The sequence below is a fragment of the Vicia villosa genome, linkage group LG1 (assembly GCF_029867415.1).
Source record: "Vicia villosa cultivar HV-30 ecotype Madison, WI linkage group LG1, Vvil1.0, whole genome shotgun sequence".
Lineage (NCBI taxonomy): Eukaryota > Viridiplantae > Streptophyta > Magnoliopsida > Fabales > Fabaceae > Vicia > Vicia villosa.
Genome location: NC_081180.1, coordinates 38422211 through 38494299, shown reverse-complemented (window position 1 = coordinate 38494299; position 72089 = coordinate 38422211). Strand labels below are relative to the sequence as shown.

Genomic DNA, 72089 nt, shown 5'->3' with positions numbered 1-72089 from the left:
TTATACTAGACCGCCGGTATTTGATGGTGAAAACTTTGAATACTGGAAAGATAAACTGGAAAGTTACTTTCTTGGTCTAGATGGTGATCTATGGGATCTTCTGATGGATGGTTACAAACATCCAGTGAATGCCAGAGGCGTAAAGCTGACAAGGCAAGAAATGAATGATGATCAGAAAAAGCTTTTCAGGAATCATCATAAATGCAGAACTGTTTTGCTGAATGCTATCTCTCATGCTGAGTATGAGAAGATATCTAACAGGGAAACGGCCTATGACATATATGAGTTCTTGAAAATGACTCATGAAGGAAATGCTCAAGTCAAGGAGACTAAAGCTCTAGCTTTAATCCAGAAGTATGAAGCCTTCAAGATGGAGGATGATGAAGACATTGAAAAGATGTTTTCAAGATTTCAAACTCTTACTGCTGGATTGAGAGTTCTTGACAAGGGATACACCAAGGCTGATCACGTAAAGAAGATCATCAGAAGCTTACCCAGAAGATGGGGTCCTATGGTGACTGCATTCAAGATTGCAAAGAATCTGAATGAAGTTTCTCTGGAAGAGCTCATCAGTGCCTTGAGAAGTCATGAAATAGAGCTGGACGCAAATGAGCCTCAAAAGAAAGGTAAGTCTATTGCATTAAAATCCAATATCAAGAAATGCACTAACGCTTTTCAGGCTAGAGAAGAAGATCCTGAAGAATCAGAATCTGAAGAAGAAGATGAACTGTCTTTGATCTCCAGAAGGCTAAATCAACTCTGGAAGACCAAGCAAAGGAAGTTCAGAGGCTTCAGAAGTTCAAAGAAATTTGAACGTGGAGAATCTTCTGATGACAGAAGATTTGACAAGAAGAAGGTCATGTGCTATGAATGCAATGAGCCTGGACACTTCAAGAATGAATGTCCAAATCTTCAGAAGGAAAATCCCAAGAAGAAGTTTCATAAGAAGAAAGGTCTTATGGCAACCTGGGATGAGTCAGAAGATGATTCAGACTCGGAAGATGAGCAGGCTAACTGTGCGCTGATGGCGACAGAAGATGACAGATCAGAATCTACATCAGAATCAGATTCTGAAGAGGTATTTTCTGAACTTACTAGAGATGAGTTAGTTTCCGGTCTAACTGAACTTCTGGAACTCAAGTCTCAGATCAGTCTCAAATACAAGAAGCTGAAAAAGCTATTTGAATTTGAAACAAAGAAGCTTGAGTTGGAGAATTCTGAATTAAAAGAAAATTTTTTAAAATTATCCAATAATGTTGGATCTCCTTCTGATTCAGAAAAATCCACTCCTAGTCTAAACCATATTCTGAAAGAATATGATTTAAGTTTCAGGAAGTTCTTATCTAGAAGTATTGGCAGAAGTCAGCTAGCTTCTATGATATATGCTGTGTCTGGAAACAAAAGAGTTGGCATTGGTTTTGAGGGTGAAACCCCATACAAACTTGAACCTGTTGATGAAATGAAACTCACATACAAGCCATTGTATGATCAGTTCAAGTATGGCCACTCCCATGATATTAGGCACACTTCACATGCTCAAAGTTTTCACATTGCACACACCAAAAAGCATGTGACACAACCTAGGAAATATCATGAAACTCACATTAAAAATTATCATGCTGTTCCTCCTATTACTTACAATGTTAAACCCAAGTTCAATCAGAACTTGAGAAAATCTAACAAGAAAGGACCCAAAAAGATGTGGGTACCTAAGGATAAGATTATTCCTATTGCAGATATCCTTGACTGCAAAAAGGACAAAGCACAACATGTCATGGTACCTGGACTCTGGATGCTCACGACACATGACAGGAAGAAGGTCTATGTTCCAAGACCTGGTGCTTAAGTCTGGAGGAGTAGTCAAGTTTGGAGGAGATCAGAAGGGCAAGATAATTGGCTCTGGAACTATAAAGTCTGGTAACTCTCCTTCCATTTCTAATGTACTTCTTGTAGAAGGATTAACACATAACCTCTTATCTATCAGTCAATTGAGTGACAATGGTTATGATATAATCTTTAATCAAGAGTCTTGCAAGGCTGTAAATCAGAAGGATGGCTCAATCCTATTTACAGGCAAGAGGAAGAACAACATTTATAAGACAGATCTGCAAGATCTTATGAGTCAGAAGGTGACTTGTCTTATGTCTGTTTCTGAAGAGCAGTGGGTCTGGCACAGAAGATTAGGTCATGCTAGTTTGAGAAAGATTTCTCAGATTAACAAACTGAATCTGGTCAGAGGACTCCCTAATCTGAAATTCAAATCAGATGCTCTTTGTGAAGCATGTCAGAAGGGCAAGTTCTCCAAACCTGCATTCAAGTCCAAGAATGTTGTTTCTACCTCAAGGCCATTAGAACTCTTGCACATTGATCTGTTTGGCCCAGTCAAAACAGCATCTGTCAGAGGGAAGAAATATGGATTAGTCATCGTAGATGATTATAGCCGCTGGACGTGGGTAAAATTCTTGAAACACAAGGATGAGACTCATTCAGTGTTCTTTGATTTCTGCATTCAGATTCAATCTGAAAAAGAGTGTAAAATCATAAAGGTTAGAAGTGATCATGGTGGTGAATTTGAGAACAGATCCTTTGAAGAATTCTTCAAAGAAAATGGTATTGCCCATGATTTCTCTTGTCCTAGAACTCCACAGCAAAATGGGGTTGTAGAACGAAAAAATAGGACTCTGCAAGAAATGGCCAGAACCATGATCAATGAAACCAATATGGCTAAGCATTTCTGGGCAGAAGCAATAAACACTGCATGTTATATTCAGAATAGAATCTCTATCAGACCTATTCTAAATAAGACTCCTTATGAATTGTGGAAGAATAGAAAGCCCAACATTTCATATTTCCATCCTTTTGGATGTGTATGTTTTATTCTGAACACAGAAGATCATCTTGGTAAGTTTGATTCCAAAGCTCAAAAATGTTTCCTTCTTGGATATTCTGAACGCTCAAAAGGCTACAGAGTATACAATACTGAAACATTGATTGTAGAAGAATCAATCAATATCAGGTTTGATGATAAGCTTGGTTCTGAAAAACCAAAGCAGCTTGATAATTTTGCAGATTGTGATATTGATATATCAGAAGTTGTTGAGCCAAGAAGCAACGCATCAGAAGCAGAGCTTCTCAGAAGCAAAGAATCGGAAGATCAAGTATCAGCTTCTCTGGAGAATCTAAGCATATCTGAAGAACCATCTGTCAGAAGATCATCCAGACTCATCTCTGGTCATTCAGAAGATGTCATTCTTGGAAAGAAGGATGATCCAATCAGAACAAGAGCATTCCTTAAGAACAATGCAGACTGTCAATTAGGTCTTGTATCTTTGATCGAGCCAACTTCTGTTGATCATGCTCTAGAAGATCCAGACTGGATAATTGCTATGCAAGAAGAACTGAATCAGTTTACAAGGAATGATGTTTGGGATCTTGTTCCTAGACCAGATGGATTCAATATAATCGGTACAAAATGGGTCTTCAGAAACAAGCTCAGTGAGAAAGGTGAAGTGGTAAGGAACAAAGCCAGACTGGTGGCTCAGGGTTATAGTCAGCAAGAAGGGATTGACTATACAGAAACCTTTGCACCAGTGGCCAGGTTAGAATCTATTCGTCTATTAATTTCATTTGCCACTCAACATAACATCACTCTTTATCAGATGGATGTTAAGAGTGCCTTCTTAAATGGTTATATAGATGAAGAAGTTTATGTCCATCAACCTCCTGGTTTTGAAGACTCTATGTCTCCTAATCATGTTTTTAAACTTAAGAAATCATTGTATGGATTGAAACAGGCTCCCAGAGCTTGGTATGAACGCTTAAGTTCTTTCCTTCTCGATAATGGTTTCACTAGAGGAAAAGTGGACACTACTCTCTTTTGTAAAACCTTTAAAAGGGATACTTTAATTTGTCAAATATATGTAGATGATATTATTTTTGGAACATCTAATGCTACACTTGGAAAGGAGTTTGCTGAGTCTATGCAGGCTGAGTTTGAAATGAGCATGATGGGAGAACTCAAATATTTCCTTGGAATACAAATAAATCAAACATCAGAAGGAACATATGTTCACCAAACCAAGTATGTGAAGGAACTTCTGAAGAAGTTTAATCTTCTAGACTGCAAAGAAGCCAAAACTCCTATGCATCCAACATGCATCCTAGGTAAGGATGAGGTAAGTAAGAAGGTAGATCAGAAGTTATACAGAGGTATGATTGGATCTCTTCTATATTTGACTGCTTCTAGACCTGACATTCTGTTCAGTGTTTGTTTGTGTGCTAGATTCCAATCAGATCCTAGAGAATCTCATTTAACTGCTGTTAAGAGAATTCTGAGGTATCTGAAAGGTACTACTAATGTTGGCTTAGTTTACAGAAAATCTAAAGAATACAACTTAGTAGGATTCTGCGATGCTGACTATGCTGGAGACAGAATTGAAAGAAAAGTACTTCAGGAAGTTGCCAATTTCTTGGAAGTCATTTGATCTCTTGGTATAGCAAGAAGCAAGCAACTATTGCTCTATCAACAACAGAAGCAGAATATGTCGCTGCTGCTGGTTGTAGTACACAGATGCTCTGGATGAAGAGTCAGTTAGAAGATTATCAGATATTTGAGAGTAACATTCCTATATTCTGTGATAATACTTCTGCTATATGTTTATCTAAGAATCCTATTCTTCATTCAAAAGCTAAACATATTGAGATTAAACATCATTTCATAAGGGACTATGTTCAGAAGGGCGTTATATCTTTAAACTTTGTTGATACAGACCATCAATGGGCTGATATCTTTACAAAACCCCTGGCTGAAGATAGGTTTAAGTTCATTCTGAAGAACATCAGTATGGATTTATGCCCAGAATGAGAAGATGAGAAGTTCTTACGTATGAGTATCTTCTGAAATGAATGTGAATTTTTTTTTAATCAGAAGTTCTGATTGAAATCTTTTAGAAATTATGATTCGGTTATTACTAACGTTTCATTGTCTAAGTTGATTCAGAACCTCTTCTAAAGCAAAACAGCTGTAACGTTTTATCTCGGGATGGTAAACCTGTCGTTACTATTCATGGATAAGCGCGCGTGCAGTTGAAGGGACACCGACCATAGGTAACTGTGCTAGTCACCTCATTTGTCTTTATTATCTCTCCTCATGTCACGTAACATTAAATGCTATTCATCATTCGTTTCATTTTATTTTCTTTTAAATACTCTTCAAACGCCTCTCCTTCCCTCATATTTTTTTTACACTCTATCTGTGTTCTCTTTCTCTATCTCTTTGCATTCCTCATCAAGTTTTTCTCTCTCTCTTCTGTTTTCGTCTCTTGCTCAAACAATTTTTAAAAAAAAAAAAAAATCCTAGCTCAAACCTAGCGTTCACCCTTAGCCTGTTGAAGATCTATGACTCAAAGGCGACAGATCTCTGCATATCTCGGGATGGCTCTCCTAATACCTCTCAAGTCAGACCTCTTCTTTGATGATGTTATCAACTTTCACCCAAAGACAGAAGACTTTCTTGAGTTATGGGAGGAGGTTAAGAATGATATTCTTAACTTCTATGTTAAGGGAAAGCCCCGTTTGCAACATTAGCTCTCTGTCTGTGAACTGTCCCTCTCTTCCTCTTTGGTCACTTGGATCTCTCCTACAGTGGAGGTTCTAGTCTGGAAGACAAGAGTCCACAGGGATTCTTGATGGGTTGACACCGAGCGTGTCCTGCTAGGGTGCTGTTTTTAATTTTTGTAGTCATTTCCTCTTGGGATGACTTTTTATGTATTTGCTAGGAATGTTTCTCATCTTGTTAAACATAGGAACCTTTTGTAATATCTTTTGATTATCAATGAAAAGTTTCTTTGTCTTTTACATTCCAGTGTTTTTACTTGTCGTTTTATTCATCTGAATTTTTTGAAATATTCTTTTTGATGTTATGACAAAAAGGGGGAGAAGATAAATGATAAATGATTTGATTAATCTATCAGTTGCTGGGTAAAGCTCCCACACATTCACTAACAAGAACTGCAAGTTCTATATGGTTTAAGTGTTTTGCAGGTATAAAGGAGTGAAGAAAATCTTCAAAGCAAAACCATGGAATCTGAAGCAAGCTGAGTGCTATCAAGCTTCAGAAATCAGAAGCAAGAAAGAAGAATGAATCAGAAGCACTGATAATAGAATTTGATCCATATTTGTCTATTTGTTCTGACAAAATTCTATTTGCTCTAATACATTATTTTAGCCTATATGGCTCTGATACATATAATGTTATAGCTCTGATACATATAATGTGTTAGAATATACATTTTATGTTCTGACTCGTTCATGCTGACTTTTGTCGTTTAGTGTTTGTTCTGTAACATTTCAGGATGTAGAGATGCTCTGATGATGCTCTGGTACATTCAACAATATTCTGATACAAATCTAGCATGAAGTGATGTTGGTAGAAATTCAAGCTCTGAAGCTATCCGAGGGAAGCAGAAATCAGAAGCTGCGAATGTTCTAAAGATCCAGAAAACTCAAGTTCTGAAGCTGTCCTAAATGGAAGCAGAAATCAGAAGCTGTGAATGTTCAGAAGATCAAAGAAATTCAAGTTCTGAAGCTGTCCTAGATGGAAGCAGAAGTCAGAAGCCGTGAATGTTCAGAAGATCAAAGAAATTCAAGTTCTGAAGCTGTCCTAGATGGAAGCAGGAATCAGAAGCTGTGAGTGTTCTAGGAATCTAAAGAAATTCTAGTTCTGAAGCTGTCCTATGGAAGCAGAAGTCAGAAGCTATGAATTCTCTAAAGACAGAAGCTTATATGATCGTCTCTACCGAAATAATCAGGGAAATCTTTTATTAAAGTTCTTCGAGTATTTATTTCAGGGGGAGATTATTTATCTCAGGGGGAGATTGTTAATCTCAGGGGGAGACATATTCATATGCTTATGCTATAGCTGTGTAATTTGTCTTTTGCCGTCTGTTCTTTCTGATCGCAAATTCATATCATTTATATATGTTTTTGTCATCATCAAAAAGGGGGAGATTGTTAGAACAAGATTTGTTCTGATCAATTATCTTAGTTTTGATGATAACAATAATATGAATTTTGCTTAAGATTATATGGTACTCTAATCCAATGCAATTTCCTTTTCAGGGAATATATAAAGAGTATGCATAATTCAGCGCTCAGAAGCTTTGTCTCAAAGGGTTCAGCATGCAACATCAGAACATGGTCTGGCAAGACATCAGAAGATGGTCGAAGCAGAATTAGAACATGGGTCTATGGAAGCATCAGAAGAACAAGAGAACAGAAGCACTGAAGTTCTGATGGTATCACGCTCAGAAGCACTTCAAGGTCAGAAGATCAGAAGATGCTATGCACCAAGCTGTTTGACTCTGATGATATTCAAACGTTGTATTCACAAACATCAGATCAGAAGAAAGTACAAGTGGCAAGCTACGCTGACTGACAAAAGGAACGTTAAAAGCTATTAAAGGCTACGTCAGTAGACACAGCGTGAACAAGGCTCGAGGTAGTTGACAAAAGCGTATAACATTAAATGCGATGCTGTACGGAACACGCAAAGCATTAAATGCACTCAACGGTCATCTTCTCCAACGCCTATAAATATGAAGTTCTGATGAGAAGCAAGGTTAACGATCCTGAACAAAACAACGCCTATTAACTTGCTGAAACTCTATTCAAATTCAAAGCTCAGAATCTTCATCTTCATCAAAGCTCACTACATTGCTGTTGTAATATATTAGTGAGATTAAGCTTAAACGATTAAGAGAAATATCACAGTTTGTGATTATCGCTTTCAAGAAGCATTTGTAATACTCTTAGAATTGATTACATTAAGTTGTAAGGAACTAGAGTGATCGTGTGGATCAGAATACTCTAGGAAGTCTTAGAGGTTATCTAAGCAGGTTGTAACTAGAGTGATCGTGTGGATCAGTAGACTCTAGAAAAGTCTTAGAGGGTATCTAAGCAGTTGTTCCTGGAGTGATCAGTGTGTGATCAGAAGACTCTGGAAGACTTAGTTGCTGACTAAGTGGAAAACCATTGTAATCCGTGCGATTAGTGGATTAAATCCTCAGTTGAGGTAAATCATCTCTGCGGGGGTGGACTGGAGTAGTTTAGTTAACAACGAACCAGGATAAAAATAACTGTGCAATTTATTTTTATCTGTCAAGTTTTTAAAGCTACACTTATTCAAACCCCCCTTTTCTAAGTGTTTTTCTATCCTTCAGTTATCATTATAAAATCTCATGTCTGTTGAAATAACATAAAGTATAATTATCATGTTTTAATGTAGGAAGAACAATTGCTGAAATTTATGTGTTATATGTATTAGAGTTCAGACATTATGAGTTTGTTTCAAAAGGCATAAAGAGTAACTACTGAATGAGTTTTGTCCATTATTTTTTGTTTGAAAAAAACTACAACTGATGTTATAACATGTTATTGCCTAGTATGGAACATGAGAATTTTTTCAAGCTTATTCAAATTATATTATCCAAACCAAGCATCGTATTTTATCAATGTAAAACATGTACAAAGAAAAGAAACAAAAGATTACTTGTATTAAAAATTTTACGATTTTAACCCAACAAAATAGGTATAATACAACTTCAAAAAGTCAAACAAACTATATGTTTATATATAAAAAATATAGGCAGAAAAATAACAAAAAGTTTGTTCTTTGAAGAGTTGCACGGAACAAAAGTGGCCTCAAATGTGTTGTATGTCATTTCCAACCGAAATTGCGCTTGTGCTTGCAACAAACAAATTACATAAATTATTACAGCACTAGCTTTTTTGGGAGTTCAATCTACGCTAAAAGAAGAATAAATAAATTACCACTTAAATGTTGTGGAAAACCTCTTTTTAAACATCGTTGGTTGTAGTAGATTTAGCATTCATTTTGTTATCGTGTATCAAAATTTTGATCCCCCTTTTGGTAGTAACTATTGGAAGTGCTACATAAATTTGACCATGAGTGAATACATCTCTTGGGATATAAAGTCCCACCCAATCCAACGATTGTCCTTGTGATTTGTTAATCGTCACTGACGTATAAACATTATCTGGGCTCAAATCAATTGGGCCATCTTTACAAATTTGCACTGACGTATACAAGTATTCGGTTCACATGGATATAAAATAGACATTCATTGTTTTTAAGAAGTATAGCAAAAGTAAGAATTTGTTTTTAATATACATGTCCTATATATAAAATAAGTACGTTGGTTTTAATATAACAATTTGTACTGACACATCGGTACATGATATCAATGATGGAGTTAAAATAAATAGTTTCAATATAACTTATGGCTTTAACATTTTACCAACAATAAAAAAACCTTAACTAGCATTGTTCAAACTACGCTACAAACAACACTTTTAAACATGATAATTGCTTGGAAAATAACAACAGGAAAAAAATGGTTAAAACTATATTGCCACATCTTTCTCAGTCTTAATCAGCTTGTTTATTTTGTTTGAGAATAGTTCACCATCAGCAAGGTTGATCAAGTTTGTGGATTCACTTGGCCCATCAGGTTTTGACCTTTTCGGGGGTCTGTGTCACTGGATCCTGGTTGAGCTTAGATGAAATATCTGCTCCCTGAAAATTACACTAACTTATACATCAGTTTAATTGAAATGATGGCAAGTAAATTAATATATAATAAAAAATAGATTGATAAACTAGGGTGTAATAACTTACAGTTACGACTTTAGATTCATCAATAACATTGGTCTCGTCAACACTTTCTTTAATCTAATTTGTTGTGAATTCAATGCCAATAACGAAGTATAAATCAAGGAACGAATAAAGAACAAGGAAGAAGAAGAACACAAGAATTGGTTATAACTGCTACTCTTTTTACTTTCTCTTAGAAAACAAGATTACAAGTTTACAAGAATAACAAATAACGTCTCTCACCCTAAATTAGGATTTGCAGTATGCAATGATGAGAGACTAGTATGCTATTTATAATAAAATATAACATACTAACTAATGGGTTTTTTCCACAAGGCCCATTACACAAGCTAACTTAATAAACAAGCTAACTTAACAAATTAGGGTTTAAACTCTAAAACCTAATTTAACATGCTAACAACCCTAGCATCTTTGACATCAGCATGTGAACAACCTTCGACTTCATGCTTAATCCTGTCAAACCAAGAAGCTATCCTTCGACCATACTAGAGTTCGATTCAATATCTCACAAATCTCCACCTTGGATCTAGCTCTACAACATCAAAGGGAACAAACTAGCTTTCTTCATGCAGCTTTATCAACTGCATACAGTGGAAAAGCTTACAACTCGACAATGACTTGGTGATCATATCGGCAACATTGTGATCTGTCGAAACCTTCAGCACTTGGACTTCTCCACGCTCGATTACTCCTTTGAAGAAATGCAACCTCACATCGATGTGCTTAGTTCGCTTATGATATGTTGAGTTCTTCGACAGGTGTATTGCACTTTGACTATCACATTTAATAATGATACCTCGACCTTGAAGTTTCAGCTTCTTCGCAAAACCTTCAAGCCACAATGTTTCTTTCACAACTTCAGTTAGGGAAATATACTCCGCTTCAGTGGTTGATAGAGCAACAACCTTCTGAAGTGTTACTTTCCAACTAATTGTAGTGCCAAACATAATGAAAACATATCCAGAAATAGATTTTCTAGAATCCATACAACCAGCATAATCAGAGTCGACATATCCTTCGATTACTGCTTTACTATCTTCACCCAAGGCTCCACCATAAATTAGGACCCTGTTCAGAGATCCATTTATGTACCTTAAAATCCACTTCAATGCTTGCCAGTGAGCCTTTCTAGGATTCTCCATGTACCTGCTTACAAGACTTACTGCATATGCTATGTCGGGTCTAGTACAGATCATAGCATACATAAAAAAACCAACTATATTAGCACATGGTATTCTATTCATATAGGCTCTTTCGATATTTGTACTGGGACACTAATCTATACTCAGCTTGAATTGAGGGTTTGTCGGAGTCACAACTGGCTTCGAATTTGACATACCAAACTTTTCAAGAATCTTTCGTAGATATGCCTCTTGAGATAAGCATAACTTCGACTTCTTTCTATCTCTTCGAATGTCAATTCCAAGAATCCTGGAAGCAGCTCCCAGATCCTTCATATCGAACTCCTTATTGAGTTCAGCTTTCACCCTCATTACATCTTCGACATTGTTGTTTGCTACGAGAATATCATCCACATAAAGCAACAAAATAACAAATGAATTACGAGGTCGAAATTGGAAGTACACGCAATGGTCAAACTGACTTATAATGAAACTTATGCATGCCATGAACTTGTCGAATCTCCTATTCCACTGTAGAGGAGATTGCTTCAGCCCATATAAAGATCTCTTTAGCTTGCACACATAATCTTCCTTCCCCTTTCCGACATACCCCTCAGGTTGCCTCATCAGGATCGTTTTATCTAGATCACCATACAAGAACACAGTCTTCACATCCATCTGTTCTAGTTCAAGGTCGAACTGTGCCACCATGGCAAGCAACATTTGAATGGATCTATGCTTCACAACAGGAGAAAACACGTCATTAAAGTCGACACATTCTTTCTAAGTGAAACCCCTTGCGACCAACCTTGCCTTGTATCTTTTCAACGTCATTCCTTTAATTTCTTTCTTAACTTTGAAAACCCATTTACAGCTGACTAACCTTACCCCAACAGGTTTCTTGATCAGTTCCCAAGTATGATAATCATGAAGATATTTCATCTCATCATCCATGGCCTTAAGCCATTCAGTCTTATTTCGACTCCTCATAACTTCCTTATAATCTCTAGGTTCATCATCAAGAACCTCAATGGCAGAGATTAATGCATAAGCTATAAGATCTACATACCCAAGTTTCTGAGGTGGTTTAATGACTCTTATCGACCTGTCTCTCGACAATAGGTAGTCATCGCCAGTTTCCTCAACTTCCTCGGCATGTTCTGCTTCTTCTTCGACTTCATCAGGGATATGCAATTCAGCATCAACTTGTTCCACCTCAACTGGAATCTCTACCTGTTCCAGCTCTTCTGCACTTCGACCATCATCATCATCAGTTTTCTTGAAAGCCATCTCAGCTTCATTACAAACTACATCTCGACTGGTGATACACCTCTAGTGACCTGGCTCTAGGCACCAAAGACTATAAGCTTTGACTCCTTTAGGGTATCCCATGAACATGTATTTCAGAGTTCTAGGTTCGACCTTGTCTTGCCTAATATGAGCATAGGCTATGCAGCCAAATACTCTCAGTTTGTCGAGAGCTGGTGGATGTCCCGACCAAACTTCTTCAGGTGTCTTCATATCTAACTTCGTTGAAGGACACCTTTTTATCGGATATGCTACTGTCGAAACAGCCACAGCCCATAACACCTTCTTTAAACCAGCACTAGTCAACATGCATCTGACTCTCTCCAAAATAGTTCGATTAAACCTTTCATAAAACCATTTTGTTGTGGAGTACCTGCAGTAGTTCTGTGCCTTGCAATACCAAAAGCAACACAAAAACTGTCGAACGCATCATTGAAAAATTCAAGGCCATTATCGGTTCTCAACCTCTTGACCTTCCTATCAGTCTGATTTTCGACCATAGTCTTCCAACTTTTGAAATTCTCTAAAGTTTCATCCTCAGTCTTCTGGATGAATACCCCATAAATTCCTGGAATAATCATCAACTATGGATAGAAAATACCTTGCTTCTGAATATGATGGACACCTTGCAGGCCCCCAAAGATCAACATAGATGTAATCAAGGGATCCATGTGTTCTTTGTTTGCCTTTGTTGAAATTCACTCTACAAGTTTTTCCAAGTACATAGGGTTCATAAAACTTCATCTTTTCGACTTTGTCTCCACCAAGAAGATGTTGTTTCCCTAATTCGACTAGACCCCTTTCACTGACATGGCCTAATCTCATGTGCCAGATTTCTGTCTTCGACAAAGGTTTCGTGGATGCAACATTTGTCGAACCACTTACACCTTCAGCCTTAAGGATCTACAAGCCTTGTTTCTTCACGCCTCTCAAGACTTCCTTCGACCCCTTCATGACTCTAAGGATACTTTTCTCTCATTGTAAAACAAATCCTTTCTTGTTGAATTCACCAAGAGAAAGCAGATTTCTCTTCAAATCAAGAACATACCTGACTTTAGTCAACAACCTTATTGACTCATCACGAAGCTTGAATCTCACAGATCCAACACCTGCAATCTTGCAAGCTTTGTTGTTTCCCAGCAATACTGATCCACCATCTTGATCACATAATTCCTTGAACAAGTCTTTGTTTGGAGTCATGTGCCAACTGCAACCTGAATCCATAATCCACTCCTTCCTAAAGTCACTGCTCGAAGCCACAAGGACATCAGAGGATTCGAAATCATCTTGAACAATGGTTGCATTGTCATTATCCTTACCTCTATGATCTTTTAGGCGTTCAGGGCACACCTTTCTTATGTGACCCTCCTTCTTACAATGATAGCATCGAATACTAGATGCTTCTCCTATATAAGACTTATTCTAACTTTTGCCTTTCTTCTTATCAAAATTACTGTCCTTTTGCAAGAATTTTCCTTTAACGGCCAAACCTTCACCTACAGTCGAAGGTTTATGCTCCTTTCGTTCTTTCAAGTCCTTAGAATACATGGCTGATTGAACTTCTTCAAAGGTCAGGGACTTCCTTACATACATGAGAGTTTCTTTGAAGTGAGCATGTGATTGAGGCAAAGTGCACAATAGTAACAGCACTTGATCTTCATCATCGATCTTCACATCAATATTTTCAAGATCAAGAATGAGCTTGTTGAACATATCCAACTGGTCAGCTAACACTTTCTCTTCAATCATCTTGAATGAATACAAAGCTTGCTTCAGGTAGAGTCAATTTACCAGTGATTTGGTCATGTACAAACTTTCAAGTTTCATCCATAACCCTGATGTCGTCGTCTCCTTTGATACCCGTATGAGAACCTTATCACCAAGGCTCAACAAAATTGCGTTGTGTGCTTTCTCGATCATAGTCGTCTTCTCCGCTGCCGTTAATGCAACATTCATGGTCGCCTCTCCCTTCAATGCTTCCAAGCAACCCTGCTGAACCAGTAGAGATTTCATCTTCAAACGCCACAGACCGAAATCATTCACTCCGGTGAAATTTTCAATCTCATACTTTGTTGAAGGCACCTTCTCCATGCTCACCGCACCAATTTGTTGTGAATTCAATGCCAATAACAAAGTATAAAACAAGGAACGAATAAAGAACAAGGAAGAAGAACACAAGAATTAGTTATAACTGTTATTCTTTTACTTTCTCTTAGAAAACAAGATTACAAGTTTACAAGAATAACAAATAACCTCTCTCACCCTAAATTAGGATTTGCAGTATGCAATGATGAGAGATTAGTTTGCTATTTATAATAAAACCTAACTGTAACTCGGTGGGAGAACTGACTTTTTATTTCGCGAGAAATGTTGTGGTGAGCAAGAGTCGCCACTGACTTTTTATTTTATCCAATATCTTGGAAGGGTAAAAAGAACAGAAAAAGACCTTTTTAGGAAAAACGGGTTCGAGGGGTAGATTATGAAAAGGGAAGTTGTTAACGAGCTCTTAATTTGCTTAGCTCATGTTTGTTTGTTTGTTTTGAAAAGAAGTTTAAGGACTTTAACTTAAAAGCGTAGCCTTAATCTTAGAAAAGAGAGGTACGAAAAGCTTTTTCTTAATTGAGCAAGCAAATTAGGAACACTACCCTAAGTTTGGTCTTTTTCTATGCTTTTTGCTCTCCTAAGAGAGATAGGGTTATCCTTACTATTTGGGGTAGGTAGTCCCATTGATTGGATGTACGGGACAATCGAAGGGTCATCGGAGGTCGTTGAAGGCAACAAGTAGAGGTACCTTTAGCAAATTCGAAGGGACAATCATCTTTCGTAGGCAACCATTTGAGGGACTAGATCATATATTCGTAGGCAACATCGAGGGTCATCGAGGGACTTATGATCTTTGCGATGATTTTTTAATCGTCGGGACTTTTGCTGATGGGTACCTCTATATTCGAGGGACACGACCATATAATCGAAGGCAACCAAGAGGGGCGTACCCTAAGGGTGAGTGTGTGCAGCAATCACGTGTTTTGTTTCGAAATACTTTATCTTTTAATTAGTGATCTAGATCGAGGTTAATTTCTTTTTACGCCCTAATTTACTAACACACGCAGGCATATAGTACGAGAAAATAAAAGGCAGAAAAGTAAAGAACCTAGCTATTACAGGGCTTCGGGGAGGGGGTTACAACCAATAAAAAAAGGGGAGTGCGGGAAGAATAAACCCTAAGACTATTACATGGCTTTTAGAGTTACATAATTAAAAATATATAAGGAAATTGAAGATAAATGAAGATGCGCGATAGATAAATATCCACAATGGTCTAAAGATTCGAGATAGTACCTCATAAAAAATCAAGAAGATGTTAGTACAGATATGTGAAATGATAATGAGAAACTAGTCAGAGACCCGTGCTGTCGCCCGGGTGCATTATTTGTGGTGTAGTATTTTTTGAACGATATGAAAAATGTGAAGTAAAGAAGTTTGACCAAATTGCATATATAAAATGAAAATTAACCATTAAAAAGAAATTTTTTACTAATAAGATATTAGTAGTATGAAAATTAGGTTCTAAGTTAAAATAATGATCCACAAAAGAGGTTTTATATAGGTCAATAACACAATAGCAAAATAGGGTCAAGTATTAATGATTGATATAAAATAAATATTATACAAATAGTGACCCCTGAGATGGAAAGTCAATGAGATAGAAAAAAGAACATTTTTTTATTAAATTTGAAAATAAAGATTTTAGTTTTCAAATAAAAGACATTATTGATTAAAATAAAATAGACATTGTGTTAAAAGTGATCCATAAAATTGCACATTAGTTTGGTAAAAAAATTAGAAGATCACAGTAGTATTTAAATATTGACATGAATTACACACCAATGAAACTTGGTAGTTTACATCTCAATCTACTATCTATAATTAAGGTTAATGAGCAAGCAATTCAACAAATTATATCATTTACATAATACTTAAAAAGAAACATAGGAGAAAGGAAATGGCAAGCATTGTGACTCAATCGTAGAAAATGGTAGTACGGATATGTGAAATGATAATGAGAAATATAAACAAATGATGATGAAGATTAACAAGAAAATACTAAAGGAAAATTAATGATATATTTTTGGTATTTTTAGATATAAAAATGAAATGAAAATATAATTACTAAATTGTTTTTGTATTTTTGGTATTATATTTTTAACAATTAAAATAAAACAAATAGTATAACCAAAATTAAAACAATGAACATAAAAAACAAATATGGGGGTGCAGTTCCAATAGAGTCATTGGGCCTGTAAGTTCATGGAAATCTTGGCTGGGCTTTTTAGAAGAAAAAAAAAACAAGTGTTTAACCCAATAACATAAAAATAAAAGAGAACAACAACAAAATGGAAAATTCTTAGGTGGACACGGACCTAAGAATTTGTTTTACACACAACCAATCACATAATTTTAATTAATTAAAAAATAAATTAAGAATTTTCTCTCTCCTTCATAATCTCAACCACCCCATGAATCCAATTAAAAACAAAATAAAAATAAAAATAAATTAAAAATTACTCACTTCTTATTGGTGCCTAAGAATATTGATTTATGACCGTGTCCATGCAAGAATTACTCCAACAAAATAGATACTAAACTTGGAAAATTCTTAGGTGGACACGGACCTAAGAATTTGTTTTACACACAACCAATCACATAATTTTAATTAATTAAAAAATAAATTAAGAATTTTCTCTCTCTTTCATAATCTCAACCACCCCATGAATCCAATTAAAAACAAAATAAAAATAAAAATAAATTAAAAATTACTCACTTCTTATTGGTTGTGCCTAAGAATATTGATTTATGACCGTGTCCATGCAAGAATTACTCACTAAACTTATCAACACTCTCTTCCTCTAGTTCCACCATGAAAACAACAAACAATACACATCCCTCACTCTCTTATGAACGTAAATCAACGGCAACAAAACCTTAATTTCTACTTCAGTGACAACAAATCTAACAGCAACAAATGCATAAAAGGTGAAGGGCAAAAGCTTAAGGTTACCGAATTGGAAGCGCGGCGGTGATGTACAAACGACGAAGGTGCGCATCCTCAAGGGAGTGTTCGCCGTTGTAGATGAAGGGTGCTGATTGCTGTGTTCGTCACGGTTCAGCCATGGTGGTGTCGAGGGCTATTCTGTTATTGTGTTGATGCCGATTCTGAATCGATGAGCCGAAGATGATGTATTGAGATGATGAAGTTGTTTGTGCGAGTCGGAGAGTCTGGTCAGAGTTGTGATGCGGCACAGCTTCGGCGGAATGGAAATCGCAGGTGGCCGCGGCTGGTGGTGAAATCGGCTGGTGCAAAAATGAAACAAACAAACATTGTTATAATATTGGAATCTGTTAAATTCAAAGTATTGTTATGTGATTGTGATGAAGTTATGTTCATGGAGATTTTTGAAATTGCAATGTATTGAACCGTATAGTATGAGAGGCAACATTTAGATGATTTGAAACTTATGGTGACAAGTTTGAAGGCTTATGGAATGGACTTGCATGTTGCTGGGGAATGTTGGAGTATAGATTGGGCATGACTTTGTAAATGTTGAAAATTGTTAAATTTTGACTGTTGTTTGGAGAAGTATGAAGATGAGGGTGATTAGAGAATGGTTTGTTTACTGTAACAACATTTAGTAAAAGTTCGTGTATCAGTATTTTAAAAAAATGTTAATTCTTATAATAACAATAAATTGCTGCTACTAATAATAATAATAATAATAATGATATAATAATAATAAATTTATCATAATTAATTAACAAAATTAACAATAAAAATGTTATTAAGAATAATTAACAATATTATTAAAATATTAGCATCAATATACGACCAAAAGATAATAAAAAAAATATTGAAAACATAAGGAAGAGGGTGAAGTTGTTAATAAAAGTTGTCAGATGTTCATCATATGGTTAAACAAATTAGAGATAAAACGAATTGAAAATAAAATTGGAGCCTCATATGAAGATCATCGGCCAAGAACATTGTAAAAATTATTTTGAAAAATGGGAGGCCTCAGATCAGGTGTTATCATTGACCAAAATAAAAATGATGAACAAGTGTAAAAAAATCAGAGTTTGAAAAGTGTATGGGAGGTTGTGGAAGTTTAGAAAATTGTTGGAATTGTTGGTGAAGAATGAGGGTGAGAGCTGTAATTTAGGTCAAAACAATCCTAAAAAGGAAAAGATCCAACCCAAAAGGCCACCCGTGACCTTCTGCTTGCAAGCCTTACTTCCTTACCAATTGTGTTATGTTATTTGTTCGAAATAAAAATTCAATTGAAAGTATATGAAGCAATCGGCCAGCATTTTGCTATTTATTAAAATATAAATAATTTAAGAGTAAACTACTATATTTTTAAAATAGACTTTAAATCGAATATTTATAAAATTCATGATGTCAATGTAAATGAACCCAAGTTTACAACCCAAGTTCACATATACTTGTACTGTCGTTAACTCTCTTCAACAGGACATTCTTTAGTCTTTACTCACATGTGGGATGCTTACCCTTGCCTATGTGGGGGTACTTTACAACACACCTTATATCAAACAACATCCTATTTCGACACAAGAAATTACAATTTAACATTGTACACTAAAATTTTAACATTTGAAAAACATGAGACATCAACTTTATATTCTCACACTCGTTGACATGTTGGATGGATCATTGAATTTTGTAATTATGCATCTTTTAAATAAAGTTATTCTATTCTGAAATAATCTTCACGTTAAATAATGTACTTTTTATGAAATTGCTTTATGCCACACCTTGGACTAAAATGAGTTAGAAGAGTTAGGAATACATGACATTTGTGTTTTACATGTATGGGTGGTGTCATATCCCAAAATTTTCCCACCATATTTCAAAATAATTTGGCTCAAGCACTGAGAAGCAAGCATGTCTACTTTATTTCCTAAGCAACAAGCCTCCCTCTAGGGTTCTGATTTCTCTCAAGGAATTTGGACTTCCAAGGCCTCAAGTGTACTTCATGGCTTCTCATATGCCTCAAAGAATCCTCACACCAATTTTCAAGCTCTGATTCACAAGATTGCCCAGACAAAAGCTCAAATGATCAACAATCGATTGATTTGACCTAAAAGTCAACTATGGTCAACTTACATTTAAAACTCCTGATTTTTGGTCAACATCATCATTTTAAGTTTATATTCATCATTTGATCAAGGGTTGATCATGATTCATCAAGAAAAGCTCCAAAGTCATCAAAACTCATAGTTTCTAAATTAGGGTTTTTAAGGAGAAAGTCAACTGAATTTTGACCAGCCATAACTCTCACATAGTTCATCAGAAATTGTCCAACCAAAGCTCATTCTCAAGGAAATTCATTTATTTACAACTTTGATGTTGGGCCCAAAGTCAATAAATGCATCATTTGAGAGATAGGAGCCAAAACATTACATGTCCTTTAAAAAGTCAACAAAAAGTTGTTTTCTGTCAGGACAATTATCATCAAGATAAAATCTCCAAATGCAAAAAAAGTTCGAAAGTGGCTTGTATAGGACATCTTGGGCTTTCCATAAAGTTCTAGAACATTTCCATACCATAAATATTGAGAGAGATATGATTGGTAGAAGTTGGTTAAAATTCAAGAAAATCATAAAACTCTAAGTGATGAATTTTGGGTTTCTTGATTAATGAGCCTAAGTTTAATATTAAAACATGATACAAGGCCTATCCACGACCCCTGCATGCATTCATTTATTTCCCATTATATTTATTTATTTTTATTTTTAATTTATTTACTTAAAATCTAAAATAAAACAAAATAAATCAAGGAAAATCAAATAAAAGCGCATGGATCTGATTTGTCATGCAAATATCATCCTTGAGTCCCAAGATTTGATTAGAAAAATGATTGGAGATGATTAAAACAAGATTGATCAAAATAGGAAAAGATATATTATTTTTCAATCAAAGATTTTTCCATGAATGGTGATTGATTTCAAGCAAACTTCTTGACCTAATCTGATTCCTTATATAAACACAAGTCATTCTCACACCTAAGGACAAAAATAGGGAGAGAGGAGGCTAGGGTTTCAAAGTTCAAAAATTACACATAAACTTGCAATTTTCGAATCCTAATTTGCAGACCAGTTCAGAGCCTTTTAACCATCCAATCTTGTTCTTGAGGTAAGAAAAGGTAACAAGCATCCCTTGTATAGCTCCCATGCTCATCGTGTAACTACATATGCATTCATACTTTTCAACTCATGTTCACTATCGTTTTTTTAATTTACAGCTTGTTTCAATTAAAACTAACATCACTAATATGTTTGTATGATGTTTTAGAATCAATTTGACTATTCATTCGCAGTTTTTATGGATGGACAAAGATTTGCCATTGTTAGGGCAAAGAAGTTATGTTCTTCGTATTTGCCGTTCCAGGCCTTTTCAGACCATTAAAAATAATCATTAGGATTAGGGTTTAATTTTTAGGTTAATTAATTTAATAATTAGGGTTTAGTTTTTAGGTTAATTAATTTAATAATTAGGGTTTAATTTTTTAGGTTAAATAATTAAGTTTGGGTTTAATTTAATTAGGATTAGGTTTTTTTAATAATTTTTGTTTAACATTAGGTTTGTAACTAATTTAATATTAGGTTTAGCCTTGATAAAAAAACCCTAGAAAACCTCAAAAACTATATGTTAGGTAGGCGTTGCCCATTAACCTTCATCTAGGTTTTTAGCCCATTAGGTTTTTTTTAACCGGTAGGTGTTGTCCATTAACCTTAGTCTAGGTTTTTAACCCATTATGTTTTTTAACCTTTAGGTTTTTTTAACCATTAGGTTTTTTAACTCGTTAGGTTTTAACCAGTAATTAATTAAATAAATTTGGATTAGATTAATTTAGGTTTTATTTAAATCTCATTAACCCTAATTTTTCTAATTTTAGTTTTTCTCCCGATTCTCTTCTCATCTCAGATTCCAATGAATGTCGCATGCTTGTTTTTTGTTATTATAGGCCGCTAATTTTTTGTGATGTAATAGTAATTAGGACTTTATTTTTCCGTATTTATTTTCCGCACTCCCCCATTGTTTTGGTTTTTGTAATGCCCGATCCCTGAAGCCTTGTAATAGCGTATGACTTTATTTTCTGCCTTTTATTTTCTATTGATATAACTGCTTAGATGTATGCTAATAGGATTGTATGACAAGATAAAACTGAACATAGAATAACCCTAATTTCAGGATTAAATAAATCAATCACTCTTTTTTACAGGCTCGAAACCTTAGTTTGGTGACCTGGGTAGGTCTGAGGCCTGATGCCTGGGGATTGAAGATCATAGGTGGATGGATGAAACATCTTGGGCCCTATGATTTTGTTGAGGATCATGTTGACCATTGATTGATCCTTTGCCTGAATCTCATAGATTGGAAACCCTAATAGAATACCTAGTGAATAGGTGATTGCTCTAGGTATCTGTATTGATCTGACTGGAAGATGTGAAATGCCAGATGATGTGACATCTCAGGGGGGGTCAAAATTAGGGTATGGCACATCACAATAAAATAGAGATCTATAGGTATCATAACTTATCATATCAATAATGTTTTTTACTATTATAATCGGTTATAAACCCTTTCTTAACACCATATATATTTCTATATAAGGTATAAGATTGAAATTGAAGTTTTCCATTTGGGAAAATGTTGTAAGTTCATATTCTGGGACAAAGAATGTTCCAAATTTTTTGGAGTATTGTCTTCTCAGATGCGTGATACCATGATTCAAGTTTAGACCTTATTTATACATAAGCTTATTAATATTGATGTTCTTCGTTGGTTGCTAATGGTGATATTTGCTTTTGTAAGTTAGAATCATTGTTCCCTTAGAATTCCCATTGGCACTCGATGTTATGTTGGATGGGGAGCTAGCTTTTAAAGTTAAGTGGCAACCACGTTAGGACAATTGCTCGGTTGTTATGTTCCTAAAGGATGAGATTTCATTAAACAAATGATGGCTCCACGGGAACAAGTATTTATATTACTTATCCACCTTATGAATATTTTTTCATTTCCTGTCATAACAATAATGATGATCCTTATCTATTTATGACACCAAGGCAACAACATCTCAGCCTTCTGGGACACCACTGCTTGTGTAGGTTTAATCACCACTTATATTAATAGTTATTCTTAATTAATATTGTATGTTTTCAAATTGCTATACATTATATTACATTCAACATTTTATTTTTTATGTTGCACAAATTAAAGAGAGTGTTGATGAGGCCAAGACTGATGCTGCCGAAGAATGTGAAGTTGTCACGGTATCCCTTTATCTTATCACTGTATGTTTATTAAAACCATTTTTATAGTCTAATGAGTGTTTCTTTTATTATTATGCAAACAAGCCTATGAACTTCAACTCTCTAATTCATGCATCTATTTTTTCATAGCTCGATACAAGTTTGCTCAGCATCATTAGAGGATTAAACACCCTCTATCATCATTCATTTATTCATCGTATTCATCATTTAATTTCATTTTCAATTTTTAGGGTTCTTCATGTATTTTAGTTAATTCAGTAGATATAGTTAGTTTCAATCTATATTGGTTACATATTTGGAATCGTGAATGAATTTAGAGCAATTTTGATGTTTATATCTTTGCAAATGATTGAGAAATGAGGGAGATGGAATTTCCAGAATTTGAGTGATGAGAGGTTGAAGATGAAAATGGTGGTGGCGCGCCATTTTCAAATTCTCAGGCTCAAGTTTGATATATTTTGATTGCTGGGTGTATAATTTAAGAATTCATCGTATGTCGTAGTGGCCACAACGCGCGTCCTAAATCTCTTGCCCAAGGTCTGGGGTTTGATTCCCCCCTCAGACCTTTTGTTTGCTATTTTTCAAACATTTTTCCAAAAGCCTTTGTTTTCAAATATTATCAAATGGATGCATTCCTTTATCACACTGGGGATGTATCCCAATTGGCTCGATTTGTGCCAGTCCCCCCTTGGGGGGGAGGGATTCAAATCTTGCGCTCAACAAACAAAAACAAACATTTATGTTTGTTTTTATCTTTTTTTCACAACTTTACACCATCATTTCACCTATCAAAATTAATCATTTTCACTTGATTTTTCGCACACTTTTAATCTATCATACCCATTTTATTAATATCCAAAAAATCATAAAAATATTATTTATTTGACATTTTTTATTAGGTTTAAAATGGTGTGTTTTTTAGGTATTTTTTAAATACTTTAAAATATAATTTCATTTGCATTTTTAAACTTAATCATTCTTGTAAATAATTTTGTGATAAAATCTTAATCCATTAGGTCTTAATTAGGCATAGATATTATTCTTACCTCAATTAAGTTGACTGTTGTCAGTTTTCAAACTGTTTTCAATCTTCGATTAAACAGACGATCAGGGTTTTCAAAATAAGTAAACCTTGCATCCTTCAAAACAAAATCAACTAATTGTTTTTTATAAATAGTAATCAATTCAAAATCTTTTGGGCCTCTTGAATATTAGAGAGTGTAAGACCCAACACTTTCTGTACATACAGTTTTCAAAACACAATCAATCTTTTGATAGAGTGTAAGTCTCATCCCTTTTTTTCCTTTTACTTATTATCTTTTAAACTGTTCTTTTCAAATAAACAGTAAACAATTCCTCTTCTGTTTTCAAAACTTTCTTCTGGTATTGAAGGGCATTATTCCCGGTGAAACTCTTTATATACCTATGTGACCTAGTGTGCATCTTCACTTCTTCTGTTTTCAAAACAAAACTTTAAAACTGTTTTCAATAAACAATTCAACCGTTTTCACTCAAACTCTCAATATGTTTTCAAAACAACTTCAATTCCAAATCAACTTCACATGGGCCTCTTCTTGAGTCTAAGTCCCAAAACCCTTTTTCTTTTCAATACTGTTGTCAATAAACAACCAAGTTGATGATAAGGCTTTGTACATACATCTTTCAAAGGCCTCCTCTCCATCCTGGTTAGGCTTTACAACTTTCAATTTATAGTTTTCATTTAAATCCCTGTCAAATATAAACTGTATATACACTGTTTAGAACTTCGTCTGAGAACAACCTTATGACAGATAAACTGTATATATATTATAGGACTATGACCTAGGATTGAGAATGTCTTCCCGGTGAAGGCTCTTTCCTAATTAGATTTCTATAGTTCAACCTCAAGATGAATTATTCCCAGTGAAACATCTTGAAAAAAGCCTTAGAACAAAAATAGGGCACATCTACCCAAGAAGAATTATTCCCAGTGAAACCTCTTACCCATTTGCTTAGAGCCAAACTAAGTTCGAAACCAACATAGCTTTCTCTTGTGCTATAACAAGAACCTTTGATGACCATCGATAAGCCTCCTCTTAGGCTCATAATACAAAGACCCACAGGCTTCTTAAAAGCATATCTCACAGCTTCCTCTTGAGCTTGTATACAAGGACCCATCAGGTTTCTTATAAACATAGGAACAGGTCTTTAGTCACCTTTTAGCCCACCCTGGTGAGATTCTTCTATTCTTCAAACTAGACTTCAAACAAGCTAAGTATGTCTCAATCTCAGTATTGAGTTCACCTTTTGGAATGAGAGACATGGACAGTCTCTATCACCCATACTTTTAATCTCCATTAAGTCTTCTCCTTAGTAGAGTCAAGATTCCACATTTGTTTCCTCAATAATGTCAGTCTTAATCTTGGGCTTTAAACAAGAAGTACTCTATCCACTCTAAGTCAGCCACAATTATGGGCTTCGTACATAATGCCAAATAAATCTTTCAGTCAAATAAAACAAAACACTTTCCAGCTAAAGTTAGCCACAATTTTTGGCTTCATACAGAACACCGTCAAATAATCAATCAATAAATCTTCCTGTGGCAACAATCCACAGAGTCAGTCAAACTCTTTTAAGCCTCAAGCTTGGGCTTTATGCAATCCAGTCAAAAAGTCTAAATCTTTCTTACAGAGGTGAGACATGATTCATCTCTATGAATAGACTTTTCCATTGTTATACCACATTCAAACATAACAAACATTATTTTCATAAAAAAATTCCCATTTAGATTGATATAAGACTGTCTTCTCTGTTGACTTCATGTCTATACTGCTGCCTTCCTCTAATGGTTGAAGTCTTTTACTTTATATAGGATGATATTGGCATACTTGCACACACACAAGTAAGGTCTCTCTTTTATCATAAAGTAAACATTTAATTATGATTGTTCTTTCATATAAGATTATACTAGAATACTTGCACACACACAAGTAAGGTCCCTCTCTTATCATGAAAGAACCCTCATTTTCACTCACTTTCAAAATGTTTGTGGTAAAACAGCTGAAATATCTCTCCGTTAAGATGACGACTTGTCTCTTTTCTGCAAGCAGAGATTTAATTCAAACTTCAACCTTGAGTTCAAACAAGGCATCCAAAAATCAATTCATTTCCCTAATTAGTTCCCCGAACTAGAAAAAGCTCTGACTTCCATTAGGGATATGTAGGCATGAGATTCACAAGTAATCTTTGCGAGCTAATAAAAAATAAAAAATAGTCAGTTCACCTGTCTTTCAATTCAATTCAATTATCTATCCTAACACAAAGGAGAAACTTTTCCAATCAAGCATCAAACACACGCACAGATACAGAGAAGGTCCCCGTAGAGTACTGCAGATATGTAGGGTGCTTAAAACATTCCCTATGTATAACCAACCTCCCGGACTCCAGAATATCTATTTAGGTGAAATGCCCACACCTAGAAAACTCTTATGGTTTATTTGAGATCTTTTTCCCCTTCCTCCTCGTAGGACAATTAAAAAGTTCGTGTGATTTCGTAGGAACAACTGAAACAAAATTCCTCCCGCAAGGACGCCTCTCTCTTTCCAAATTTCGCGTGAAGGGTCCGGCGTGCCGTCCTCCCAAGTAAAACGGGGAGGTAAAAAAAACTACACCACAAAATGGCTAGAGTCACACTCAAATGGAGGCTTGTCACCACGAGAAGCCTTTGGGCAAGCATGGCAACACTTATAATACCAGTCATACTTTGAAGCAATTAAGTTTCTCCATTGTAGCAACAGTAGCACAAGATATGATTTGTGTATGCAAGACATTAAAGAAACACATCAACATTGTAAATATAATGTGGTATAAATTGAATTCATAGTATAACTTCCAGGAGGATAATGCATACGTGTCCTTAAGAATCATTAGATTGAAAAAGGAATGGTTGAGATTAATTTGTGATCTTTAATAAATCATGTATCATTAAGAGGAAAGAGAAATTATTAATCAAATTTTAAAAACTATATTTTAATCTCAATCATTAAATATAAATCCAATAGTTGTTAATACATTCTCACATTCTCATATAACTTACTTATTCTCGTATGATATGTTATATATATATATCGTTAAGTATTTATGTTATATCGGTTCCAATTAACAATGTGTATGATATTATTATAGATTTATATTGTACGGAGTGTTACATACACTAATTTTCATATTAATGTATTTATCTATTTTTTGAAAAGTCGAAAACTTAGAAATTAATAAAATAAAAACTCATAAAAAGAACTCTCTTGGTTTCTAATTATTGGGAAAAAAATATATTATTAAGTTTTTTGAATAACAAATCATCTTATTAGTTGGTCAACTTTCATAATTAATTTGAATTTCTCTCTAAGGTTTTAGAATTATAAATTTGTAATGTATAATTAAAGATGCTTGAGTATTTTATTTAAATATATAATTATTGTTTGATTATTATCTTATGAATCATATGCGTGGACACCTAATTTTTTAGGAATTTATTTATCACTTTTAGAAAATTGTAAATTTTACAAATTAATAAAACAAAAACTAATAAGAATAGAGGTATTTTTATTTCTAAATATTTTTTAAAATATTACTATGTCATTAAATTTTGTTAATAGCAACTCTTCTTATTAGTTTATCAATTTTTGAAATAAATTTTATTTATTTTTTTACTTCTTAAAATTATAAAATTTTAATGTATTATTTGAAGATATTTGACTATTTTATTTTTATTTAAATATATTGTTATATATTTGTATTTCATTAGTTTTAAAATATCATTCAAAACAAAACGTTCCAAATTTTTAATACTTTATACAATGCTATATTTATTTTAAATGTAACTCTCAAATTATTTTGGTCTAAATAACTGTCAAATAAATTTGTTATATCACTATTAATATTATTAGAGTAATATTATCTAGAGTACTCTACTATTTTTATAACTCCTATTATCATTAAATATTAAAATCTTTTGAACTACATTTTCTATTTTATTATAAATGAGTTGTCACACCAATCACACATGTAATGAAATCAATGTTGGACGCTTCTTTTTCTTGTCATATTTTCTTTCATTTTCATAAATTTTCTCTTTCATTTTCTAAAATATCATGTATAAGTTTTAAAGATATATATAAGATTTTTATTGAAATTTTAATTGTTAAGTGGTACAAAAATTATTGCCTTAATGTTCTATAATTTTTTATTCATTTTCTTTTGATCTTCCACATTATAATTGTTAGTTACTCTTTGAAATTAGTTATATTGTAGAAAATAATTTGACCAATCTGACATTATACATGGACAACAATATTGTGAAGCTTCTTCAATGAGGTATGTTCAGTTATCATTCGCCTTTATATGAATTTTAATATATAAATGATAAAATTATTGGTTTTATAATTTTCTCTAGTCTAATAATTGATCATATATATTGTTTAAGGTAATATTTTAAAAAGTTGCATATTAAAAATAAGTTTGGAGAATTTTGATTTAATATTAGGAGCTAAACATAAAATATCTTGAAAGTAATAAACCTTTATAGTATTCTGATCTAACATTAGGAAATGAATATAGTTGTCCTATAAAAAGATCTAATGGTTTTGTTGATTATCGGGGGTAGTAAAGGATTGTATGTGAATTAACATCAAACGGTGTTTATGTTAGGACCAAAAATTATATTAAAGATAGGCTTAAATGCACCATTGGTCCCTGTAAGTTAGCGAGTTTTTGATTTTCGTCCCTGTAAGTTTTTTTTGTTGGTATGAGTCCCTATATCATACTTTTTGCTTGCGGTTTAGTCCCTAAAGCCAAAATCCGCAGGAAAATCTGCAGGTTTTCCTGCGAATTTTGATTTTAGGGACTAAAACAAACGTGAAAGTGAAATATAGGGACTCAAACCCAAAAAAAAAACTTACAGGGACGAAAATCAAAAACTCGCTAACTTACAGGGACCAAGGGTGCATTTAAGTCTTAAAGATATTATAAATCAGTGCATGCTAAAAATTCGTGGGTCAATGTTGAAATATACTATTCTATAACTCATTACTTTTTTTCCTTTTTCAAATAAATTATCCTTAAAAAAAAAAGAATGAAAGCATTATAAAACTCGTGCAATCCACGAATAGTTTACCTAGTTATGGCATTAAAGCGTAAAGACACTATCGAAAGATCGGTTCTCCAGTAATCACATGTTATGGTTTAATACAAGTAGTGAAAACCTTCTTTCTTTTGTATAAATAATAAGAATGAAAGCATTATCTTAAAACAAGTAAAAATTAACAACAAAAAGAAAGATACTTTCCTAAAAAACTTGAATTAATGTATTCGTGTTTTGTTTTCAACTAGAAGAAAAACCAAAATAAAATTGAAAACAAAATAAGTGATGATACTAAGGAGAAATTAATATAAATATTAATGGCAATAATAATCATTTTATATAATGCTCTTATTTTCTAAGCCTCAATTATAAAAGAGAATACATTATTCAAGGTTTAAATATTTTGATATAACTTCCAGAACTTCAACCCCTTCTATAAAATCATCAATTCCAATAATTAATTTATTAATTAGTTTATTTGTGGTTGTCAAATTTCTCTTGAGAACTTCAATAGTATATTGTGCAAGTTCAATTAAACTTGCACATTTTTTTCCACCCGAATTTGAGTTGAGAAAATTTATACAATGCGAAGAATTTGAGGATCCTTTACATATGATATCAATTTCAACAACTTTAGTAGAAATGGAATTGGAGGAAGCAATAAATAAATAAAACACCAACAATAAAAACAAGTGAGGAATAGTGACGCATTGTTTCTTTTGTTTTTCTAACTGATTGTTCACTTATTTATAGTTTTTATCAATAGGCATGTAAATCGCTTGCACAATAAAAACAATCAATTATATTTACTAAAAAATGTTTTCCTTATTATTTTTTATTTTTTCTATTGATATATATTGATATAAATTTTCAATATTTATATTTAGTATAAAATAATTTAACAAATTATGGTAAATATAAATATTGAAAATCATATATATATATATATATATATATATATATATATATATATATATATATATATATATATATATATATATATATATATAAGTGAACAATCAATTAGAAAAACAAAAGAAACAATGCGTCACTATTACTCGTTTTTATTGTTGGTGCTTTTTTATTTATTTGTTGCTTCCTCCAATTCCATTTCTACTAAAGTTGTTGAAATTGATATCATATGTAAAGGATCCTCAAATCCTTCGTATTGAATAAATTTTCTCAACTCAAATTTGGATGGAAAAAATGTGCAAGTTTAATTGAACTTGCACAATATATTATTGAAGTTCTCAAGAGAAATTTGACAACCACAAATAAACTAATTAATAAATTAGTTATTGAAATTGATGATTTTAAAGAAGGTGTTGAAGTTCTGGAAGTTATATCAAAATATTTAAACCTTGAATAATGTATTCACTTTTATACTGGGTTTAGAAAATAAGAGCATTATGTAAAATGGTTATTATTGCCATTAATATTTATGTTAATTTCTTCTTAGTACCATCACTTATTTTGTTTTCAATTTTATTTTGGTTTTTTTTTCTAGTTGAAAAAAAAAACACGAATGCATTAGTTCAAGGTTTTTAGGAAAGTATCATTCTTTTTGTTGGTAATTTTTACATGTTTTAAGATAATGCTTTCATTCTTATTATTTATACAAAAGAAAGAAGGTTTTTGCTCGTGTGCTCCTAATTTCTTTTTAGTTTGTCACTCTCTCGGTAAGAGATTTCACTACCTGTTTTAAACCATAACATGTGATTACCGGAGAACCGATCTTTCGATAGTGCCTTTACGCTTTAATGTCATAACTAGGTAAACTATTCGTGGATTGCACGAGTTTTCTATAAACACACATTTACATTTTACTTATTCTTAGTCTATATTATTATAATAAAATAAAATATCAACATTTGATTCAAATACAATTTTATCATCCTATATTTATTCTTTTTAATGCATATTTTATCTACTTTAGAAGTTATGGACCAACTGGGCCAAGCCCAACATATACAATATGTGTTACTTATATCTTATAATTTACATGATACCAGATTTCTACTACATAATGATTATGACAACACATTTGATCTATCTAAATAGGAAAATAAAAAGCAAGAAATATGGGATAGACACATTAAAAATCAAATGCCATCAGCTACCTAATGAAATTATAAGAGTCATTTTCCTTTGCATCTCCAATGCCATTTGTATGGCCTTGAGTACAAAGTTTAGTGCTTTAATAGGAATTTTTCCACGTCTAAAGTTTCATCTTGAAAGTCTCGAGCTGTTGATTCATCCAATATTGCAACTTTGGTTTGATAAGGGAAATAAGTAGAGGAAATTCTTGATTCATAAGTGTTATGGACTGGGCCAGCATTTGGCCCAACGTTAAGCAGGCCCAGCCCCGCTTCATAAATTCTACGAAGGCCCGTTTGGCAAAAGGCCCAACTAGCCGTTGGGGACTCTCCCCACGTGCCCACGTGGTCAATGGCTCTTTGCTTGATTCAGTCTTCTGCCCTCCGAGAATAACGAAGGCTTGACTCCTAGATTCTCGGAGAAGTTACCAGGGCGAAGTCCACTTGCTGAACTTCACTACCCACGTAGAACCTGGGAGTCTCCTTATTGGACCTGATGATCAAGCCCAATAATGAGACCTTGGCCCAATGCTAGGGGCTATAAATACCATCTCTTTTGGGAGGTCAAGGTATTCAACTCATTCCTTAATTTTTGTACTTGCACTCTGATAGTCCACTCTCTCACTTTGGCATCAGAGTACCTTGCAGGTACACCCCCCTCCATTCTTAGAAGTTCGACGACTTGCATGCCTCAATGATCCATTATGATCAAGTACGATTAGTGGCGCCATATGTGGGAATCTTGCTTCCCCGTCTTATATAAACACTAGACCAAAGCACTCAATCCTCAACCTACGATCATCATGGCCAGCAACAAAAACGCGAACAACAGAAACAATGGAGATGCTGATCCATTCAAGATCGGCGCGCTGCTCGACAACACCAACGATGCTACTGCGGGCCAACTTGACCAGAGGGACGGGAAAACTGTCTCTTCCTCTTCAACCAGCGCCTCCATGCACACCCACGTGCAACACAACCTCCCCGACGAGCACGTGGATATCCCTATACCCGCCAACACGGATGCTGTTGTACCCCAATTTTTTACCACTGAGATCCCACCATATTCAAAATATTAGGATCATCATCACTATCATTATCATTATGCATATATCATTTTAACCCAAAAATACAAAAATTGTTGTTTGTTACTTGTGTTCTAAGACAAGAGATTGATCTAGAAGTTATTTGAAAAATTAGGGTTTTGAGACCCACAAGGGATTTCAACATTCTTCTATGACTCAAAGGGTTATCTCATCAATATCTAAGTCCAAAGATAACCCAATTCAAGATCAACAATTATCAAGATCACCTGAGACCGAGCGGACAACATCCTCGACATGAAAGAAGGGGGCGCTATTACTCTTCCCATTCTCGATCACTTGTTCGAAACAATGGTGAACCACTCCCTCTGCCCCTTATCTCGTGCGATCATGAGGATGCCACTCCCTCACGAGATGGAGAAACCACCGACCATCAACCCATGTGATGGTATAGCCGACCTAGAAGATCATATTGAAAACATCGAGGCAGCGCTAGATTACCGGAATGTCGGAGGAGCTATCCAGTGCAGAGTCTTCTCGACGATGCTCCGTAAGGGTGCAATAGGTTGGTACAAGAAGCTTGCCCCAGGGTCCATAAGATCTTGGGAGTAGCTCAAGTCCATGTTCGCCAAACACTTCAAGGCTTCTCGGCATCACCCAGAGACCCCAACAACTCTAGAAGCAATCATGCAGGGCCCGGAGCAATCATGCAGGGCCCGGAGGAATCCTTGAGAGACTTTATCGACCGGTTCAACCGCGTGGCCATCCAGATCTCGACGACTGACGAGATGAAGACCCACATCCTCTAGAAGGGACTGCATGAGGGAAGAGACTTCCTAATGGTCATCGAGATCAAACCCCCGAAGAGTCTACACAATCTCATTCATAGAGCGCAGGCATTCATCGTGTACAAAGAAAAATAAGCCGCTGACAAAGCCTCGATGAACCGATCTGGTCCTCGTCCCCCAAGAAACGAGGACCTCTCTCCTCCGCAGAGAATTGGGGAGAAAAGAAAATATAACATGCGAAGAGACCCCCACAAGCACCGGGGACCAGCAGGTCTCTTCAATAGTTACACCCCTTTGGCTGTCGCTCGGGAGCGCTTTCTTCGAATGCAAAATTATAGAGTTTCACGATGCATGAGTCAGGCGTCCCAAACCCACCTCTATTCGTGTAGGGGCCAACAAGAGCAAGTACTGCTAATACAACAAAACTAACGGGCACGTCACGAAAATTGGGTGGTGTTTGGACATGAAATTAGGTAGTGTAGGTAGTAATTATTAATTGGCATATCTCTCAATTTATATGTTTAGGTACTTGTTCAATACAACTAACACCGTTTGTTTTAATTTTTTTTTAAAATGGCTTTGAGTTGATGCTAAAGCATTTTTATCAATTTTCCCTTTCCACGGGTCTCAAGATGAACCCTAGGAAATGCTATATCTACTTTGGTTCTGTTGACCCTGATACTAAAGAATCTATTAAAGTGATTATTGGTTTCAAGGAGGGTTCCCTCCCCTTCAGATATTTGTGTATTCCATTCACCAACAAGAAACTAGCTGTTAAACATTATCTACCCTTGACTGATAAATTTTTCCAGAGGATCACTCATTGGAGTGCCAGGCTTTTAACTTATGCAGGCATACTGCAATTGAGTCAAAGTGTGACTGTTACTATGGTGAATTTCTAGATGAGTTGTCAACCTCTTCCAAAAGTTATACTCCATAAAATCAATTATGTATGTAGAAGTTTTTTATGGACAATAGAGCATGAAATATCAAGAAAATCCCCCATCTCTTGGAAGAAGACTTGCATACTAAAGAATCATGGGGGGTGAACATCATAGATTTGGAAGTGTGGAACAGGGTTAGTATGTTGAAGCTGTTATGGAATTTAAGTAGAAAGACTGGCAATCTACGGATCAAATGGATCCATACTTACTACTTAAAGGGTGAGAATTTGCTGCAAGCATCATGCAAGGATATATATTCTTGGATACTTAAGAAAATTCTTAAGCTGCAGGGGGTGTTTTCTCAAGTTTAGCAACACATTGCAGACAGGTTCCAAATGAAATTTGTGTACCGAGCTCTGCATAGTCACCATCAGAAAGTCAATGGGAAACATCTTATCGATCACAATATTGCAAGGCCTAGAGCAATGTTTGTACTTTGGCTGGCATGTAATGGGAAGCTTGCTACTAATGATATACTGCTGCAGTTTGGTATGGTGGCAGAGGATCATTGTATTTTTTGTACACAGAGAGAAACCATACAACATATTTTGTTTGAATGTCACAATTTGAAATGCATTTGGCAAGAGGTTCTCGACTGGATTCAGGTTCAACATGAGCCTATGGCGTGGGAAAGATAGCTTGACTGGCTAACTCAAAAATATAAAGGGAAAACTTGCCAATCAAAGGAACTTCTTTGCGTGGCAACTGAAACTATATATGATATATGGAAGTTCAGAAATGACAAGATATTTGGCAACAATGTGAATAGTACTAGAATTGGGAGAGATATTGTTGATACTATTGTATACCGTTGCTGGGCACACAAGAAGCTCAGAGCTCATATTTCTACACTTATGTTATAGGTGTAGGATTATAGCTCAGTTTTGTTAATTTTGAAATCTTGATTATTGGGGCTAAATCCTTTGCGATCGTCGTGTATGTACAGTTTTTTTGAATTAATCAAAGCCTATTGGGTCAAAAAAATGGCTTTAATAATGTTATATATTTTTGTTTAAAAAATATTATAAGAAAATTTTCTCATAAAATAAAAAAAAATTAAATCATTATTCTTAAAATTTTATTATTTTATTGAAACTTTTTTTATATTAAAATTTCAAAAAATTATTTAATTTTAAAGTTATTTCAAATAACTTTTTATAAAAATTATTTTGAGATACAATTTTAAAAAAAATGCAATTTCGACTATATTTTGATCTTCAATAATATATATTTATGTTATAAGATGTCAAAATTAGTCTTTAAATTTAAGATAAAAAATGATTTGAAAAAAACTTATAGTATTTTAAAAAATATTTTTTTAAAAATCATTTTTAAAAATACAAAAAATTAAAATTTAAAGCTAAACTATATGCCCCTTTTTCGGAAGCTATATAATTAAAAGGGGCTCTACATAATCATATAATTAATATAACTTCCGTAAGAAAATGATTAATGGATTTGTTCATAAGTTTACATTCATCTACTACAGGAAAAATAGATATATTTGTTGAAAATGATTAAAAAAAAATGTTTTTTATTTTGCAAAATTTGCTACGAGATATTATGAAGTAAAATTCATTAAAAAACTCACTATATAAATCTTGATATCTTGAATTTAACTTTTGGACGCACTTCAATCCATTTTAATTGTAAAATTTGCTACGAAATATCTATAATACAAGAAAGTTAAAGGTTGTGGAAAATAAAATTATACTCTTATACTATAAGTTGACACATATACAAAATAGGACTATTTTATGTCAATTTGGTTGAAATTGTAAAGAAATTGGTATGGTTTGACAAACAAATCTATAATACAAGAAAGTTAAAGGTTGTGGAAAATACAATTATACCCCTATACTATAATCTGGCACATATACAAAATATGACTATTTTATGTCAATTTGGTTGAAATTGTAAAGAAATTGGTCTGATTTGACAAACAAAATATAAAGTTTGTTTTTTCCCAACAATAATACTCTTGTCCATAACTGTCTATAGTCAATCAAATTGTAGCATTTTAACTTTTTCATTTCAACTATAAACATTTTCAATTAATCAATTTAAAGTAAGTACAACATTACTTAGATATTATATATTTATATTTTTTCAATTTTTAATCAATGCAATCAATTGCTCTTAATATTGCAAATATTAAAAACTACTTTTACTTTGTGCAAACACAACTTTATTTTAAAGCTACTTATAGATATCCCTAACTTATTTTCAAAATCAAATTTATACTATTTATTATACCACACAATGGTTTTAAATAATCATATCTCTCTTTTCTTTTATAGTGGCTTGAAATCTATGGTAAGCTTTCATTTTTTTCTTCATCTCATCATTCTTCATTTTTATTATTTTAATTATTGGGGTTAGTTTATTTTACCGTATAAAAACTATGTTTTTCCATGTTTCTTTATTTCTGTGTCTGAACTTCCTTATTTCTGTTTTTGTAAGTCTCTTAATTAACTTTTGGCGTCAAAATTTTAATGATACTTTTGTCATTTTACTCATTTATTTATTATTTATTTTATTTAATTATTTTATAATTTTACTTAAAGTTGTTAAGTCTCTTAATCAACTTTTGGCGCCAAAATTTTAAAAATACTTTTGTTATTTTACTCATTTATTTATTATTATTAACCCACTAACTACATGTTCCATCTTCTAATAAGTACAATTTTGTTATTGTTTTAACAATTTTAGTAGAGGTATTGGAATCTTTTTAAATTTAGCAAATATTTTGCATGCACACCCTTTCCTTTTTTCCTTCTCTGATCATATGGTTATATGCAATCATATTCTTGAAATCAGATCAAACATACATCTACCATTTCCTTCTTTCCTTCTCAGGTCATATGCACACCCTTTTCTTTTTTTTCTTCTCTGGTCTTTTAAAATATGTTTTTAAAAGTCTCATTTTTCATTTTCTCATCTAAACTCTTCCACTTTTCAAACTTAACTTTCTTAAGATCAAGAATAGTCAAAATGAAAAGACTATCTCCCTCTCATAACTAGAAGTATTCTATTTTTATTTTTATTTTGTAATTTTTAAAATTTTGTGTATATATATATATATATATATATATATATATATATATTTCTATGTTTAATTTTATTTTTGTCTATTTATGTTTTTATTATGTATTTTTTTAGGTGACTTGAAGAAAGAAAAAGTATACTATTTTCAAGTAAAGAGATTGTTCATCTTATAACTTCTTTCATTTTTAATCTTTATTACTGTTTGTTAATTTTTGTTGTGAAAAACGATGTCAAGAACAAAATATAATAGGAATTAGGGAAGATAAGAAGAACACAGTAATTGGTTATAACTGCTATTCTTTTACTTTCTCTTAAAACAAGATTACAAGTTTACAAGAATAACAAATAACCTCTCTCACCCTAAATTAGGATTTGCAGCTTAGCAGTGATGAGAGACTAGTATGTTATTTATAATAAAACCTAACATACTAACTAATGGGATTTTTCCACAAGGCCCATTACACAAGCCAACTTAATAAACAAGCTAACTTAACAAATTAGGGTTTAAACACTAAAACCTAATTTAACATGCTAACAACTCTGGCATCTTCGACACAAGCATGTGAGCAACCTTCGACTTCATGCTTAATCCTGTCGAACCAAGAAGCTATCCTTCGACCATACTAGAGTCAGATCCAATATCTCACAAATGTCCACCTTGGGTCTAACTCTACAACATCAAGGGAACAACTAGCTTTCTTCATGCAGCTTTATCAACTGCGTATAGTGGAAAAACTTGCAACTCAGCAATGTCTTTGTGATCATATCAGCAGCATTATCCTCAGTCGAAACCTTCAGCACTTGGACTTCTCCATGCTCGATTACTTCTCTGACGAAATGCAGCCTCATATCAATGTGCTTAGTTCGCTCATGATAGGCTGAATTCTTCGACAGTTGTATTGCACTTTGATTATCACATTTAGCAATGATACCTCGACCTTGAAGTTTCATCTCCTTCGCAAAAGCTTCAAGCCACAATGCTTCTTTCACAGCTTCAGTTAGGGCAATATACTCTGCTTCAGTGGTTGATAGAGCAACAACCTTCTGAGTGTTGCTTTCCAACTAATTGGAGTACCAAACATAGTGAAAACATATCCAGAAATAGGTTTTTTGGAATCCATACAACCTGCATAATCAGAGTCGACATATCCTTCAATTACTGCTTTACTATCTTCACCCAAGGCTCCGCCATAAATTAGGACTCTATTCAGAGACCCATTTATGTACCTTAAAATCCACTTCAATGCTTGCCAGTGAGCCTTTCCAGGATTCTCCATGTACCTGCTTACAAGACTTACTGCATATGCTATGTCGGGTCTAGTACAGACCATAACATACATCAAAGAACCAACTATATTAGCATATGGGATGCTATTCATATAAGCTGTTTCAACATCAGTACTGGGACACTGATCTATACTCAGCTTAAACTGAGGGTTTGTTGGAGTCACAACTGGCTTCGAATTCGACATACCAAACTTTTCGAGAATCTTTCGTAGATATGCCTCTTGAGATAAGCATAACTTATACTTCTTTCTATCTCTTCGAATATCAATTCCAAGAATCCTGGAAGCAGCTCCCAGATCCTTCATATCGAACTCCTTATTGAGTTCAGCCTTCACCCTCATCACATCTCCAACATTGTTGCTTTCTATGAGAATATCATCCACATATAGCAACAAAATAATAAATGAATTACCAGGTCGAAATCTGAAGTAAACGCAGTGGTCGAACTGACTTCTAATGAAACTTATGCGTGTCATGAACTTTTCGAATCTCCAATTCCACTATCGAGGAGATTGTTTCAGCCCATATAAGGATCTCTTCAGCTTGCACACATATTCTTCCTTCCCATTTTTGACATACCCTTCAGGTTGCCTCATCAGGATTGTTTCATCTAGATCACCATACAAGAACGCAGTCTTCACATCCATCTGTTCCAGTTCAAGGTCGAACTGTGCCACCATGGCAAACAACATTCGAATGGATCTATGCTTCACAACAGGAGAAAACACACCATTGAAGTCGACATCTTGTTTCTGAGTGAAACCCCTTGCAACTAACCTTGCCTTGTATCTTTTCGACGTCACTCCTTCGATTCCTTCCTTAACTTTGAAAATCCATTTACAGCTGACTAACCTTGCCCCAACAGGTTTCTTAATCAGTTCCCAAGTGTGATTATCATGAAGAGATTTTACCTCATCATCCATGGCCTTCAGCCATTCAGTCTTATTTAGACTCCTCATAACTTCCTTGTAGTCTCTAGGTTCTTCGTCTAGAACCTCACTTGCAGAGATTAAGGCATAAGCTATAAGATCTGCATATCCAAGTCTCTGAGGTGGCTTAATGGCTCTTCTCGACCTATCTCTTGACAATAGGTAGTTATCGACAGTTTCCTCAATTTCCTCAGCATCTTCTGCTTCTTCTTCCACTTCATCAGGGATATGCAATTCAGCATCAACATGCTCCACCTCAACAGGAATCTCTACCTGTTCCAGCTCTTCGTCAGATGTTTCTGTACTTCGACCAACATCATCAGTTTTCTTAAAAGCCATTTCAGCTTCATTGAAAACTACATCTCGACTAGTGATACACCTCATGTGACCTGGCTCTAGGCACCATAGCCTATAAGCTTTGACTCCTTCAGGGTATCCCATGAACATGCATTTTAGAGCTCTAGGTTCGACCTTGTCTTGCCTAATGTGAGCATAGGCTACGCAGTCAAATACTCTCATTTTGTCGAGATCTGGTGGATGTCCCGACCAAACTTCTTCAGGTGTCTTCATATCTAACGCTGTCGAAGGACATCTATTTATCAGATATGTTGCTGTCGAAACAGCCTCAGCCCAGAACACCTTCTTTAACCCCGCACTAGTCAACATGCATCTGACTCTCTCCAAAATAGTTCGATTAAACCTTTCAGCCAAACCATTTTGCTGTGGAGTACCTGCAGTAGTTCTGTGCCTTGCAATGCCAGAGTCAGCACAAAAGCTGTCGAACGCTTCGTTGCAAAATTCAAGGCCATTATCGGTTCTCAACCTCTTGACCTTCCTGCCAGTCTGATTTTCTACCAGAGTCTTCCAACTTTTGAAATTATCAAAAGTTTCATCCTTAGTCTTCTGGATGAATACCCATAACTTTCTGGAATAGTCATCAACTATGGATAGAAAATACCTTGCTCCTGAATGTGATGGACACCTTGCAGGCCCCCAAATATCAGCATGGATGTAATCAAGGGATCCATGTGTTCTTTGTTTGCCTTTGTTGAACTTCACTCTGAAAGATTTTCCAAGTACACAGGGTTCACAAAACTTCAGTTTTTCGACTTTGTCTCCACCAAGAAGATTTTGTTTCCCTAATTCGACCAGACCCCTCTCACTTACATGCCCCAATCTCATGTGCTAGATTTCTATCTTCGACAAAGGTTTCGTGGATGGAACATTTGTCGAACCACTTACAACTTCAGCCTCAAGGATATACAAGCCTTGTTTCTTCACGCCTCTCAATACTTCCTTCGACCCCTTCATGACTCTTAGGATACTTTTCTCTCCTTGGAAAACATATCCTTTCTTGTTGAATTCACCAAGATAAAGTAGATTTCTCTTCAAATCAGGAACATACCTGACTTCACTCAACAACCTTATTGACTCATCATGGAGCTTGAATCTCACAGATCCAACACCTGCAATTTTGCAAGCCTTGTTGTTTCCCAACAATACTGATCCACCATCTTGATCACGTAATTCCTCGAACAAGTCTTTGTTTGAAGCATGTGCCAAGTGCAACCTGAATTCATAATCCACTCTCTTCTCGAGTCACTACTTGAAACCACAAGAACATCAGATGATTCAAAATCATCTTGAACAATGGTTGCATTGCCATTATCCTTACCTCCATGATCTTCAGGCGTTCAGGGCACACCTTTCTCGTGTGACCCTCCTTCTTACAATGATAGCATCGAATACCAGATGCTTCGCCACTATAAGACTTCGACTGGCTTTTTCCTTTCATCTTGTCAAACTTACCATCTTTTCGCAAGAATTTTCCTTTAACGGCCAAACCTTCACCAACAGTCGAAGGTTTATCCTCCTTTCTTTCATTCAAGTCCTTAGAATACAAGGATGATTGAACTTCTTCAAACGTCAGGGACTCCCTTCCATACAAGAGAGTTTCTTTGAAGTGAGCATGTGATCGAGGCAAAGAACACAATAGTAACAGCGCTTGATCTTCATCATCGATCTTTACATCAATATTTTCAAGATCAAGAATCAGCTTGTTGAACATATCCAACTGCTCAGCCAACACTTTGTCTTCAATCATCTTGAATGAATACAAAGCTTGCTTCAGGTAGAGTCGATTTACCAGCGATTTGGTCATATACAAACTTTCAAGTTTCAACCATAACCCTGATGCCGTTGTCTCCTTTGATACCTGTCGGAGAACCTTATCATCAAGGCTCAACAAAATTGCGATGTGTGCTTTCTCGATCATATTCGTCTTCTCCGCTGCCGTCAATTCTGCATTCATGGCTGCCTCTCCCTTCAACACTTCCAAACAACCCTGCTGAACCAGTAGGGCTTTCATCTTCAAGCGCCACAGACCGAAATCATTCACTCCGATGAATTTTTCAATCTCATACTTTTTTGAAGGCATCTTCTCCACGCTCACCGCACCAATTTGTTGTGAAAAACGATGTCAAGAACAAAATATAATAGGAATTAGGGAAGACAAGAATAACACAAGAATTAGTTATAACTACTATTCTTTTACTTTCTCTTAAAACAAGATTACACGTTTACAAGAATAACAAATAACCTCTCTCAGCCTAAATTAGGATTTGTAACTTAGCAATGATGAGAGACTAGTATGCTATTTATAATAAAATCTAACATACTAACTAATGAGCTTTTTCCACAAGACCCATTACACAAGCCAACTTAATAAACAAGCTAACTTAACAAATTAGGGTTTAAACACTAAAACCTAATTTAACATGCTAACAACCCTAGCATCTTCGACACAAGCATGTGAGCAACCTTCGACTTCATGCTTAATCCTGTCGAACCAAGAAGCTACCCTTCGACCATACTAGAGTTCGATCCAATATCTCACAATTTTTTTATCAAAACTTTTGAAATTTTCTTATTTTATTTTAACTACACAGTTTTACATCTCTTTGTTTTTCTTTTATTTTAAATACATAACTAAATTTTCAATAAAATATTTCAAGGAATATATTCTAAAATATTTATTTAAAATGCAAATAATAGTTATATCCTAAATTTTATCTATCCAAAATTTTGAGGTTAAATTATTTATTTTATAATAATTTCTATATTTATTTTATTTTATTTTCTTATATTTTTAGTAAAAATAGTTTTTTCTTCTAATAATTTATTATATTCATTTCTTATTATTTTTAATTATTTGGTAATAACTATCTTTCTTTCACTAAATTTCTATATTCATTTACTTTTTAATTATTTAATAAAATCTACCTTTTCTTAGTAATTATATATTCTTTTTCTATTTTCATGGTTATTTAGAAAAAAAAAACTAAATTATGCCACTTTTAAGTGTCATTTTCATATTTTTAATATTTTTCAAAGCAAAATGATCGTGGTAAAACATTATAACTTTTTATATTTAGTAACATTTTAGTATACATGTTTAAGGTTTAGATTGGTGGTATTATTGATCCATTCATGTATTTCTATGAGATTAAATACTAGTATCTGTTAAGTTTTTTAATAATTTTTGGCGCCAAAATTAAGGATATTTTTGTATTTTCACTCATTTATTTATTATTTATTTTATTTGATTGTTTTATATGTTTTTTTTAATTATCTATTAATAATTAAAAATTAAAAAATAGAAGAAAACAAATAGCCACGTTCTCTAAGTACGTCATTGACTCCTTATGCTTGAAATTAAACTTAAACTTTTTAAGCAACATACTATGAGATTCATCAATATTCTTTGTTTGTTTTATATTCAACAATGTTATGAGTAAATAAATGGTACGTATAGTTAATATAATCTTTAATTACATTTTTTTCAGCTTTTCAATTCTATTAATTTATTATTATTAAAAAACTTTTTTTTTAAGTAGAGGTAGGATTTTGCATATAGAGAGTAGTCTTAAAATATCTAATATTACTTTTTCCAATTTACTTCTATTTTTTTTTTATACAAGAGAGGGCCTAAGCCCAAAGAAAAGAACAACTACAAAACGCTACCACTAGGGTAAGATAAACCGAGAATATCATCCTCCATCATATGGAGCAGAATGTCTGGAGGATCAGCATACACACAATAATGATGATTTGTGGAACCTATGTTTGCGAGAGCATCTGCGCACCTATTAGCTTCCTGAAAGCTATGCACAAAAAGAACAGTCTCAAATTCAGGAATTAAGTGACAAATATCACGAAATATCGCCTTGCACTCTGCCTTGTTGATTTTATTTTCATGGATAGCATTAATAACTATTTGAGAATCTGTGGTCACCTCCACCTTTTGAAGACCTAAGTCTTTGGAGAGTTTGAGACCTTCATAGACTCCCCAAAATTCTGCAAGCAAGACACTACACTCACCCAAAAATTTTGAGAAGCCACCAATCCACTTGCCATTGTGATCCCTAATGAGACCTCCACAGCCTGCCACTCCAAAACCTTTCCTCCCTCCATCCGTATTCAGTTTAACCATATTTGATGTGGGAGGTTGCCACCCTAGATACCCAATTTACTTCTATTTTGTTGGTACAAAACATATTTTTAATTTAATTGAATAATTTTCCTTCTTTTTTTTCATATTCAATTCTATCACAATAATACTTATTAATTCTAAAGTTATTATTTTATTTAATATTAATATAATTTTACTGAAATAAATGTAGTTATATATATATATATATATATATATATATATATATATATATATATATATATATATATATATATATATATATATATATATATGAGTTTAATTGTTATGCACTGTAAAACTTTTTACACTATCAATGCATCACAACCACTCAATTATATTACTTTAAAAAAATTTAACAAATTAACGGTTGTGATTCACAGACAGTGTAAAACTTATTTACACTGTCAGTGTATTTCAATTATATATATATATATATATATATATATATATATATATATATATATATATATATGAGGGCATATCATATGAGAATGACATATTTATATGAGAATATGAGAATGAATCCGAACCATTGGATTTTAAAATAAATGGTGGAGATTATGAGTGAATCTTTTTTTTCTCTCTCCTACTTCATTTATTTCAAGATACAGGAGAGAGAAAAAAAAGATTCACTCATAATCTCCACCATTTATTTTAAAATCTAATGGTTCAGATTCATTTTCACATTCTCATATAAATATGTCATTCTCATATGATATGTCCTATATATATATATATATATATATATATATATATATATATATATATATATATATATATGATCACCTTTTTTGTTTATTATCTTATTTTATGGATATTTTGTTAATTTTTAATTATGAAAATTTTAAGACATTATAATGAAGGTTCAACAAGTTTACTTAATCTTAAACTTAAGTATATTATTATTATTATTATTATTATTATTATTATTATTATTATTATTATTATTATTAATATTATTATTATAATTATATTACTATTATTATTATTATTATTATTATTATTATTATTATTATTATTATTATTATTATTATTATGATGATGATGATCCACATACATATTATGAATGGGAATGAATCAACTATCTTTATCTGTGTTATTTGTTAAACTTCTTTCACACTACCTAATCAACATTTCAAATAACTAATGAAATTATGAAAGTTTATTTATTTATACATTTATCTTTTTTATATGGTATTATAACAATAATATTGCTGATAATTATTTACTTATATAAATCAATAACAAGATGATGATATGAATCATTAATCATCAGAAATTGACACTGAAATAGTTCAAAATTATTTATATAATAATAATTTTCATTTCCTTTCAAAATTTATTTAAAAATGTTATTAGATTTTTTAAAACTCAATATTCGATTTTAAGACTATAACAATTCTATATTTTATTAGACATTCAAATAATTAATTTTACATGCATCGCACGGGTCCAAATACTAGTTAACTATTAATTGGTGTTATTTTCATATACTTTTTATTCCCTATTATTCTTGATTTAGTTAAATTACAGTAATATTTTCCCTATTATAATTGTCTTTAATTAGTTGAAAGAAATTATTGTACAAGTTTTGTATTAACTTTTGTAATGCTTTTATGTAAATATTGATTTTATACGACTAGAAACTATGTATTGATACAACTTAAATTATTGATCCAGATATTTTTGTAAATGATATCTAAATAAAAATAATATTTTGATACGTGAAAAAATTTATTATTGATCTAAATATTTTTATATACGAAAAAATAATATTTATGATTCAAAAAAATTTATTAAAAAATGGTGTACGGAAAAAAATGTATTATTGATCTAAATATTTTTATATACGAAAATTTACTATTGATCTAAATATTTTTGTAAACGATACCTAAACAAAAATGATATTTGTATACGGAAAAAAATTTATTATTGATCTAAATATTTTTATATACAAAAAATGGTATTTATGATCCAAAAAATTTTGATTCAAAATTGTATACGGGAAAAAAATCTATTATTGATTTAAATATTTTTATATACGCAAAATTCAGCAATGGCATGAAGAATTACAATGGCTTCTGGATATTTGCAGGAAAAAGGGTGGTAAGCATCGTATAATTAAGTGTGCAATCACGGAAACCCTTCATGAGAGCTGGCGGTACCGCAACAAGATTTGTTTTGGTGAACCAGCAACCCAGCAGCAGAGTATTGCCAATAAAATTGATGTTGTGGTTTATAGATGCTGGAACAATAGAAAAACTAGATCTCATATGAGCTATGTTATGCTACCTTGAGTAGGGTGTTTCTAGCTCTTTTTTTTCCTTTGGTTTTGTTGGACCTGTTCTAGGTCACTTGTGCTGTAATTTCCCTTTTTGAATCTTTAATATAAAGTTATCTTTTTTATTCAAAAAAAAAAGTTTTATATACAAAAATTTACTATTGATCCATATATTTTTGTGAATGATATCTAAACTCAAATAATATTTGTATACGGAAAAAAATCTATTATTGATCTAAATTTTGTATATACGAAAGATAGTATTTATGATCCAAATATTTATGATCCAAAAATGTACGGAAAAAAAATTATTATTGATATAAATGTTTTTATATACGAAAAAATATATTATTGGTATAAATATTTTTTTCTTTTATAACTTTCTATTTAAAATAAATATATTATGTAAACAAATGTGCGTACCAGATCAGAACATGTGTGTATACATGAGTTTGTTACTAGTTATGAAGTAAATTTCATTAAAAAAATCCACCGTAAATCTTGATGTCTTGAATTTAACTTTTGGATGCACTTCGATCCATTTTAAATTTATAAAGTTATACCTCTTGGAGGATTTTTTTCACTAAGAAGCACTGATACATAGTGTATGACTAGGCACCTTTGTGAGAGACACACACTTACTCGCCTAAAACTTTAAGGTGATAGGTGTGTGGGTTCTCTCACTTATAAAGTGTTCAATCTTCCCGTTTCTAATCAATGTGGGACTTCTTCCTCACACTTGATTCTCAACACCCCCTCAAGTGGACTTTCTTCCATATACACTTGTATCCCCGTTAACACTCTTTAACGGGACACCTCCTATCCATAACCTGTGGGGAGTACTTTCGATACAATTAAGCTGATCCCTTCACTCGAAATTAAAGGCTCTGATACCATTTGTTGGGAGAGTTTTTCACTAGGGAGTATTGATACATAGTGTATGACTAGGCATCTTTACGAGACACACACCACTTATCCACCTAAAACCTTAAGGTGACGAGTGTGTGGGTTCTCTCACTTATAAAATATTCAATCTTTTATTTTCTATTTAATGTGAGACTTCTTCCTCACACTTGATTCTCAACAAGACCTACGAAAAATATTATAGGTATATCTATGATAAATGTTAAATATTGAGAAATCATGCAAAATTTCATATAATACGAATGCACAACAAATATCCGACATATAAAAAGAGAGATATTTTCAAATCAAATGCACTCTTTCAAGGCGCTTGGCCCCGATGAATTTCAAGGTAGATTTATTAAACAGTTTTGGCATATAGTTGGAAATGACTTTGTCCAATTTATATCAGTTTTTTTTGTGACAGGTAGCTTTCACTCCTCTATTTTTTAGACTAATACCACATTGCTCCCAAGATAGATTGCCCCTAAATTTTGAGGAATTCAGACTCATTAGCTTGTGCAACACTATTTACAAGCTTATTACAAATATTATGGTAAATAGATTGTGTCTTTATCTAAATCAGATAGCCGGACCCTTCTAGAATAGTTTTGTCATGGTTAAAGTATAAATAATAATGCCATTATCCTCCAAGAAGCAATTATTTTATGCATAAATATAAAAATAAAAAAGCTGACATAGTGTTCAAAATAGATCATGAAAAGGCCTATGATCATGTTAATTGAAATTTCTTGGAATTTTGTCTGAAGCAAAAAAAATTTCCTCCCACTACTATAAATTTGATCATGCATTATGTAACTAGATCCTCTATGTCTATTCTTTGGAATTATAGAAGGCTACCAAATTTTGTTCTGACTAAAGGATTACAGAAAGGCGGCCCCTTTTCACCTTATCGGTTTGTTATATGCATGGAATTCTTGTCACAAACAGTCATCAGGGCAGTGGATGAAAGCCATTAGAAACCTTTCAGGTTATCCGTAGAGGACCTTTCTATCGTTTTTTTTTATGATGTTCTTCTTTTTGCAAAGGTTTATAACTTCCAGGAAGGGATCATTTATGATATCTTGAATTATTTCGCCATGTTTTCTGGCCTTAAAGTAAATGTTGCTAAATAAAAGGTGTTCTTCTTTTCTACCACTAACAGGAGTAAAATGGATTTAAATTTCTTCAACACATGTATTAAGCGTCTCTTACTCTAGATAAGTACTTGGGTTCCCTATGTTGCATGGTCGTCTTCAACGCAAGAAACTTGAGTTCTTAGAGGATAAATTCAATCAGAGGTTATCATTTTCGCAACATAAATTGTTAAACAAGGTTGGTCGTTTAACTCTAGTTAGGTTGGTCGTTTAACATAAATTGTGATTTTATTGATAGGATGGCTAGGCATTTTTGTGGAAAGGTAATTCAAACTATGGTGTTCATCTTGTTGGATGGAACAAAATCACTAAGCTTAAAAGGATTGGTGGTCCTGGGATCTGGAAATCAAAAGAGGTCACTACCTTTATATTGGGTAAGGTGGTTTGGGGTCTCCACCAAGATTGTGATTCGCTATTGGGTCAAGTTTTGAAGCATAAGTACATAAGTGAGGAAACATTCATTAACATAAAAAAGAAATATGGGTCAGTTACTTGGAATGCAATTAGAGAATAATTTCAGTAAAATGATTTCCTCTTTGTTCCATATACGAAGCAAAAACATGCTCGTGAAAAATGGAAGAAACAATATGTTATATTACACCTCAAAAACATTTCATTGACTAAAAGGAACTGTTTGAATTGTTTTAGACAACATGGCCCATCCACTAAGTGGGGTCAACTTTATGCATTAATTTCTTCCATAATATTCTATCAACGACCATGTTTCTATCTAAATTGTTAACTAGATATGTTTCTTAATAATTTTTCTAGGTCTTCTTTTACCTCTAGTTGTTTGACTAATTTCCATATGATATACTTTCCTTACCACCGAATCTACAAGTCTTCTCTCTAATGCCTCAACCACCTAAGTCTATTTTTCACCATCTTTTCCACTATATGTGTTACCCCAACACCGTCTCTAATATTTTCATTTCTAATCTTATCATGTCTAGTCTTATCGAACATATAGGACAACATCCTTATATATGCTACACTTACTTTATTCTCGTGTTGATTCTTAATCGTCCAACATTTTATCACGTACAACATTGTAGGTACTACCGCATTTGAATAAAATGTTCACTTCACATATTCCCCCGTGTCACATAAAATCCATGAAGCCCTTTTGTGTATGTATATCAGGAAATAAAACCAAAAACACGAAACAACAACGACATATGTTGTTTCAGTCCTTCCACTAGGTATATGTACATATATACATTATTCCAAAGGAACCCTTCTAGTAGGTTAATTTGGGTAAACAAATTAAAAATACTTAAACTTTAAAATCATTAAGAAAAAATCAATAAAAAATACATTTGAAAAGTAAACATATTTGATTGATTACAATTAGATTATTAACAAAATATAGTCTTTTAGTGTTCAATTTGATAAAGAATCACATATATTTTTTATTAGGAATTTTTTTTATATTTTAGAGGTTAGAAATGTGAGAATGTTAAAGTGGAGAAAAAGAAGATGATTTTGAGTTGTTGAAACAGGTCGGTCTTGAAGTTGTTATGCTAGTTATTTTGTGAGAATATTAAATGTGAAAATGTTAAAGTGGATAAGAGATATGAGAATTTTTGGATATTTTTTATTATAATATTGTGTATCGAAAGGATCCATAAAAAAGCATTTTGAAGGACTTTTTAGAAAATGTCCAAAATTGAATAGTTAAAAGCCCCTAAAATATGTGAGAGGTGGATTGAGAAGTTCTCAATAAAATCGTAACATGACTTTCCTTGTTCAACTATTGATAGGAAAAATGTCCCTCGGAGGATAATCCAATATTTTTGTCAAAAAAAGAATGGAAATTCTCAATTTACCTCCTTCATTTTTCAAGGATCCCTCTAAAATCTCATATTGACCTTTTACTGAAGGATTGTTTTAGACACATTTGTTTTGGCAGTGTTTTTTATAGCACATATTCTCAAACATTATTCAACATTTAGTTTCATGTTTTCCTAAACTCGTATAAAAAAAAATTCCCAATTATTCAATTATTGTGTTTAACAATTAAACTATTTTCGGCATCGTCAACCTCATCAACGTTGTAACTCATGTATTGTATTTTTATATATCTTTATATTGATCGATATTCTAATTTCTGCTATAATAGTAATGTTAAAATTGTCCAAAAGGATCATTTTAGAGCCCTTTAAATAACGTTCAAAAGGAAAATTCCAAAACAATATTTTATGAGTGATTGGATGTTGCTAGAGTAGTTGTTGATCAAATTGAAGTTGGTAAATATTTTATCAGTGACAAAAAATTTATGCTTCGAGATGATATATTAAAACATGTTACTGTTGAAGTTGTTAAGTTAATTATTTTGTATAGTTATCAAGTGGGCTGATTTATGTTCTTATAGAAGAAACACTTTTGTTGTTTGTGAAAGATGTGATAACTGATAAGTATAAAAGGAACAATTAAAAACTAAAACGTAATGACATCGAATCAAGAAAATGTCGATGTCCTATCATGTTGCGTGGATATTATTTGACTTCAAATATTTAAAAATTTACTATAATATATTACATACATAAACATGACTTAGATCACAAGTTATCGAATCATATAATCATGGTTGATTTTAAATCTTAAAAATAATTAATGCTAAATGACAATAAACACAAAGGTTAAATAAGTTTTTCGTCCCTCTAAATATTTGGGATTTCATTTTTAGTCCCTCAAAAAATTTCCTTCAATTTTTCATCCCTTAAAAATTTTCCGTCTCAATTATTAGTCCCTGACGTCAGATTCCACTAACGGTTGCTTATGTGGCAGCCTACGTGTAATTAATTTTTGTTTTTCTTTTTAATTTTTTGTACTAAATTAGCTTAGGTGGTATTGTAGTGGTCCTTCTACATTCAGAATCCCTAATTCTACGTTTAGAATCCCTAATCCAAAAAACATTTCAGAATCCCTAATAGAAAGGTGTGGTCCCCTTCTGTTCCCTTCAATCCCTCAGCGCGCCTCTGTGGTCCCTCCATTGACGAAGATTACGCAGCTTGTTGCGGTCCCAAGAACGACAAGGTAAGGCCCACTTCAATTTGTTTATTCTCTGCAGTACCGATAGTATCTGGTCTTTAGTAATGATAGTAATAGAAAACGCTTCCAACTGTATTACGTACCTGAAAGCTAGGGTTTATGAGATTTCTTAAAAGCTGAACCTACCTTTGTTTTTTCTTGAAACGTGTAGGAAATGGTGTTATTTAAGGTGGTTTTTTATACGAAAGGTTCTTTTGTAAAGGATGAAGGGTTAACATATGAAGGGGGGACGTTTATGCTGTTAGTGGTCAAGACCCAGATTATTGGTCATATTTTGAAGCAGTTGACTTGATTAAGGACATGGATTCTTCATTTAAAATCGAAGATGTTAAGATGTGGTGGAAGACAGAAAAGGAAAGTCTTGGAAATGATCTTAAACCATTTGAAAATGATGTTGATGCAAGTAAGTTAGCTGTGTGTGCTGAGGAGAATAAGTGTGATGTCGAGATATATGCAGAGACAAGATTACCTGGTAGTGAGAAGACTTTCATGGAGAGGTTAATATCGAAAGAAAAAGGCCATGTTGTTGATGAGGAAATTGAAGAGGTTAATAGTGAATCATCTGAGGACTCATTGAATGACATACACTTTGAAGACAGTGAAGAGGAGAGAATGCATGATTTTGATGATCTCATTGGTGAAGGTCCAAGTCATGTGGAGAAGGGGGGAAGTAATGGTGTTGGTGCTGGGACAAGTAATGTGCATGATCCTGTTGGTGCTGGGATAAGTAATGTGCATGATCCTGTTGGTGCTGGGAGCAATCAAGGTATTAAGAAGGGTTTGATTACTGATGAGATGGAAAGGGAACATGTAATTGATGATGGTTACATGACTGGTGATATTGACAGTGGGGCAGATGATGATAGTGCTGATGAGAGGCCACCAGTGATCAGATTTAATGAAGGTGAAAAACTAAGAAAAGAGTTCCAATTCAAGGTGGGAATGGAGTTTGCTTCTCTAAAGCAATTTAAGAAAGTTGTGCTTGAACACAATGTGTTGAATGGTAGGGAGGTGAGGTTTACCAAAAATGATTTAACAAGGTGTAGGGTTGTTTGTAAGGACAAAAAACAATGTGACTACACAGTCCTATGTAGTAGGGTTCTGAGAACAACAACATTTAGGATCAAAACTCTATATGCAAAGCACAAATGTGGTAGGAAGTTCTTTAACAAGAATGCTAATGCTGATTGGGTCTCTAGAGTTATTGTTGACAAATTAAAGAACAACTCAGGTATGAAATTGAATGAAGTTGTGGCTGATATAAGACTTAGGTATTCTACTGAAATTACTGGGTGTAGGGCTTTTAAGGCCAGGCAGCTAGCTAGAAAGGTTGTTGAAGGAGACTCAGCCAAGCAATACAGTATGCTTTGGTCTTATGGAGCTGAATTGAGGAGGGCATCAATAGGAAATACTTTTAAGATGAATATTTCTGGAACACCTCCAAAGTTTGAAAGATGCTACATGTGTTTTGATGGAACTAAGAAAGCATTGAAGGTTGGATGCAGACCATTCATAGGGTTAGATGGATGTCACCTCAAAAACAAATATGGTGGGATCTTGTTGATTGCTGTTAGTAGAGATGCAAATGACCAATACCTTCCTCTTGCCTTTGGAGTTGTGGAGACTGAAACTAGAGACTCTTGGAGTTGGTTTGTTAAGTTACTTCTTGATGATATTGGCCATGAAAACAGGTGGTGCTTTATGTCTGACCAGCAGAAGGTATTTGTACCTTATTCATGTTTCTTTATTTCTGTTAGTACCTCATTACTGTTTCTACCTCATTACTGTTTCTCTATTTCTGATCTAATGTTAATTGTGTAGGGACTTGTGAGTGTATTTGAGGAAGAGTACCCTGAGTTTGAACACAGATTTTGCTTGAGGCATTTATATGCCAACTTTAAGAAGAAGTATGGAGGTGGCACACTATACAGAGATCTCATCATGGCTGCAGCAAAGGCCATCTATTTTGAAGCACATGAGGAGAAAATGAACCAGATTAAGGAGGTTAGTTTAGATGCTTATGATTGGTTAAATGCTATACCCAAACATAAGTGGTGTATGCATGCATTTCCATTTCACTCTAAGTGTGATGTTCTGATGAACAACCTAAGTGAATCCTTTAATGCAACAATTTTAATGCAAAGAGATAAACCTATCATCACCATGTTTGAGTGGATTAGGAACTATCTCATGGGGAGATTTGCCACTCTTAGGGAGAAAATAGAAAATTACAAGGGAGAGATCATGTCAAAACCCCTTAGGAGGTTAGATAGGGAGATAGAAAAAAGTGCAAATTGGTAACCAACCTATGCTGGTAGATTAACCTTTCAGGTCACACATGTTATGTTCACAGATAGCTTTGTTGTAGATTTATCAAAAAATACTTGTTCTTGTAACTTTTGGGATTTGGTTGGTATCCCTTGTAGACATGCAGTTGCAGCCATAAATAGGAAAGTTGATGATCCCATTAAGTATGTCCACAAATGTTATCATAGGGATACTTATTTGGCATGCTACAATGAAGTTATCACCCCTATTAATGGCCAAAATAAATGGCCAAGGACTTCTGACCCAAATATATTGCCACCTAGTTTTAAGAGAGGTCCAGGTAGACCCAAGAAACTCAGAAGAAGAGAGCCAGATGAAGCTTCTCAAAACAAGTGGCAAAGGACAAATACAAGTCACAGGTGTAAGACTTGCTTTGAGTATGGACACAACAAAAGGACTTGTAAGAAAAATAAACAACTAGCATGTGTTGAAGGAGAAGTGCCAAGAACTGTTGCAGCCACCCAAGGTAGTCAAACTCAAACTGCAACAATGGAGACAACATCAAAAAAAAGGGTTTGTATCTCAAATTGTCATTATACCATATCTTTTTGAATGTCATTAGGTTATATTTCTGATTTAATGGTAATGGTTGCAGGGTGTGCCAAAGGGAACAACTAAAAAAGGAGTCCAAAATAAGAAAAGTAAGAAGACTAATGTTGATGCTAACAGTGTGCCCCAGCCTGATGTTGATGCTAACAGTGTGCCCCAGCCTAATGTTGCTGCTAGTAATGTGTCCCAGCCTGCAAACAATGTTCCTGAGCCAGGTGTTGCTGCTAGTAATGTGTCCCAGCCTGCTAACAATGTGCCCCAGCCTGCAAGTACACAACCTGAGGTAACAACTACACAATCTTGTGCTGAAGCCATGAGAATGTATTGTGGTATAGACCCTGATGAGCTTGAAGCATTATTGAATGATGATGAAATCTTGGATATTCAACCATTGAGTGTTGATGCAAGTCTTGTGAAGTCAAATATGTCTGGCCCCAAAACTTCTGGCCCTAAAACTTCTGGCCCTAAATCTTCTAATCCCAAAACTTCTGGTCCCAAAACTTTTATAGGCAAATGTCCTAAGGCACCAAAACCTACTGTTAAAAGCTTTAAGGTTCCAAGGCCTAAGCCACCAACTGCTACTGCCAAAACTGTGGAATCTGATCCTGTAAGTTTGTTCATCATGCTGCTTAGAAATGCCAAGTGTATTTTCATTGCTAATGCTAATTCTCTTCTGTAATGACAGGTGAAAGCAATGATATCACCAAGGAAAAAGACCACTAATGTTACATCTCCTACAAGAAAAAGTGATAGGCTTAATACATTAAGGACAAAAAACATAATGGGGCCTGGAAGGGATGCAGAGGAACCACTTGTAATTCCTGAAGATGAAGGAGAAGAAAGTGTTGGCAGTGCTATAGGGTCAAGCAAGTGGGATGACATCCAAAGGAACATGACTCAATGAAGACCTATTTTCATTATGTATTTTGATTGAACCTTATAAGTTATGAACTACTTTGATTAGCAGTGTTGTATGATTATGTACTTTGTTTTGGCAATGTTGTATTATTATGTACTACGCAAGAGATGTAATGGAGCTCTACTTTTTTGTACCTTGCAACTACTATAATGGAGCTCCACATTCTATGTGATTTGCAACTTAAGTAATGTTATCCTTATGTTACATTCATCTTATCCTTGTATTATGCCAATTTACCAATTATAATTAAATCTTGCTAACAATTTACCAATTTGCCAATTTTGATCACTAATGATTTTTAAGAGTAAATTATGCAGAACATAACAATCTCATTTCATTGAAAATCAACTTAACATTACAACAATACCAACATTACAAATGACATTACAAAGTTAATGAGATATTACATAATTCAGCAACTAGAGTTCATAACAAGATACACATTTAGGATAAAGGACACAACAAGAAAAAACATCTTCAATCTTCCTCGAATTTTCTCTGTTTTCAACTTCATCTTCAAGTTCTTGCTCTTCTTCCTTGATTCTTCATACAAGAACTTCATATGATTCACTGCCATGGCCGATGACTCAATGTTCATCGAATCTGCACCTTCAGTTCCGACATGGTCTACAAAATCATCATCCCATATGAAGAGATCACACGTTTCTGCACTCCTCCAATTAGGGCATCTCCAAAACAACCTACCCTTGTTTGGTCCATTCTTGCAGAGATACGACACCATACGAACATGACAACCACAAAACTTCCCAACACCAGATTTCACTGAAGCAGTTGACATGATGGAGAGCAGAACGAGAAGGAGATCAAAAGGATGAAAAAAACAAGCAAATGAGAAGATGGGGGACACGATTTCAGTAGATAGGAGATGAGGAAGGAGAGGTAGAAGAATAACGTGAAGAAGAACAAACAAATTTGAGAAATTAGGGCAAATGGTGAAATTAGGAATCCCTTTATAAACTAACATACTAATGCCACGGTGTCATTGCAGAATTAAAAAGAAAAACAAAAATTAATTACACGTAGGCTGCCACATAAGCAACCGTTAGTGGAATCTGACGTCAGGGACTAATAATTGAGACGAAAAATTTTTAAGGGATGAAAAGTTGAAGGAAATTTTTTGAGGGACTAAAAATGAAATCCCAAATATTTAGAGGGACGAAAAACTTATTTAACCCTAAATACAATTCAATCCAAAAACATGTCTAGTAGTTAAGAAATTATGAGATAAAATGAATTTTTGAAAAATAAAATAAATTGTTTTTTATGATAAAGAATATATTTTGATGGTACTTTGGAAGTAGTAATTGAGGCTAGACATATAGAGCTAGACATATAGAGGACTACGGTTGGATCCTCGCAACTACGATCGAAAAATAGAACTAGACATATAGAGAGGACTACGATTGGATCCCCGCAACTACGATTGAAAAATAGAGCTAGACATATAGAGATGATCACGGTTGAATCTCCGCAACTACGATTGGGGAAGCTGAACCCACTTGATATTAGATCTGATGTCGAAATTTTTATTTTATTTTTGTTCGAACGGATGAATTGCTAAGTAACTATATAACCATATTTCTGCAAACAAAATCTTCGAACAAATATCACATTTTCTTCTCCTTCATTCTCCAAATAGAAGAACCTTCTAATCTGTGATCACAAATCAATCAGAGAAGCATGGAGTTGTGGAACAAAGCTCGAAGCTTTGCAGAAGAAGCATCGAAACGATCACAAGACCTTTCCTTGAATGCTCACAAGTTCACCGAAATCATAGCAGAAACCACCAAGGGGATCGCGGCACAAGCCCAAGCTTCCATGCACTTGGCCGAATCTTCATTCAATAAGGATGTCGATATTGATCTTAATCTTGAGAGTTTCGGTATCACCGATGAATTGAGGGAGTTCATCAGAGGAATCACCGTCACTACTTTCCGAGATTTCCCTCTTCAAGGTTTTATTTATTTTTTGTTGGTTTTATTGTGGAGGATTAGATTAGGGTTAAATGCAAGTGTTCTCAATTATACAATGTTTAACCTGGGTGAAATACTTCAACCAATGCAAATATATTCTTACATTCATAAAGACATAAGACCCTCACATATATTCTTACCTTGATTTTGAATGCAGTGTGTTTGGTTCTGTGGTGAAAAAAAATTGATTTTGAGTGAACTAATTCTGTAAAATTGATTCTGGTTAAAAGTGAATTGAATGTAAAATGATTTATTGTTGGATAACTATGCCAAATTGAGTCATGTAAAATCAAGTTTAAACTCAAAAGCTTCCAATTCTAGTTTCAAGTACTAGAGGCAGAATCAAACAACCAGAAAACATTGCTCTTTGTAATTGACAAAACCAATCCATTGCATTTTCTACTCTTTTTTTTTCATTCCATAATTTCCATAATCCTACTTTCCACTTACTCAATCAAGAGAACACTTGTACTTCGTTATCAATGCTACAAGGATTGGAATAGTGATGAGGAGTTTGGATTATTTGTATGAGATCATAGGTTCAAACCTCATTGACACCGCTGCATACAAAAAATAAGTAATTAAGTTTGAAGTTTGTATAATTAGTTGGCACTTCCTTTTATTATAATTATTAACCTGAAAAGCTTATCTCAATTTTAGTTTCCATTTGCAGATGATACAGAACTCTCTGATGTTCCTGCAGTTTCAAATATTAGGCAGGATCTAACCGAGTGGCAGGAAAAACATGCCAATCTTGTTCTTTCTACTGTCAAGGTAGAATCTATGTTTAGTTTCTCTTGAAGACTACAAATGACACACACACTGTTAGGATGTAGAATAGTGGTTAGTTAGATTAGTTAAAGTAGTTAACGGTTGTTATAGAAATTAGTTTGTTTGTTAGTATTTGAGGTGGTTATAAAGCTACTTGTATAAATAGAAGAATACAATGTAGAGATGAATCGTTCAATATTGTAAATCATTTGTGAACAGAGTAGCAACTCTATTGTGAAGGGGAAACCCTTGAGGAGAGCTTGCTCTTATGTTATTTCCTGTTTTCTAACAAAGGCCGTTCTTTCTTTGGAATCCAATTCTTGGGCTCCTAACAATTGGTCTGACTTACTGGATCTTCGAGAAGTGTTAGTGTTCTTGGAGATGGAGGCATCTCAAAGGGTAAATTTGCCAACTTTTAAAGGGATAGACCCCATTGGGTGGCCTGCAAGGTCGGAAAAGATTTTTAAGGAGCAAGAAATTGACGGGTTCAATCAGTTGCAATGGGCTTTCATGAGCGTTGGTTCAGTTCTTGGTGTCAAGAGGACCTGTATTCAAACCGGGTGTCATTCTCTTCAAATCTGATCTTGAGATTTAGAACAAACAATGGTAACTGTGTTTTTGAAGGCTTTTCATCCTTGAAGCAAGAAGTGTAAAGGGAGATGAAAAACCTCCTAGAAAAAGTGAGACAATTGGTGGAGACACTAGAGAAGAAGGAAGAAATGGCTAGGGATCAGATTCTTGGTGATTTAAAGAAGAGTGGCGAAAAGATTGCTAACAATAGATCGTTTTCAGAGTCTTTGTCAGCAGTTAAGTCAAAAAGAGAAGAATCTTGCTCTTGGGCTAGAAAGATGATTAGTGGGGCCAGTCCATTGGGGTCGGTGTCACCAAGGTGAGAAACAAAGTTAACATCAGATTGGTCATTGGTCAGTGGAAACAATGCTGGAAAATCAAGAAACAGAAAAAGAATGTAGAAAAGTGCAAAAAAAAGATCAACAGAAGGTAGAAGTGAAAGGTGAAGGTGGAAATGCTAAAAGAACTCAACAATTCACCGACGCGACTCTCAGTAAGTTCATAATGAAGACTAAAACCACAACAATCCAAACTGTTTCTTGATGCCGATGTAAAGGTCAAGAAGGAAAAGGTTTTATAAACTGTGATAAAAAATGGGTGGAATACACCGCAATGTCCAAAATAGTTTGGATTTTGATGCTCTGATCAGCCTCCAATCTCCGGCAAAACCATCAGAACCAGATCAAGAGTCACTCGTGATAGCTGTGGAAATTCAAGTTAAAAGTTGTTCCACAATTCCAAACCTTTTGGGCCAGGCCCAAACAGTTAGTATGAGGGTTTTGGATCCAGTTTCAGCTCAAATGCATTTCAACAGTGGGATTAATGACCTTACAAAACAGACCTCTGCATCTCACTGGAAGAGAATGGTTGTGAATACTCTGGAGAAGTCAAGACAGATTTGGTTGCTATGGCAGGAAAGTGAAAAACAGTGTAAAATGAAAGTGGGCTGAAGCCCAAGTAGGTTCCACAAGCTCCCAGCTGTGGGATCCAGGAGGGCCAGATTTTTGTTTTTCTTCAACACATTGGATATGGGTTATTAACTAGTGGTTTTATCATGAAGTTGCACCTAAGGTATTTGGGGAAGAATGATCTTGGTGGAGAACAACAGTAGGTTGACGGTTATATGCAGAACAGTGGAATACATAGCGAGCTGAAGAGGAAATTGGTTCATCAAGCTCCAAACAATGGGATCCAGGAGGGAAAACTTTTGTTTTCTACAACAAATGAAACAAGAAGAATATTGTAGTTGTCAACCTTGAGGACAAGGTTGTTTTAAGGAGGGGTGTATTGTTAGGATGTAGAATAGTGGTTAGTTAGAGTAGTTAAAGTGGTTAAGGGTTGTTATAGAAGTTAGTTTGTTTGTTAGTAGTTGAGGTGGTTATAAGGCTACTTGTATAAATAGAAGAATACAATGTAGAGTTGAATCATTCAATACTGTAAATCATTTGCGAATATAGTAGCAACTCTATTGTGAAGGGGAAACCCTTGAGAAGAGCTTGCTCTCATGTTATTTCCTATTTTATATAAAGACGGTTTTTTCTATGGAATCCAATTTTCGGGTTCCTAACACGCACACATAAGTAGATCAAAACACAAAGTGTCTTGAGGGTTGGGTTCCCAACACACACACACAAGTAGATCAAAACACAGTGTCTTGAGGGTTGAGGATTAAATTTTTAGCTTATTAATCATTATCTATGTGAATCAGAATAATATAGGTGGTTCCCTAAAATTGGGAGACTGTTGTCAAAGATTTGCATAGTCATTAGAACTTTTATCATTGCAAATGGGCAGCATGTTTGTGTTACACATATATAGACAATAGAAAATCTCTGTAATTGTATGGGTGTGAGCTGCAGATAGTGGAATGTTTGTGTTACAGCATGTTTGTCGATCTTTCCAATAGAGAGATATTTTGTGTGTGTGGGAAGTTAGATAGAGCATGGTTAGATCCAACAAGTAACAACCCATAATTGCTTCTGTGACATTTTCATGGTAATACTAAGATCCATTCATGTTAATTGCTGATATTTTACTATGGTAGAAATATGAGTGTGCAGTATTTTTTTAATCCAAGTTTGTTGTTTGTGCAAATCAAAGGGTCCAAAGCACTGATTATATGTTCAGTTAATCTAGCATGAAGAAAGTAATATTTGACACCTTGGTGTATAGTTTATTTTCTTTTTAAAATGGCATTTTTGGAAACTAACGCCTTCTCACCATTCAGTTCATTCTTTGTAGGAGATTTCGACATTGAGGTATGAGCTGTGTCCACGTGTTATGAAAGAGAGAAAGTTTTGGAGAATATATTTTATACTTGTGAATAATCATATTGCACCGTAAGTAGTTTATATTGTTGCTCGAGTATTTTGATTTTTGTATTAAATTTTGTTATTTGCCTTTTGTCTCTCCCAGACCAATTTAATACAGGACTATTTGGTCTTTGAAGTCTAAGAAAACTATACAGTCTTGTAATATGCGAAGCTTTTCTTGTTACTTCTTGAATGAAACATAAATGCATATATGTAATTTACCCTTTTTAATGGCAAAGATCACAATGCATGCATATTACTATGATACTTCCAGTTTAGCGTATAGGAAAATTTATATTGTCATTCTATTTATTTAGCTTTAAAAATACCCACAGCCAGTGTTATCAAATAGCGGCGCCATGGCGGATATAAATGGCGGGTTTTGGGCTCACCGCAATGGTAAATATTGGCCGACATTGCCGGTTTTCTGCCATAATCCGCTATAACGCGCTGCAAAGCAGCCAGTATGGAGGGATTTTGGCTCTCCGCCATGGACCGTCATCCGCCATCATCGACAACACTGCCCACAATACAATAAGTGACTCTAGGAACTTCCATGTAGTAAAATGAACATGTAAAATTTTGAAAAATATACTTTAGACTGTGGAAAGTGACTCATATGGGCAGCTTAATGCTATTATCCATATATGCAGGTTGAGTTGTTTAAGAGATGACAATTTTTACTAATTTATTCGAAATTTTAGTAGACTGTTTTTCATTCTTCTGTGATATAGTTTTATTGTTTTGTTTCATTCTTGTGCTATAGTTATACTGTTCTGTGACTTATAGTAGACTGTTTTTTCCTATGGTTACTTGCAGCTATGAGAATCGGTATATGGAAGATGCTAAACTAAAATCATCCGAGCGAGTTAAAGATCAAATAGAAATGAAACCATTAGAAGTTGAATTAACCTCTAATCAAGAAGTCAAGGAAATAAAAAAAGAGACCAAAACATCAAATTCATCACGCCAGCAAGACTTGGATGCATTTCTTCTAGGAGATACAGAAGATAGTGATGATGACCCAGGTATACCTTATTTATTTTGTCTTTTTAAATCTATTTGTTTATGAAAGATATACCAATGTATTTCAAGTACTCTTTTTGGTCTTGTTTACTACCACCTCGGTCCTAAATTAAAAGTCGTTTTGTAAAAAATAAAAATTGTCTCAACAATAGTTTGTGCATTAGGCTACTTTATCAGTGCCTGTTATTCCTTTTGGATGACCTTCAAACAGACATTCACATTGAATGGAAGCAAGAATATTGCTTCTCGACAAACATTGGTTTGGAAAGTGAGTCCAGATGGTTCAATGTTTCTAAGCACGCACAGTTATTTCAATTATTTTGCTTGTCAAATCTTAAAGCTAACCCACAAGACTATCATTTTCATGTTTGCCTGTTTTATTTTAGTCTCTGAGACTGCCATGTTTTTTTAGAGTTGGGAATTTTACCAGTTTATCTAATGGCAATTGGTATGCTTTGGGGATATAATTTGGAATTTCGGAGTATAGAATATCATGTGCCCTAGGTGATTCATTTCTTCATGGATGAATTCAAGCTTTGATGAGTTTATATATGGTCTTTCCAGATTACGATGATGGTGGATTTGATGATGACTTAGACAAACTGGAAGAAAGTTCGGTAAGAATGATATGATGCATACCATATTCGGTCTTATTCTCTCTTTCTGTACATATATTTCTCCTTTTAGTTATATTCTTTTTATTACTTTTTTTTTTCCTGAATGTTGGGCACGGAAAAATGTTCAGCGGTTAAAATTAACACAAGAATAAAATAAGTGTAGCAAAGATGAGAAAGCACCTACTTCCTCGATTTCATATTATAAACAAATTTTACTTTTTAGATTCATTACATAATTGATGTATTTGGTCTATATATAGACCAGATTCATTAATTATTCAATAAATCTAAAAGTCAAAATTTGCTTTTAATAAAGAATGGAGGGAGTATAGTAGAAAATGTCGTAGAAAATAGATTTGTTTTGAGAATGTAAAGAGAAGACACGTAGATTCAGTTATAAGAAGAGTATTACATCATGGAAAAACCTAGAAAAACTATTGTTGGGAAAGCATCAAATAAACAAATATCTGCTCATGCGAAACAAAAGAAGAAAAAGAAGCAAAAAAAATTCACAAATTTAGTATTCAATTTTTAATTTTTACAGGGACAAACTTACAAACTCATACGATTGGAATTTTTTAAGGAGAAAATTACAAATCCTTCAAACTACAATTTTGAAATGGACAATTTGAAAACCCTCTCTAAATCCTCATATCCTATGACACAACTACCCAAACTTTTCTTCATTATCCCAGACAATGCATATCTAGGCTTTTCTTCTTTATCGAAGACAATGCATTATGCATTTCTAGACTTGAAAAGGAATCACAATTTGAAATACTTTGATAAGGAATCACAATTTGTAAACTTCTTTCTACAGTATCTGATTGTTGTAATATACTAATATAATTGATTGCTTTCTGTTTGGCTGGATAACAAAGTATTAGAAAGATTTATCCTTTCCATTTGAAATAGCAATTGCATGTTTCTGCATAGTAGCCATAACCCAAGGGTGTCCTGTAACTTGTAAGAAATAGTACCATGTCAAACATTTTTTATCTTTGTAGTAAATAGAAATTTTCATTAATTGAAAAAGAGATTGGAAACAACAACAAAAAAAAGTCATCTTTCCCATGAGTGGTGGTGGGGAAGCACCATGATTTCTCACTTTAAACAGAGTTAACATACTAGGCGGGTATGTGTTGCATATATAAAAACTTGAGGGAGGTGGTTTTATGTTTAAAAAACTAAAGGCTGTGTAGTTTTCCCTTTATTTAATCATATACCCAATTGGCAACAATTTTGTATATAGTATTAATTTGCAGACTTGGCAACAATTTTGTATATAGTATTAAATTGCAGACTTGCTTGAATATACAGGAAGATGAGAAAGAAAAGGCATAGATGTTTGGTTGAAATTATTGGGTCACATTATTGAAAGTGGTTGCAACATGCCTCAGAATATTCATGATGAAACAAGCCTTCTTAATTTCTTATTGTGTTTGTGTCACACAAACGGTGCCTGACCTGTTCCATGATGATGATCACTTAATTTATTGTTTCAACTTTCAACCCTTCCTTGCCCCTTTATTTCACATGTTACTAGTTTCTCCATGCTCAGAAATCAAGATTAAGTAGTGAATAATTTTGTTATGCTCCAGAATACATTTTTCTTTTATATGTATATAAAATATATATAAAATTTGTTTTATTCTTTTGAACAAAAAATGACTATGCTATGTGCAAATTGCTAACTGCTACCTGGTCTTAGTGCGATCCAACATTCTCCACATTCTGATTAACCGTAAAGATAATATTTTGAATGAAATTAAAATGTCTCCCACTTTCTCCCAATTACCATACTATATCTTTATTCAATTCTTAATCATGTGTTTCAAGTTATTATAATCAAAGTGTTGTTCGCTTCTATTTGGCGCATGAAACATTCATTATAGCCTTTTCGTGTCACGTTTTCTGATTGTTTACATTTATTATCATGTATTTATTTCATCCATATGGCATATAGTTGGCCTTCATGGAGGGTTTTTAATTGGAAAGTTGAAAATATACCTGCACTTTTCCCCTCTCTTGGGTCCCACTTTAATCATTAGTGCTAAGATTATTATTTAATATAATAAATAAGCCTTTTTGTTGACATCATTATTAATTAACATATGTGAGGCTTGGTTTGTTTATTTTGGAGGCATTAACTCTTATAATTAATCTTTACTTTATTTTGCTGATGTCATAAACCAACTGAAATTGGCACTATGTCATGGTTCCTTGTTTTCGTCTTATGATAATTTACATTTTTTTGTCTACTGGCAGATCAGCCAGGCTTATAGCACTATATATGTTAATGTTATATTGAAAGTTTTTAATAAAATAAAATTTTAATATAAAATTTATATTATTAATTTTAATGTTTATCTTTTAAAGTAGGTTGAATAGTTTTTTTTTTTTTAAGTTTTAACATAAAATAAATTTGAATTTGAAATTTTTGAATTTGTTAACCTATTTAAACAAAATTAAATTTGGTTCGTCTAACTTATTTTCACCTTTGTTTTCTAATAGAGTTATTAGTTTGACCAAAAATTAATAAATCTAATAAATATTTGTTAAAATTCAAATTGACTTATATTTGTAAGGTTTAATACAGTTTTAAATTCTATTTTATTTTATTTATAAAATTAGTTTTTTTTAAAGTTTAAATAGTTTTCATCCCCTCTTAAATTTTTGCTCAATTAATGTGTTTATTTTTAAATGAATTATTATATAAAACCTTTTTAAGATTTTAAATATAAAAAATATAACTTACATATTAATAAAAAATAAACATCTAATTAATTTTAATGTAAAAATAAATATAAATAATATTTAAAACTTTAAAAATAAATTATATTCAATGCAGAAATTTGAAAATTGAGATCTAAATTGTTTGGTTTTAAAATAAAAGAATTAATTCTATGAATGATATAAAAAACAAATTATAACTGTAATTAAATTTATTTTTAATTAATTTTATTTTTTTTATCAATTGAGTTCAATTAAGAGAAAAAAAAAATACACCGGCAAACAATCACGACTGTGTTAAGTTTTAAATCACACTGTTATTTTTAAAAAAATTACTAGTGACATGGCTTATTGATGAAACTCAATTAAATGACACAATAAAATTATTTTACACTATCTTTAACCTCTTCAATTATTGAGATGATAATTTATAATATTCCTATAACACTAAACACTAACTTTTTTTTGCTTTATTCTTTTTCAAAAACTCATGAGTCATACATGGATGTAAACCCTCCAGCTGGGTTATTTACAGAAGCTGGAATCTTGTGACAAGTTAAGCACAAATTTTCACTACAGCCAAATAACTTATGCTGCCATCTTTTTTAGGTAACTTTATCTCACTTCTACTTTTTTTCCCTTCAAAGTAGAAACGGGAATCACGTTTGGTTGTCTAAGGATAAGCTGAAATAGTTTGTTCCAAGGGTCAATTTTTCATTAACCCAAATATATACTCTATGCATATGATTGCTATATGCTACTTTATCCTTCCCAAAATTCCATACCTATATCTTTTTTCCAATTTAATTTCTTTTAAAAAAAGTCACGTTCCAATAATAATAATTAGTACATTCATGACATTCTTGATTTGTTATCTACTATAGGTGCTACTTGTCTATCTTATTAAATTACATGTTCCATCTAAGGTTAAAATCAGAATGTGACACTAGGAATTAATAAAAGCAAATTTAAAGTAACGTGACTAAATAGAAAATCAGAAATATTGGCGTTCAACGCTTTTGTTTATTCTTTTAAGCAAGGTGTGTATTATTATTATTATTATTAATGTAACTTGAAAAAAATATTTGTAACGTGCAAAAGATAATAACCAACTAAATCCACTCTTTCTTAATTAAATTAAAGAAAGGAAAGGAATTTTATGCATGAGATTGGTAAGATGTGCTTTTTTTTCATTATTGTTTTAGATGTCAATAGAGGTTGATTCCGTAAGAGCATCAATTAAATTTTAGGATGTGTTTCTTTTAAATATTAAAATTACAATTTTAAAAATATTATTTCAAAGAATTTTATCATCAGAAATTTTATTCTTACTTTTGTATTTGATAAATAATTTAAATTTGGGTTAAATATATAAAATTTTTATGTAATATCTGCGAAATTCACTTTTCCTCATTGTAAATTTTTTTTCAAACACCGCTTTGAAATATAAAAATACTATGTATTTTGTCTCCTAAGTGTAAAGTTTACTCGTTAATATTTTTTTTGTTTGATTTTTCTCGGTGTGCTGTTTAAATTGCACGCTCAGAGGGTGATTCAAACAAAAAATATTACAGGAAAAACTAAAAAATATATATTATCAGAGGATGAAGCGAATTTCGCTTATATTACATGGGTGAAAAGTATTAACCCTTTAAATTTCAAAAAATATTTATAAAATATATTCAAAAATAAAGAGATGTGATAAGTTAATTGGTGGTTACTTATTTTAGTAAGGATGAAAGATTCTCATCCTATTTAGTGGGAATGAAAAATAAAAAGGTTTAAAAAATTATTTTCAGAAATATGACTATAAAAATATAATATTCTCATGTTTGATTTTAGTTTTAAGAAATTATTTTAAATAATTTTTTATTTTCAAAAATATTATTTACATATGTTTTTTTCATTTTATTTCAAGGATTAAATGGTGGAAATATAACATTTTTATGGAAATAAATTCAACTAACTATAACTTTTCACAATTACTTGCGTCATTTATAAACATCACATTTTTTGAAATTCAATATAACGTGTGAAATATATTTCATATAAACGTTGTTAAATAATTCCTTTAATATATCTATAAATAGATTTATGACAAACTAATAGATGACCCGTATAGAAAACCTTAACTTATATAAGTCCTATTTAATTTCTTTAAAAAAAAAGAATAATAATGCATGCAAATATGTTAAAATGAATGAAAACTAATATACTTAAATTAGGTCCGTAGAGAAGCTACCAAATTAGATTTTGAAATAATTATTGAAAGGTTGGATTACGATTCTAATAGATGATTGAATTTGCTGCGATGAGATACGGAAAAAGTGGCAAGTAAAAAAACATATCTGAAAGTTGAAACGTGAAGACACAAAAATAAGAAAATGTGGATGTCCTTTTAAGTTGTGCGGGTACCACAATGTGAATAATACTTGGACATTTAGTATGATTTGGGGTCTACATTATCATGGATTAAATCACAAGTTAGTTGATTATCCAATCGTATGTCCTTTGAATTCTGAAAAGAAGAAACCTATTTTTGAGATAACATTGAACATGGTTCAACCTAAAAACATAGTTACAACTTTGAAAAGAACATACCTGAAAGTGTCTAAAATATTTAGCAAGTATACAATGTTCGCCACCAAACAACAAGGTGATAATGAGTCCAAGATATGAAATGCAACAGTTGCTGACACTCTTGGATGAACATCATTATGTATCTAGGTAGAGTGTGTGTGAGGATGGAAAAAAAATTCGAGATATATTATAGACTTCCATCATGTTTCTTAACATGTTTTCTATGGTATTGATAATTGATTCAACATATAAGACCATTAAGTACAAGCTTCATCTTCTAGAAATTGTTGATGTTATATATATATATATATATATATATATATATATATATATATATATATATATATATATATATATATATATATATATGATTTATTTAGTTGACTTTGCGCTTTTGGAAAGTGAAAAAAAAATGATGTTACATAAACTTTGAAAATGGTTTGTTGTATGTTGAAAGACTTTGAAAAATAAGTCATAAGGAATTGTCACCAATCGCAATACTTCGTTGATGAATTCTATAGCAAAATTATTTCCTATATTTTATGATTTAATCTGTATGTAACATATAAACAAATGTCACAAGTAGAACTAAGTGTGCATTGACAAATAAACAAAGCAAAGATGAAGATGGGGGAAATGGTCAAGCCTAGTAAAATATTGAAACTATTTATATGAAACCACTCACAGAACCAGTAAAAATTACGGGTGGTCCTAAGAAGGCCAAATCAATACCTAGTGATAATTCTACCAAACGAGCATCGTCATATTTCGAACATGTCGACTCACTTTATCTGGATTTTTTACTTTCATAATCCAATTGTTTTTTTACAAAGGGTGCTCGCATCACCACCCTCTTGCCTTCCCCATATTTACCAAAAAATGAAACACGTTGAGGAGACGCCTACTTTTATGCACAAATACATTAACTGAATTGTAGAAGTTAAAGGTGATGGTAGTTGTGAAATTTACGTTGTTTAAACTTTGCTAGGTTAGGGAGAAGAGAATCATACACTTGTTCGTCAACATCTTAACCAAGAGTTAAAGCCCTATAAGGAAGATTACGCGAGGTTATATTGGAAAAAAGAACAATACAATAAAATTCATGATGCTCTGATTCTTTGTGTCAATGGTCTATCACCAAAGAAAAATTTGATGCATTTCGCTAAAATGAATCATCTTAAAGAAAATGCATATAAGAGAGTGTGCATCAATCTAACCATATATGGTTTCTCGAAAATTATTTTTCTACTACGAAGTGTCCCACCTTAAAATCTTATCAGACGAATTATTTGTATTGGATGACTTTCAAAATCTCAATATTTTGCATAAGTTTATTTTAAACCAATATGTCCTCTATCAAAAATATCTCTTGAGTGGGAATCTCATGCCAAAAAAAGAAGCATAAACTTGGTCGAACATTTTTTTGGATAAGATAGTTTGTCAAGTGTAACAATATTGAAAGAGAGACAAATTAGAAGAAAAAATTCTAAGGCAGAAACATCCATATATTTAGGCGGTGACACATTTTTTTTTTATGTTTTTTAGTTTTCATCTTACATTATGTGTATAAACTTTTGTATTTTCATGGATGTAATGTGACTTTGATATGTTGGCACAGTTTTTAATGAATTTTAGTTTGTATCTTATAAATTTTATAAGCTTTGGAATCATATTTTTAAATTGTTGCTGATTGTTAAACAATTGACAGGCTATATAAAAAGAAAATAGGATATGTTTGAATTAAAATCTCTGGAAAAAAACCCTCATGATAATACATTCCATATTTTTGTATCTGGTTGCAAACAAGGGTGTGTCCATATTACAATCTTTGGAATCAACCATGTTGCAAATAAGGGTGTGTCCATACTACAATCTCCAAACACACATAAGGTCTTATATTCTATATATTTGCATCAATATGCAAATAAAGGCGTGTTCATATTTCAATCTACGAAATCATACATGTTGCAAATAACGTTGTGTCTGAATTAAAATCTTCAGATATACTTGAGGCAGTAAATTTTATATTTGTGCATCATGTTACAAATAAGGGGATGTTCAGATTATAATCCACATAATAAATCATGTTATAAGTAAGAGTCTGTCTAGATTAGAATCTCCAGAACACCCTATGAAAAAAGAAAGTAAGAAAGTAAAAAAGTATAGGTGTGTGTGTGTGTGTGTGTTACCCCTCCAAGAGCATGAGTAATCAAAGATCTTAGTAGGTATATTGTGATGTATGGTTGTTAGGGCTTTCCTACACCAGGAAGAAGCCTTGTATTGTGGTGATTTAGAGGACTCGCTCATGTGAGGTGAGAGGCATTATACGTGAGTGGTGTGCTTAGGTATAAGCGTATGCAAGATGTTATATGTATGACTAAAGATATCGCCCCTTATCCCCCCTAGGGGAAAGGTATTTTTGGGCGTAGGGTTTAGGAAACCCTTAGCGGTGGCAACCACTCATTCATGATTAAGGGAGGTAATTGACCATCTATTCTTCAGGGAATCATGGAGAACTCCCTCTTTGCTGACTAATGGGCAAAATAATACTGTATGTATCATCAATCCCTTGAGAGAGCCCCCCGCCAACTCTGTTTGGATGTCATCTAAGAGACATCACCCTTAGCGAGGACTTTGAAACAACCCATGTTTAGGACTCCCACAAATGTAATAATACATAGTCTCTCAAGCACGAGGACTTAGTAAAAGGGCGAAATGTTTTGAGACCTCCGATTTTTTGAGGTCTTGGGTTGTGGATCAGCCAACTCTGCATATATTTAAGCATAAATTATGATCAATGGATTTCATGCATATATTTCAACACTTGAATAGGGATGGCAACGGGTCGGGTCAGGTGCGGGTTTCATACTACCCAAACCCGCACCCGAAATCGACACCCGAATCCGAACCCAAACCCAAATACTGTTCGGGTGGCAAAACAAAACTCACGCCCACACCCGCTGGGTTTTGGGTTTTTTCACCCAAACCCGAACCCGTAACAAAATACATTTTTCCTACAACTTCTTTCGCTTCGACTATGCCACTGAGACCATCCTGCATACTCGAAGTGGTACATTGAGATTTATGTGTTCCATTCGAAGAACATACCATTGGTGGAAACATATATTTTGTTTCGTTTGTCGATGAATTTACTCGAAAGTTGTGGATCTATGTGATCAAGAGAAAGGACGAAGTATTTGAAATATTTAAGAGATTCAAAATACTTGTCAAAAATCATAGTAAGAAGAAGATCAAAGTTCTTCGAACAAATGAAGGTAGCGAATACACATCCAAAATGTTTGAAGAATTATGTGCAGAACATGGTGTTGATCATGAGGTAACTTCTCCTTACACCTCAACATAATGTAATTGCATAAATAAGGAACAAAACCATATTGGATATGGCGAGATGGATGTCGAAGGAGAAAAAACTGCAAAAATCCTTATGGGGTGAAGCTATTTCGACTGCAGTTTATATCCTAAACAGGTGTCATACCAAGATATTGAAGAACAATGTTCCCCGAGAAGCATGGATCACAAACGACCATCAGTAAGACATTTGAAGGTGTCTGGCTATATGTGTTACAAGCATGTTCTTGATGCAAGAAGAAGGAAGCTTGATTACAAGAGTGAACCCATGATTCTGGTAGAATATCACAAGACTGGTGCATACGAGCTATTTAATCCAATTAATGAGAAGATTGTGTTAAGTCGAGATATTGTGATTGATGAAAATGCTGCCTGGGATTGGAAATCTGGTGATACAATCAACAAACCATTGATGAGTTATGGTTTCAACGAAGAAACTGACGAAGTCAAAATTGAAGTCGAAGCAGTTACAAACATTCCCGACAATGTCGAAGTCGGAGAGGGTGTGGCTAGCACAAGCCAAAGACCTCAAAGAACTCGAATTCTTCCAACAAGACTTGGAGACTATGAAGTGGCATGGGGATGATGAAGTCAAACCAAATGGAGAATTAGTTCATTTTACTTTACTTGCAGGTGCTGAACTAATTTACTATAGTGAGGCTTTAAAGATTAAATGATGGAAGTCTGCTATGGTCGAAGAGTTACAGGCAATCAAAATAAACAACACATGGGAATTAGTTGAATTGCTAGTACATACAAAAGATATCAAAGTAAAGTGGGTGTTCAAGTTGAAACACAATGTTGATGGGTCGATAGCGAGGCATAAAGAAAGATTACTAGCTCTAGGTTTTCTTCAAAGAACAGGACTTGATTACTCTGAAGTATCAGCTCCAATAGAAAGATTGGAGACTATTTTACTAGTGGTAGCCTTGGCATGCAACCAAGGTTGGTCGATATTTAATTTAGATGTGAAATCAGCATTTCTAAACGGTCCTTTAGACGAAGAGGTATATATCACACAACCTCTAGGGTTTGTGATTCAGAAGGAAGTGTGTAAAAGTATATAAGCTACACAAAGCGCTCTATGGTCTCAAGCAGGAACCTAGGGTATGGAACAAGAAGATTGACTCATACTTAGTCCAATTGGGATTCGTAAAATGCAAACCTGAGTATGGTGTTTATGTTCAGGCTGTGGCACAAGATATAACAATCATCTTCTTATATGTCGATGACTCGTTGATAACTGGAAATAGCTTGGAGAATTTGTCGAAGTTCAAAGAGATGATGATGAGAGAATTTAAAATGTCGGATATGAGAAAATTGTCTTATTTCTTAGGCATGGAATTTCAAATTTCGAATTAAGGTATGGTGCTACATCAAAGGAAGTATGTCAAAGAGATACTCAAGAGATTCAAGATGGATGATTTGACTCCAATATCTTCACCAGTCGAACCAACTTTGAAGTTGGAGAAGCATGGAAAAGAAGACAGAATCGGTGTAACTTTGTTATAACAAATAGTTGGGTCTCTGAGGTATATGTGCAACAATTGACCTGATATAGATTTTGTAGTCGGATTAGTGAGCAGATACATAAGTTAACCAAGGGTGTCACACATGAAGGTTGCAAGACGAATCCTAAGATACTTAAAAGGATTAATATGGAATCCTATTTCGAGGAGACTCTGAGAGTAAAGAAACTACTATTACT

General features: G+C 33.4%; 1 protein-coding gene across 2 annotated transcripts; it reads left to right on the top strand.

Annotated features, from left to right (window-relative positions):
• The first annotated feature begins 55961 nt into the window (after window positions 1-55961).
• On the top strand, window positions 55962-63875 carry LOC131634593 (uncharacterized). Of its 2 annotated transcripts, none has more exons than XM_058905260.1 (6): window positions 55962-56384; window positions 57077-57177; window positions 59986-60083; window positions 60876-61084; window positions 61647-61699; window positions 63002-63875. In XM_058905260.1, the coding sequence occupies exons 1-6, from the start codon at window positions 56111-56113 to the stop codon at window positions 63041-63043; spliced, it is 777 nt and encodes a 258-aa protein (XP_058761243.1). In that variant the 5' UTR covers window positions 55962-56110; the 3' UTR covers window positions 63044-63875. The 2 variants fall into 2 exon arrangements, with proteins under 2 accessions (XP_058761243.1, XP_058761248.1); XM_058905265.1 differs by having other exon boundaries at window positions 55964-56384; window positions 63020-63866.
• The last annotated feature ends 8214 nt before the right edge of the window (window positions 63876-72089 follow it).

Coding starts and splice junctions, on each gene's coding strand:
- LOC131634593 (XM_058905260.1), top strand. CDS start 56,111: ATGGAGTTGTGGAACAAAGCTCGAAGCTTTGCAGAAGAAGCATCGAAA. Junction 57,178..59,985: donor TTGTTCTTTCTACTGTCAAG/GTAGAATCTATG, acceptor CATTCTTTGTAG/GAGATTTCGACATTGAGGTA. Junction 61,085..61,646: donor AGATAGTGATGATGACCCAG/GTATACCTTATT, acceptor TGGTCTTTCCAG/ATTACGATGATGGTGGATTT.